This window comes from Sceloporus occidentalis, unplaced genomic scaffold (assembly GCF_023333645.1).
Source record: "Sceloporus occidentalis isolate IW3139 unplaced genomic scaffold, rSceOcc1.0.p SCAF_27, whole genome shotgun sequence".
Taxonomy (NCBI): domain Eukaryota; kingdom Metazoa; phylum Chordata; class Lepidosauria; order Squamata; family Phrynosomatidae; genus Sceloporus; species Sceloporus occidentalis.
In genome coordinates, this window is record NW_028317007.1 from 5,947,630 (window position 1) to 6,019,718 (window position 72,089).

Below are 72,089 nucleotides of genomic sequence, written 5' to 3' on the forward strand. Positions count from 1 at the left end.
ACACACAGCTTTATTTGTGCTAAAAAAGCCACCTGTATATTTCTCCCATAAAATGTTTTATGTGTGTAATTACGTGCAAACGTAGGAAAAATAGAGCAGAAAAAAAAGTCACTTATTACAAATAAGGTTTCTTTTTCACTTTCATAGCTTATTTCCCGTGTCTTGGTGGGCCTTATTTAAACAATAATACCTACCATGGCTTAAAGTGTCTTAAGTTTCATAAGCCTGTACACTAATAGGTTTAAAAAAAAAAAATCGGAGCTAACGAGGCATAGATCCAGCCATGGTACTTTTCTCAATGAAAGCCGCTTTTAAAACTTTTGCAAAATGAGGACATAAAAAGGAAACAGAAATTTTCCAAACAGGGGTGGAATTTTCTTCGCACAGAACGTTATTGATGGAATCAGGAAGAAAGTACTTCTACACTAGACTTAAGGAAGCTTGTTTACAAAACACAGGATTGTCCCATTAATGTTCCTGTGAGGCAATAATTCTGAAGAGGTTTCCTGTCATGTGATGAAGCATATGTAAATGCTCGTTTAACTCAATATGCATATTGTACACATTTAGAAATACTTACAAGCAACAGTAACTGGCGGTATAAAGGTCATCTGTGAGTAGCCTGTAATGGTATAAAGGAGCTAAGACATGAAAAATGATATCTAATTATTTAGATATACGAGACTGGATTATGTTACTTGAGAAATGTTACCGGGTTTTACGTTTGTGTTTATTTTTTTTTTTTTAGCATACTTGTTGATTTAACGATACAACCAAAAAATATTTACAGGTTTGAGATTCCAGTAAAATACATTCGTCGTTAGAGAAAAAAATATGTAAGCTGTATTAATTTACAAAATGTTATTTTTAGAATATTGTCTATCAGGAAATTGTTAAGCATGAGGAACTTTCATTTAAGAACACATTAGGTTTATTTATGAAGCGCCAGTGTACAATCTATTAGGTGGTTAAGGAAAAAGTCAGACAATAGGAGAGCAATGCTTGGGCAAGTTGATTGTAGCGACTGCGGTATAGAGAATTCTATGTTGATCTTGCAGGTGGGCATAGCGGATGGAAGACCAATGACTTAAGCCTACATAAAAGCAGGCAACCAATCAAAAACAATATAACTAAATTAATATTGGTGCAGTGGAGACCCCAATATATAATAAATAAGAATAAATTGAGTGAAAATAAGAATACTTTCCCAGAGTAGAGCATCACCCATAGGACATGGGGTCATGCATTCAGACTGGAAGAAAGGAGATTTAGACTAAAGCAGAGGAAAGGGTTTTTTACAGTAAGGACAATAAGGATGTGGAATTCTCTGCCTGCAGAGATAGTTTTATCGGAGTCTGTACAGACGTTTAAACTGCAACTGGATGGATACCTGGAGAAACATAATATTCAGGGATATAATCTTTAATTATGGGGAAACAGCTTATTGATCCAAGGAGAAATCTGACTGCCATTTTGGGGTCAGGAAGGAATTTTTTTCCCTGGTTAGTGCAAAATTGGAAAGAGCGAAACCGGGGGTTTTTTGCCTTCTTTTGGGTCAACAGCTACAAATTAACAGATATAGGAAAGGCTGAACTTGATGGACGCATGTCTTTTTTCAGCCTATATAACTATGTAACTATGTAACCCAGAACGACACTCTCCTATGTCTTGCTAATTCCACACAATATAAAATGGGGGTGTTCAACAGTCCTTCAGATGTTCCTCTTGGGTTCTAAATGTTCATTTAAAGTGTTTTGTCCTTCTTAAAGTTCTGGATAGATCCCTGAGACAGTATACAGTATGTGGATGCTGGAAAACTCTTCTAAAGTGTGTTGTGTTTCCTTAAAGTGACTTTGCTCCTTTAAAGTGCTATGTGCATCCTTAAGGCACTATATAGAAGCCCCTTACTTTAATTAAAGTGCTGGGTGCCTTAATTCAAAGGCACCCACTATACAGTGTGCCCACTATGTAGGAGGTGAGAGTAGGTTCTCACCCTATTGAGAGTGTGACTTGACGTGGCGGGTGAGCTCAATTATGCTTTGGCCAATTCATATAACCAAAACCTCTCATTTATATTATGTTTATATATTTGTTGCCAACTTTATTAGGGTGAGAAGCACAGACAGTATTTTGTTTTTTGCCTTAATTCAAAAGCATATAAAATAAATAGATAAATATATAAATGAATAAATAAATACAAACAAAGGCACTTTAAAAAAAAAGAATCCACTTTCCTCAAATAAGATGCACTCTCCTTGACGCGTTTGGCTACTGGATTCTTAAGGAGGAAATTGTGACATTGTTCAGTTATTATTACTTTATTATTATACTTTATTTATAAAGCGCTGACAGATTCCGCAGCGCTGTATAAAGATGGAAATGTTACAGATAACGACAAGTACAATGCAGTTAGCCATTATAGACGATCAACATTTTGTGTGGTGGGTGAGAGGCATGGGATAGAGATGCTGCATTAAAAACATTGCTGCTCTGCATGAAACATTTTTTTAATTATTCCTGGTTAAGGGGTACATTATAGAGTACATTTAAATGGTGTCAAAGATCATTCTACATCCGTTACATTGTAGTAAAAAAATAGCATGTGCCATGCTTTTCATATGTTATTGGTAATATAGATTTATTGACTTGATACATGATAAAAGTCATTTTTTTAAACAATTACGATAAAGAGAGAAAGTTGTTCCATAAAATCTTTAAAATTAGCTTGAAAATGAAAGATCATATAATTAATAGGTACTGATCCATAGTGATCTAAGAGATGTATTGTACCTTCTTTGCACTTAGTACACATTGCCTTCATTCAGTAGCCATTCTACTGGGTTTTGGGTTTATTTATTTTTTCTGACTATCTACCTGTGATTTGTGTACAATAAATACTGGAGGTGTATTGATAGGGGCTATCAACCTGATATTGGTAATGTTATGGAAGTACTGCCTGGAATAAAGTGAAGAGCACCCAAGAAAGTAATAAACATGTCATTCCTTTAATTATGTGTGGAGATCTTTTCTGGTCTTATCTTGTAACTGAAATTTCCCAGCTCTCCTATAAATTGTTTCCTGTATCTGGTCAGGATCATGGTTAGTTAAGGATGGGGTGACACTATCAATTGTTTTCACACTTAAATGTACCCAATTGGCTAATTGGGAAAAATCATATTAATAAAATGTTCTTTACAGTGATATACAAAGAGGACTATGAAATGACAGGAGATAATTATTGATGTTTTGAGAATGCATGCCAATAACAGCCCCTTGTGTTGCCCTGATGAAGAATTCTCCATTGACATACATTTTTTTGGTATAGAAGGTTTTAATTAAATCTGCTTGGCGTGAAAGTTAAATGATGATGATGATGATTATCTATACTTAAGAGTTAAACTTTGTAGGTATACCAGCTCCTTAACACAAAACCATAAATTGTTTTCTCTATTTAGAATTCTTATCCATCCAACAACAATTTCCATGAGCATTGTTAACTGTTAAGTCATGCAATCTTTGTAAATATGGACATGTTAAGTCTCAGACAAATAATCCTTGCTTAAATATCCTGACAAATTCACAGAAAACTTAAATTCTTCCTCTTACTTAAGATCTCTGGAACTGTATTTACACTTAAATATGCTCTCTTAACCCTATTACTTCTACATATCATTAATAGAAGCTGCAGCTCCCTGCCTCCTCTGTGTACTGAAGTTTAGCGCCACGCAGTCAATCAGTGGGTAGAAAGCTTTTCCATTGAAATCAATGGGGACACTTTCTTTGCATGCGCGTGGGGGCTGTTAGACCTCCCACCCCAACAGCTTTCACGTACTCAGCACTAAAGCTGATTGGTGGAAAGTTTATATGGCAACTTGCTGGAGGGGTGAATGTTCAAGGGTGACCACAAAAACGTAATCGGATCACACATTAATTTAATTGAATTATACTGGTAACCTTGTAAATGTGTTGCTATAATTATTAATGCTCCCCAGGATTCATTTGCTAAAGAAATCGGATTCTCAGCTTCCAGGAGTAGGGAAACAAGTTCTTTTAATCACACCTTATCGTTAAAATCCTCCTGGTTTCAATAACTATTATTTCACAGGTGCAATTAGAAAATTAGAGAGCTCAGGTCATAAAGCAGGGAAATATACACTTTTCTTCTACCGAACGGATCAAAGCCATGATGGTGTCCTATTAGCTCAGTGGTGACACAAACACAGGGTGAGTTTTAAGTGGACATCATATTTGGAAATCTGCAAAAGTGTCCACCTGGTCAATGGCTCCATAACACATTACACACTCTCACATCAGAAACATTTTATTTTTCTGTTACAATGTTGATATTCTTGGTTATTTCTGGTTCCAACTGCATCTGTTTGTCTTGCTGTGTTTTTGCACTCATCATAGTTTTAACGCAGTGGTTCTTGAAGAAAATGCCACTGTGATAACTATTTCTTTCTCGCTCACAAATAGCACCTTAAAATATTGCCTGTGGCTGATATGAATTCGTTACTAGACCACATATCACGGATAAATGCATTCATTCCCCGAATCCCTTTTAGGCTTTTGAGAATTAGAGGTTATCTGAAAAAAGTACACCCACTCAATATGTGAGACTGTACACATATACCGGAAAAAATGTATGTCAAAAGATTTAAAACAGAGAAGAAATGAGAATTTTTCTTTAACGAGGCAATTAAAATGCAAAATGACAACTTTCGGGTGTGTGTCTGTGTCTTATCCCTTTAACTTGTACACATGTAAATCAACATTTTTGTCTGTTAGTCTGTACCGAAGTTGTTGTTTATTAAAAATGGATTCGTGGATTGGAAACCCGCAGTGCCGCATCGCAGTGAAAAATATTACTGTATAATTTGCAGCGTTGAGATTTTCAGGTTCTAACTTTACAGAACATTATTTAAGTGTCACACTAGGGAGCCATCTCTCTGTGAATGGTTTGTGGGAAAAGGACAGGAAATTATTACTGAGCAAATTGCTCTTTTTAAAAGCTTGAAAATAACACCCTTCCGCTCCAGTCTCGAAATACAAAGAACACACATTATCTCTTGTAGTCAGATCCTATTGATTGCATCTTCCCTTGGTTGTTTAGGTGTCAGTTAAAGATAATCAGATGGTGTACAGGAGAGAAATAAATGGTGGAAGACACAGCACAGGAGTAGTTCAAATAAAACAGAATGGTGATAAGTGCAGGTCATATTCTAGAATAACCTGTTCACCCCCATGAGGGTCACTTTAAGGTTAGGTGCCTATCTGATCTGGAAATCCCTATCATCCTGTGACCTGCCAACGCACCCACATGCAGTCTCCTCAAAGCCAGGTGGCACATGTCAAATGAAGTAACACATTCAAATCTCCAAATCTCTCAAACGATTTCAGAGTTGTCAATCACTAATTTTTTAGACATCGTATAACAGACTACATGAAATGTTTCCTAATGTTTGTGATTTTGTATGTTGCACAATATACAGCATCTTTCTTCTGTAATACTCCAGTGATGTATGTGCTCAGTTAGGGTTTATCTGCAGCAATGTACTTAAATGTTTAGCTCTGAGTGCCTTGTGGGCAAAATAAGACACAATAAGTACTCACCACTGGACATTCAAAAGTGGAACTTCGGCAATCCTAGTGGGATCAGCCTGAGCGTAAACGTAGAAACCAAGATCCTTATAGAGTCATAGAAATATGGTACACTGTAAAGACGAGGCCACGTCTAATGTTTTTATTTTATTTTTGCCGTTATATCATGTTTATATTCCACATTCGAAGGTAAGTATATTTAGTAACGTTTAGTGTACTTCCATTGGGACAATCACCCACTTGTGATGTTAAAATATGGCTTCAGCCACTTGACATTAGCAAGCAGCGTCACACCACAAAATGTCATGCTAAGCCCATGGAACACCCAGCTCTGCACTTTTTGCTCATACACAGTGCTGATTTCATTTTAATTGGGACCGTCCTGGCAAGATCTAGATTGTTGGCAACTATGACTTTAGCCTATGTACATATACTTGTAAGCCAGCTTTTTATCTGGGGTATACTGTGTATTTAACTAACAAAATATATTAATGATATTAATGATCCTGCATTGGAACTATGATGTTAATGCAGCTGTTGTTCTTTCAGAAGGGGGTTGCCACAGACAATTCATATTTCTGAACAAACATGTTATCTGAGGCAAAAGATCTTTATGTTAGACAGGTTTTGTGTAACTTTGTTTAACATTTGAAGTTCCAGATTAATATCTTTATTTTTTTATTCTGCATTTCTTACATTTCATATATTATGTCAAATAAAATATTTTAGCGTTTACAGTATTTGTCTAAAACTTTAAATGTTGGAATAAAGTATTTTTTTATAAACTACTTAATCATCTGAATAGCTATCAAACATTTGCGGTAAAGCCAAGACCTCCCCGCCATAACACTTTTAACACTTCCTAAAAAAACAAGCTTGTCTAATTTTCATGTCTCAGATACCCAATCAATATTCTATTTTTAATCACCAGACTTTACATTGCGTTATACAACATAAAAATATTTATTGATAGAAAAAAAACACCTTTATATTAATCAACACAGTTTATTTTGCAAATGTTATTAACTGACTTTTTATGTAATAAAAATAAAAATAAATGACAGCATTACTAATACTAATTATTAAGTTACATTTAATTGTCTGCCAATGTATATAATATTTTTTTTTAATTATATTTTTACTGGTTTATCCTGTGCTAAACTTGGGCTTAATTAATGAGAACTTGTGATCATAATGCATCATTTGCTGAAAGAAACCTGATTTCGTTTTGCAGCTTGCGATACAGTAGTGATACCTTAGTGGCTGAATTTATACAACTTGCATATACACATAATGGTACTGAATGGGAGTTAGCGGTGAATCGCAGTTTTTTCAGGGTCAGGTTGGCCTTTCACACATTTTAGCAAACGCTCTGAAATAAACATATTCACCCCAGGGCTATTCTAGAGCCAGCTCAGCCTCCAGCTGCTGCAGGACTACATCTCCCATACTCCTCTGCCAGCCACTCAGTTGAAAGAGCATTATGGGAGATGTAGTCCTGCAGCAGCTGGAAGGCCGCAGGTTGGACACCATTGTTTTAGGCTGTTGCTACAATTAACTTTCACAATGTTCCCTTGGTTATCCTCTTGTACCTTCTGCTTTCTTAGTCCATAGGCAGTTTCCTATTGCCGCAGATTATATTCTGGCAGCATCTGTCTAAGCCTTGCGCTTGCTGCTATAGTCGAATGGTTGTTAATGAAGTATGGAAGCTGGGTAGGGATGTGATCTTTTACAGAATGCCACTTGTAAACAGAGCCGAGCCTCCTTAAGTCTTTCTCCACTAGTGAAACATTCCGATGAAAGAATGTACAGTACATGGTGATTATTTGCATAGTGAATTTCCCGTGCATTTAAAATCATTAAAATAGGTTTATTTATAGAGAAGGGAAAGCTGCTAATTTGAATTACTATACATAAAACAACAAAACATATGTTATTTTTGGCAGAACCGTATACACACTTGCAGTATGCCATTAAGTACTCTTTTTAATTCATGCACAAGTTTCATCATAATTAGAGATTATTTATGCTAATGATGAGGGAACAAGTAAAGTGCATAGCAAGCTAACTAATAGACATTTATGTCAATATGGACACGTCTAGAAATAACCTTGCTCTGAATTCATATTGAATTCTAGATGTAGACACGCAGATATGGAAGGACGCCCACTTTTACATGGGCTCCCTCATTTTCCTGCTGTGTAATACAAAGCTTTACATGGTTTATGTTGGAATTACATAAACCAAAACATTCTAAAATGTATATGTATCATGGATTGAAGCACTGACGACATCAGACAAGACTGATACAGCTGCTTAGGTGAAACGCCCAATCTCATGCATTATCAACGTGCCTGGGAACGCTCAAGGTTTGACCCTGGGTCTCAGGGTTTTTGCCCCAATCTCAGAGTTTCAGGGAAAAGGGCAGATTGTCAGGGTCACACAGTCTGGAACTGCCCTTTTGGTACATACCCCTGCTGCAATACAGGCGACTCAAATAAGTGTATCTTTAAATAATGGCAAGTCAGGGTTTCCACGAGGACCGGTATTAAAGCCATTTGTCCATTCACTACACAAAATCTCCAACAATGGACTATTAAAACCCTTATGAAAAAATTACAGTACAAATGCAGTAAAACTGCAGTAAATGTGCAGTAATACTGCAGTAAATGCAGTATTGCAGTTTTTTCATGTCCAAAAAAACTGCAGTATTACTTCAGAAAAACTGTAACTATTTACCTTACCTACAATAACAGGGACTTTTATGACATAGGCATTAATATGAAGTTGCTCCCTCCTTTTTGTGAGGATTTTTGCCCATTCATCCAGTAAAGGATTAGTAAGGTCAGGCACTGATGTTGGATAAGAAGGCATGACTCACAATTTCCGTTACATTACACTTCATCCCAAAGGTGTTAAATTCCATTGAGGACAGGGCTCTGTGCGGCCAGTCAAGTTCTTCCACACCAAACTCATCCAACCATTTATGGACCTTGCTTTGTGCACTGGGGCACAGTCTTGCTGGAATAGAGAAGGGCCTTCCCCAAACTGTTCCCACAAAGTTGGAAGCATAGCACTGTCCAAATGTCTTGGTACCATTGAACACCTTTGGCATGAACTGGAACGGAGAATTGCAAGCCAGGCCTTCTCATCCAGTGCCTGACCTAACAAATCCTGTGCTGGGTGAATGTGCAAAAATTCCATTCTCAAAAATAAAAAATATTGTGGTATATATATATATATATATTGTGACAGGGAACAGGGCATTGTGGTGGATAACATGTACATTTCCCACAAAATACTGCAGTGCAATGTATTCGATAACCCCAGGGAGAATGTTTTGTTACCAGCAAAGTAATGGTAATGTTGTAGTTATGTTTGGGTCCCTGGGGTGGAGCATTTGGAGAGAAGGGAGGGCCAGTGCTCCACTCCACAGTTTACTTGCAGCAGGTGATGCAGCCAGTCCAGGAGTTCTGGTTCAGAGATTTACTCACCTGTTACCAATGAGCAGCAGGGGGCTGCTACAAAAAGGAGCCCTGTAAGTTAGTCAGGTGAGAAGCATACAAGCAGTGAGTGAGACTGCATTTTCTCCTAAACAAATCTGCTGAACGGTTCCTAAACGAAAAAGGTCTGTGCTAAATGTTTTTTGTTGGTAGCGGGTAAGCCGTCCAATGATAGTTAGTTTGTTTGTCAGTAAGTGCTCAGAGAGCAAGGCTTTTCTTTTTGTTTGTTTTATTTATGTTTGTTTACAGACCTTTTAATAAAAAGGACTACAATTCTAAAAATAATTCAGCCTTATGTGGTATTTCAAACCTTAAGACTGTGTGGTTACATGATCCCAGCTCACATATGGTGGAGAACGCGGGTACCACATTGATAGTCTGGAAAAGGAAACAATACCACAAAACATAAGCATGGAGGATGTTATTAAGGCTTTACTACAGGCAGCAGCCACACAGCAACAAGCTACAACTGCCCAGCAACAAGCTACAACTGTCCAGCAAGAAAATATTACAGTCTTGCAGCAACTGGTGCTTGCACAGAAAGAGGAGCAACAAAATGTTACTCGTGCCATGCAGCAGGAGATCCAGGGCTTATCTGAGAGGCTGGCCAGGTATACTGCAGAAGTGCCACATAATTCTAAGACTCTGGGAGTGAGTAACTATTTGCAAAAGATGGTGGCTACAGATGATGTAGAGGCTTACCTGATGGCTTTTGAAAGGACAGCTGAAAGAGAACATTGGCCTGAATCTGAATGGGCAAGCCTTTTAGCACCGTTCCTGAGTGGAGAGCCTCAAAAGGCATATTATGATTTGGAGCCTGCAGAAGCCTGTGACTACGGTAAGCTGAAAGCAGAAATTTTGGCCCGCCTGGGAGTCACGATAGCGGTTCGGGCCCAGAGATTTCACTCCTGGACTTATAATCAAGACAAAGCGGTACGGTCACAAATGTTTGATTTAATACATCTGGCCAGGAAATGGTTACAGCCAGAGGTTAACTCATCTAGCCACATCGTGGAACAGCTTGTGATGGACCGGTTCCTGAGAGGATTGCCTGTTTCCCTAAGGCGGTGGGTCAGCCAGAGTGATCCTAAAACTGCTGATGAACTAGTTGCCTTGGTGGAACGGTATGTGACAGCTGGAGAATTTTTGCAACTCCCTAACCAGGAGAGACTTAGGACCCCGAAGATCCAGAGTCCCAGTAAATTGGGTAAGACTGATCCAGGGAAAAGGGGGTCTCGGGAGGAGCAGATGGGGTTTTACAACCCTAGGGACACTACAGCAAAAGGCAGGAATTTTGTGAGGCTGGAAGAGACCACACCATCCTCAAGAATAATGCCTAATTATACAATTAAGTGTTTTCAGTGCAAAGAATATGGACATATTGCAAAAGACTGTCCTGAGAATGTTGTTGCAATGGAATGTAATGTTGGCGATCAGTGGGGTGCTTATTCACTTTTCTCTCGCTCTGTATATACTGTCACACAAAATGAGTGTCTGAAGGGCCATCCCTGGTGTACTTTAAAGGTAGAGGGAAAAGAAGTAAATGCTTTACTAGATTCGGGGAGTATGGTTACACTTCTAGACCAGAGTCTGTTAAAAAACACTCCAATAGATGACTCCCAGAATCTAGAGGTTGCCTGTATACATGGGGACATACACCAGTACCCCACTGCTGAGGTGATTATTGAAATGCAAAGTGGTACTGTAAATCATAGAGTTGGTCTAGTCAACGGATTAGTCCATGAAATGATAGTTGGCAGGGATTTTCCTTATTTTTTGACTTTATGGACAACTGCTGAAACGGTTAACTCAGTACCAGTAGAGGGCGCTGTTAGTGACTTTCCCTTTTCAGATTTATTGGGGGATGACTTGGACAGAGAAGCTGCTGCTAGGAACAAGCCTTCAACCCCTATTGAAACCCTAGTGGGGAGTAACACTGAGCAGAGTGAGGCAGGTCCTTCTAATATCACGGAGCCTGATGTAGAATTGACTGACCTAGAAGGTAACCTGGGTAACTTCAGAGCTGCACAGTGGGAGGACCCCACTTTATCTGGGGTAAGAAACCAGATCACTATAAGGAATGGGACCCCTGTTAATCCTGGAAAAACCCTGACTTATCCATATTTTGAGGTAGACAATGATTTACTGTATAGAGTTGAGAAATTAGAGGCGGTTAAACAACTATTGGTACCCCAGGCATACCGACACACAGTATTAAATCTTGCACACAGCCATATTCTCGGAGGGCACCTAGGGGTTGAAAAAACAAAAGAGAGAATCCTCAGGAGGTTTTATTGGCCAGGTGTAATGGCGTCAATTACAAATTATTGTTCCTCCTGTCCTGATTGCCAGTTAACTGCCCCTTTTACAGCGTACCGTAGTCCATTAGTGCCCTTACCTATCATAGAGGTTCCATTTGAACGCATTGCTATGGACTTTGTGGGCCCTCTTGTAAAATCTGCCAGAGGACACCAGTACATATTGGTAATAGTAGACTATGCTACGCGTTACCCTGAAGCAATACCTATGCGTACAACTTCAGCAAAAGCTATTGCTAAGGAACTAATGTCCATGTTCAACCGGGTTGGGATTCCCAAGGAAATACTGACAGACCAGGGAACTCCATTCATGTCCCGAGTTACAAAAGAATTATGTAATCTCCTTCGTATAAAGCAATTGAAAACCTCGGTATATCACCCACAAACGGATGGTTTGGTGGAAAGATTCAATAAAACCCTAAAGTCTATGCTTAAAAAAGCCATTGATAAAGATGGGAAAAACTGGGACTGCCTTTTGCCTTATTTAATGTTTGCTATTAGAGAAGTCCCTCAAGCCTCTACTGGGTTTTCTCCTTTTGAACTCTTGTATGGTAGACACCCTAGGGGATTGCTAGATATAGCCAAAGAGACTTGGGAACATGAGTCTACACCACACAAGAGCATCATAGAGCATGTAAATCAGATGCAGGAACGGATGACAGCCATTATGCCCATTGTTAGAGAACACATGAAGAATGCTCAACAACGTCAGCAGACTAGCTACAATAAAAATGCCAGAGTCCGCACGTTTAAACCAGGAGATAGAGTGCTAGTTTTGGTTCCTACTGTAGAGAACAAATTCCTAGCAACGTGGCATGGACCTTATGAAGTCATTGAGAAAGTGGGAGTAGTGAATTATAAAGTAAGACAGCCTGGAAGACGAAAGGAGGTACAAATTTACCACGTGAATCTACTTAAGCCATGGAAAGAAAGAGAAGTGCTTGTGACCATAGAAGCATCAAACCTCCCTCCAAAGGATAATGACCCTGCCGTCATTATATCTGAAACCCTGACTATACATCAGAAGAGGGAGGTAAAAGACTTTATTAGATTAAATAAAGATGTTTTCTCCACAGTTCCAGGGAGAACTGCTGTAATAAAGCATGATATTGTCACTGAACCGGGGAAAAGGATCCATCTTAAGCCGTATAGAATACCAGAAGCTCGTAGAGAAGCAATCAAAGCAGAGGTGAAGAAAATGTTGGACCTTGGGGTAATCGAAGAATCCCAAAGTGACTGGTGTAGCCCAATTGTGCTTGTACCAAAGCCTGATGGTACAATCAGATTTTGCAATGATTACCGGAAACTTAACACAATATCCAAGTTTGATGCATATCCCATGCCGAGGGTTGACGAACTTGTGGAAAGACTTGGGAAAGCCCGGTATCTCACCACTCTGGATCTAACCAAAGGCTATTGGCAAGTGCCCCTCACAGAGCGGGCAAAGGAAATTACTGCTTTTTCTACTCCAGATGGACTTTTTCAATATAAAGTGTTACCTTTTGGTTTACATGGGGCTCCAGCAACATTTCAAAGAATGATGGACCGAATCCTAAAATCACATACCCTTTACGCAGCGGCTTACTTGGATGATGTGGTTATACACAGTGAAGATTGGGAGTCTCACTTACCAAAAGTGCAGGCCGTCCTTAATTCCATACGAAATGCTGGCCTGACGGCAAACCCTAGTAAGTGTACTATTGGCCTAGAGGAGGCTAAGTATCTAGGGTATTCCATTGGGAGAGGGTTAGTCAAGCCACAACTTGCTAAAATTGAAGCCATACGGAATTGGCCACGGCCATTGACTAAGAAACAGGTCAGAACATTCCTTGGTCTTATTGGCTATTACAGGAGATTTATTTCGAACTTTGCAACTATAGCTGGTCCCTTAACTGATCTCACAAAAGCTAAAGCCCCTGTCATGGTGAAGTGGTCCCCTGAAGCTGAACAAGCATTTCAAAGTCTCAAGGAAGCTATTTGCATTCAACCTGTACTGGTCACACCGAATTTCTCAAAGGAATTCATCCTACAAACCGATGCATCTGATGTAGGATTGGGAGCAGTGCTTTCCCAGATAACTCAAGATGAAGAGCACCCAATCTTGTACCTAAGTAGGAAACTTCAACCCAGAGAAAAGAATTATTCCATAGTGGAGAAGGAATGTTTAGCTATTAAATGGGCCGTTGAAACTCTGAAATACTATTTGTTGGGCAGAAGGTTTAAGCTAGTGACCGATCACGCACCACTAACTTGGATGAGTCAAAACAAGGAGAAAAATAGCAGAGTTACACGTTGGTTCCTTAGTTTACAACCCTATCATTTCTCGTTAGAGCACAGGGCAGGCTCTAAACAGGGTAATGCTGATGGTCTTTCACGTAAACATTCACTTATGACCGTGGTCGCTCACCCCACAAGGTTTGAGCTGGGGGGGAGGATGTGTGACAGGGAACAGGGCATTGTGGTGGATAACATGTACATTTCCCACAAAATACTGCAGTGCAATGTATTCGATAACCCCAGGGAGAATGTTTTGTTACCAGCAAAGTAATGGTAATGTTGTAGTTATGTTTGGGTCCCTGGGGTGGAGCATTTGGAGAGAAGGGAGGGCCAGTGCTCCACTCCACAGTTTACTTGCAGCAGGTGATGCAGCCAGTCCAGGAGTTCTGGTTCAGAGATTTACTCACCTGTTACCAATGAGCAGCAGGGGGCTGCTACAAAAAGGAGCCCTGTAAGTTAGTCAGGTGAGAAGCATACAAGCAGTGAGTGAGACTGCATTTTCTCCTAAACAAATCTGCTGAACGGTTCCTAAACGAAAAAGGTCTGTGCTAAATGTTTTTTGTTGGTAGCGGGTAAGCCGTCCAATGATAGTTAGTTTGTTTGTCAGTAAGTGCTCAGAGAGCAAGGCTTTTCTTTTTGTTTGTTTTATTTATGTTTGTTTACAGACCTTTTAATAAAAAGGACTACAATTCTAAAAATAATTCAGCCTTATGTGGTATTTCAAACCTTAAGACTGTGTGGTTACATGATCCCAGCTCACAATATATATATATATATATATATATACCGTATTGGCTCGGATATAGGCCGCCCCCGTATATAGGCCGCACCCTAAAAGTTTGGTGCTTTTTTAAAGAAAAAGTTTTTTTCTTTAAAAAAGCACCAAAAAAACATGCTGCCACTCTGTCCTCCCTCCCCGAGATATGCTGCCACTGTCCCCCCCCGAGATATGCTGCCACTGTCCTCCCTCCCCGAGATATGCTGCCACTGTCCTCCCTCCCCGAGATATGCTACCACTGTCCTCCTCCCTGCCCGAGATATGCTACCACTGTCCTCACTTACAGGAGCAGACTCCCGTGTGTCTTGCGGGGCCGGCGGGGGACATCTACGTATTGCGTAGATGTCCCCTGCCGGCCCCGCAAGACACCCGGGAGTCTGCTCCGGTAAGTCGGGGGGGGGGGGCAGAGGTAAAACGCATCGTGCGGACGGTCCGCACGATGCACTTAGACAACCTCCCTTGCCGGCACCCCCCCCCCCGTGGGAAGTGCTGGCAGGGGAGGCTGTCTGAGCGTATCGGGGATTAGGATGCAGGTCCCCTGCACAGCTGCGGGGGATCTGTATCCTAACCCCGCTGTCTGCCAGGCGCCCGGAACTGCATGTCCCGGGTGTCGGGCGCTAGACCCCGAATATAGGCCGCACTCCCACTTTAAAAACTTAAAGTGGGGGAAAAAAGTGCAGCCTATATTCGAGCCAATACGGTATATACACACATGCTCTAATGTAAAGTAGTGAGTGTACAGCCTGTATAACAGTGCATAACAGTTTGCTGACCCCTCAAAATAACACACAGCCATTTATGTTTAAACCTTAGCAACAAAAGTGAGTACACCCCTAAGTGGAAATGTCCAAATTGGGCCAACTGACAAAGTGTCAATATTTTGTGTGGCCACCATTATTTTCCAGCACTGCCTTAACCCTCTTGGAGTGACCTTGTGCTCCCCCACCTTCCGTTTGAGGTTGCCCCACACATGCTCAATAGGGTTTAGGTCTCGAGACATGCTTGGCCAGTCCATCACCTTTACCCTCAGCTTCTTGTGCAAGGCAGTGGTCATCTTGGAGGTGTGTTTGGAGTCGTTATCATGTTGGAATACTGCCCTGCGGCCCAGTCTCCGAAGGGAGGGGATCATGCTCTGCTTCAGTATGTCACAGTACAAGTTGGCATTCATGGTTCCCTCAATGAACTGTAGCTCCCCAGTGCCGGCAGCACTCATGCGGGCCCAGACCATGACACTCTCACCACCATGCTTTACTGTAGGCAAGACACACTTGTCTTTGTACTCCCTGGTTGCTGCCACACAAGCTTGACACCATCTGAACCATAGTCTGCTTGGCTTCAGCAAACTTTTTGCGGGATTTCTTGTGCATCATCTTTAGAAGAGGCTTCTTTCTGGGACGACCATGCAGACCAATTTGATGCAGTGTGCGGCATATGGTCTGAACACTGACAGACTGACCCCCCTCAACCTCTGCAGCAATGCTGGCAGCACTCATACGTCAATTTTTCAAAGACAACTTCTGGATATGACGCTGAGCATGTGCACTCAACTTCTTTGGTCGACCATGGCAAGGGCTGTTCTGAGTGGAACCTGTCTTGTGAAACCGCTGTATGGTCTTGCCCACCGTGCCGCAGCTCAGTTTCAGGGTATTTCAGGGTCTAGGCCATCCTTATGTAGAGCAACAATTCTTTCAGCATTTTGTTCGTTTTTCAGATCCTCAGCAAGTTCTTTGCCATGAGGTGCCATGTTGAACTTCCAGTGACCAGTATGACAGAGTGTGAGAGCGATAACACCAAATTTAACACCTGCTCCCCATTCACACCTGAGACCTTGTAACACTAACAAGTCACATGACACCGGGAAGGGGAAATGGCTAATTGGACCCAATTTGGACATTTCCGCTTAGGGGTGTACTCACTTTTTTTTTGCCAATGTTTAGACATTAATGACTGTTGAGTTATTTTGAAGGGACAGCAAATTTACACTGTTATACAGACTGTACACTCAGTACTTTACATTGTAGCAGAGTGTCATTTCTTCAGTGTTGTCACATGAAAAGATATAATAAAATATTTGCAAAAATGTGAGGGGTGTACTCACTTTTGTGAGATACTGTATATACGTAATGGACTATTAGTGCCTTAGTGCCTTGTTATTTTTCTTTGTAGTGCTATTTTTGAAGGATTAATTACTAAAAAAATGGGTTTTAAAGGGAGAGTTTACTGTCCCAAGAAGGAAGAATGCATATTAACTAAACTATCAAGCTGCTGCACCTTATTACATCACATTTATCTATATAGCACCAACAGATTCCTTAGCACTGTGGAATAAGTTACAATAACAAACTGGTACCAAAGGAGAAGAGGGCCCTGGTCTTGCAAGCTTACAATCATAGGTAGTTGAGGGGGGAAGTAAAACAGTAGGAGGATTGCTTGGATGGGGATGAGTTGATAGGGTCCGGATGTTCTGTTGAAGTTGTTGATCATTCAGATAGCTTGATTAGGATGATTGCTGAGAGTCTTAGGAGGAAAGCTTGTACGCCTCTCAAAAACCTAAAAAAACATTCCTTGCATTCACAATAACCCTAGTTCATTCCCTTATTGTTATTCCCTCGACTATTGCAACACCCTTATACTTGGGAACTGCAATCTAAGCATGTTGACAAATATTATCTGTATGTAATATAATCAGTTTCTTTTTGAAACAGTTAACAATACATTCTGTTCTCCCGGAATGGTTAAGGATTGTATTGCATGGAGCCTCTTCTGAAGGATTTGTAAATAGTTTGTTGCAATTATCTTGTATTGTGGAAAAAAAGACGATCTGTTTTTAACAACAAGTAATAAAGTAATTCCTGACACAGAGACAGCTAGGGTCACTGCCAGATGTCTGATTTTTACAATACATTGGTATTGGCCAGTAAAAGGGGCTCAATTAAGCTCAGAACAATGGAGATAAAATCAGCAAAACACAGGTATTTCCAGTTTATTGTTTTCACGAATCTATGGTAGTCAATAAAATGACTGAATACAATTTTGTTTTTTTCGTATTGTTGCAGCAGGATTACTATCATTAAGGCCCCATTCAACAAACACAAAATAGACACATGTCTTTATTTACAGCTGTCTGCATGGGAAGAATGCAGTCTACTGCCCCATTTCTGCTCTGATAATCAGCTTCAGTATGAATTAGGCAAACGCTGGCTTTTTGATTCTAGGCAAAATGGTGCTTTATGAATAGATTGCTATGCTATGACACTTTGCTAGCAATACAATTGCAGAGCAATTACTTCCTCTACTTGTATAGGTCCCTGTGTTTTTGTAACTGCTGTTATTTAAGAGCTATTTCACAAAGAATGGGACGTTAAGCAAATATTGCCATAGGCATGCCGGCGTAAACAGTCATTGTTAAAAGAAAGAATAGTGTAATCCAGCACTGATGTGGTGCCACTGTCACAATTAAAGTTACCTATCACCTAAAATGAACTTAAGAAAACTGTAATCGTATGTGTCCATGTGCACCTGAATAAGAGACCTCAGATGCCCCAAATGCTTATGTGACTTTACATCTTTTTGTATGGTGGCTAAATAAAAGGTATCAGCTTTCATTAAACTTAGATTGCCAGATCTTACCACTTGCACCTAAAATATGTATTGTATGTATTGGTAACACCCACAAAAACCTTAGTTCATTCCCTTATTAAATGCCTCCTCAACTATTGCAACGTCCTACTGCATTCTATTGTCTGGTCTCTCTCTCCTCTGCTAGCCTTATCTCCCTTACCCAGTGCTCTTCTGTTTTCTTACTTTGTAGAGCCCCCCATTGGCACCCTATTTAGACAAGAATTGAATTTAAAAAACAAAGCCCTCGATGGTGTTGCTCCTCCATACACATCTGCCATCTTAATAAAATACTCCCCTACTAGATCTTTAGTAATTCAACTCCAACATCCATCTATGGCACTTACTCTCCCTCTTTCTTCATACTTTTTTGTTTTGTCATACCCTCTGAATATATGTACTGTAACAAGCACTACATAAATTGTTGGTGCAATTAATAAAATTTATATAAATAAAATGAAGGATCAGATGCTTTTCATTTTGCAGAGGTGAAACAATTTTATAAGTCTACCGGATGTCTGAGTTTCCCCTATGGGTTAAACCCATGGGTTTTGAGTCTACTGGCCAACCATTTTTTTTTCCGTAGTGCATGCTTTGGACTTAGGTTGGCCTGCAGACATTGAACATATTTGTTAAATCTAGCCGTTCCAAATGTGTTTTAGCTACCATGTTGTGGCATATTTGATGCAATAACTTTCCATGTTCTGTAATTTGTATAACATTTTATATTATTGTATGTATTATGTATTAATGTATTATACATTTTTTAGTCAGTCATATAGAACTAGGGAGTAAGTTTACATGTGACACTGGCAACCTAGAGTCCAAATGACTAGGTTCTTTTGACCAGAACTGAACAATCAATAAGTACCATTACATAATACAGCAGAAATCCTTGAAGTTCTATGTGATCAACCAATATTGTCTGCAGATATATTATAATGGCACAGTTATGGCACAGATGGTTGGTACCAAGAGCCAAAAGGTGACTCAGGCATTTGATGTGTTAAGAAATAACGCTTAATAGCATCTGATTTCATGACTCTCATTGCTGATTGTTTATCTTGGATATTTTATTCCTTTGGCATTTTGTTCAGAAGCTTCTGAGCCATGAACGTTTGTTATGAAAACCATCCATGCTTGGATTTATGGTATGATGAAAATGTATCTTGTTCATCATCCATGAAATCCAGGGAGGAAAAACGTCATCAGCGTTGAAGGAATGTGCACATTACTATTTTTCTTTGTCTACAATGCATGCTGTATTTATTAAGGTTTAATATTTAACTAGATTAGTGTTGTCCAACAGTGAGGTAGATTGGCTGAATGAGACCTTCATAGATTTTTGTAAGCCCTATTATATGACATCACTTACATTACAATAACAAACATTAAGATTTACTGGTACACAAGGATCGCAATCTATTGGGAGGTTGAGGGATTGCTTGGGTGAGGATGGTTTCATGTTAAGACATACTGGTGCAGATGGAGAAGGAGATCTTGCACTTGCACTGATTTATCTGGGTTGGTCTCCAAGCCCATATTGCTCCATTGGAGATGAACAAACTCATTTTGTAAAAAATTCCCTTTAGCATATTGGTGCTAATGTTGTTCCATGTGTGCTTATTCCCATGGTGCACCATGACCAGCTTGCCCACCTTTCATTTCTATACGGTCTACCCCATTGCAGACAAACTAACACATATCCCATTAGTCCATTAGGCCAGAAATTAGATGGAATATCACATCCACATATCCTATTAGTCCATTAAGACCACACATTAGATTGAGTATCTGCGTTTTTCCATTTCATTTATCTTCATAAATTGACATTTTAAAAGTTTTTCAGAGAGTATAGTAATTTGGAAGGTAATAGAGCTACTGATTACAGACATTTATTTTAAAATTCCTTTATTCTGCAAATTCTCCATAATTATTCACTGACCTGTTCTGAGCTCAGCCACCTCTTTCTTCTGAAGCTGCCAATATGTGCCAACGTGCATAAAAGGGAGTGAATAAATTAAAGGAAAGGAATAATCACAAAAAATCAAGTCAATACAGAAGCTCCCAGTAAGAATTATATATTGTGAATATATACCTTGCATCTGGTTTTGAATGTAATCCCAACAGGATAGTGTTCTATATTGCTCATTTGAGAACATATCAAAATGTGTTTGATATAGAAATTAATTAATTTAAATACAGAGGTTAATGTTATATGGGAATTCAGTGTGATAATACTGTGTATCCCTTTTAAAATCTGCTGTGAATCTTAGACAATGCGTTGTGTTTAGATTGTTAGCTCGTTTGCAGGGCCCTCCCTTACCACTTGTTTCTATAACTGAATTTATTAAGTTATGCATTGCTTCTTATGTCCTGTTTACCCATTGTACAGCGCTGTGGAATATAATGGAGCTATGTAACACAAAAATAATAATTGCATTCTAGAATGTTAAACAAATACATTTTAGCAAATCTGTAATTTTTTTTTTTGTTTTTTTTGAAGAGTCCAAAAACTACAGGGAAACGTTCATCACATGCATATCAAGCAAGTTATTTTTATTGTCCTATGGTTGTAAGGACTACGTATTTAATATGTGTCACGAACTGTTCCATGAATAGTAGCTTTACAATTTATTTATGTTTCATGCCAGTACTTACCTTCCCATGATCCTCTTCTACTACACTACAAGAAATGCAATCACATAAATATTGACGTAGAATCTATAAGTCTGCATAAGTAATTAGCAGCTAACGTTGCCAAACATCCTGACACAAGCCACACATCTGAAGTCAGTTTAGCCTAGTTCCTCTCTTTAGCATCCAAAGTCGGGTTAGGAAAAGCAGCTATAGCGAACTTTGGATGTGCTACCTGCACATCACACTAGGACAGGGGTGTCCAAGTTTTTTCTGCAGTGGGCCACTTCATCAGAATTGTATACGTGCGCGGGCCGCACTCATTTTTCACTGAGAGAAAATATGGCCTTTAATAAGATATGCAGATTAAAATAAAGTAAATGACACAAAACCTTTACTTTTCCTGGACCTACAAATTCCGGATTCTGGATAAGTAAAAATAAAATAGTTCTATTTATTTTAGGGATGCACTAAAATGAAAATTCTGGACCAAAACCGAAAATTCAGGGTTCACTTAGCCGAAAATGAAAGTGACCCCACACACACTTTTAATAAAAGTAAGTTACACACCAAAATTGTACGAAAAAATTATATATTATGATTGTTAACAGCAATCTCAGGCATACCCAGATTCCACCATGTACTGGTTGGCTGGGCATTGTATTTTTTGTCCAATTTTAGTGTGTAACCACACTTTTATTAAAAGTAACACACCACAATTGGACAAAAAAAAATCAACAATATGACTTGGCATGATAGGAGTGTGATTGCTAACAGCAAACACACTCTTTTTATACCTAGGCAACCATTGAATGCTGGAACCTAGGCATGATGGGACTGTGATTGCTGTTAGCAGATTGCTGTTAGCAATCACACTCCTATCATCCCAAATAAGCCAGTACATGCTGGTACAGGGTGGCTGTAAGTGCAGACCCCATACTGCTGTCAGCATCAATATACAAGGGGGGCAGCTAGCCAGGTTTCAGCATGTACTGGCTGACTTGGCATGATAGGAGTGTGATTGCTAACAGCAATCACAGTCCCATCATGCCTAGGTTCCAGCACTTACACATCCATGCTATCACACACACACACACAAATTCATTCATTCACAGATTCATTCCCTCAATCAGACATACTCATTCACACAAGCAGGACTGGAGCAGAGAATAGACCCTCCCACAAGTAAGCAGCAAGGCTCTTGTGATCCTGGCTGCCGATCTCAGGCAGGCCGCACCTCGAGGTTCCGCGGGCCGCATTTGGCCCGTGGGCCGCATGTTGGACGCCGCTGCACTAGGAGAAGCATATAACACAAAGAGGGTAAAAACTATACCATTTTAAGAAACTGGTTCATCTTCTATGGCAACAACCTATGTGTAAAATGACTATTGAGTGTTTTTAGCAAAAATTATGAATGACACAAAATCTTACAAGACGAAGCTCTATGTATTCTCTTTTAGATTTGAATTAACATTTCAAATGACAGAACCAGAATTAGCATTGAAACGTACAGGGACTGGAACGTGATGTGCACCTGTGGCATATTCAGAATCTTTTATTGTGTTCTGTAGTATTCATACTTGATTTGACACATCACCTGAAGTTACCTTCTCTCACTGACAGCTCATCCTATACTTAGCAATGCAAGTGAACAACATGCTCATTCAGTATGAAGAAGCAAACAAACACTGCCCCTAGCAAAACTGAGACGTGTGCAGACTTAACTGTATGCACTACAGCCATTGTTTGTGGACACACTGCAGAAAATTGCTCTTCTGTTTGATCATATTATATGTCTAGTCTGTCTCTACACCTAGCAAAATGTGTGTTTTTAGCACTTGCACCACGTTGTTAAATCAGTAATGTATACTGATGCCCTAGTTCATAGAAATAATAAATAATAAAGTTCATATAAACACTGGTGCTCAGCTGAAGTTTTCTAGAAGTCTGTTCTTACCATAACAGGCATATGCATAATAACCAAAAATCACAACTAGACTTACATAATGTTTTTATGTATGATCTAAAATTAAACAGTGATAAAGGAGGTAAAAGTCTACAGGAGCCTCTCCATGACTTACAACAAGCATATGTGGTAAAATGGCAGGATATGGGGGGGGGGAGACTAAGCAACATCAGGCCCAGGTGACGCAGAGCAGCACCCCAGTCATCCCCTAACAACTACTTGAGCCCCAGAAGACATCCTGTGTTGGGACATCTTTTTTCTAGAGTGGTGGGATCTAGTGCTCCAGATTAGTCTCCATGGAAGCCACACTACAAATGTTGGTATAGATGTCCCCAGCAGGCCCATTGAAAGCTGTGGTGCAATAGGGAGGCCAATCAGTTCAGTTCCTAATGAAGCAGCACAGGGGCTCTCGCCCTCACGTCTTGATCTGCTAGCCTATGACACTGGGTAAAACTGATTCAAATTAATTATTTCAAAAACAAAAACACCTTAAACACCTTAGACACACCCGAGTAATACCTAAATTCTGGACTGTTAGGTGTGCCTTGAGAAGAGGGTTGAGGAGCACTACTCTATACAAGTGGTTACATCTGGACAAGGGGGATATGTTTATAACAGTATTGCATTTTCTAAGGATTTATAGGGTTATGGATTAATACAGAGATAAAGGCAAAAACGGGGTCTACTTTCAGTCTTTGAGGAGAAGCTTATAGGCAGTAGTGTATTCTATAGAAAACCCAAAAAGGAAATGCTGAACACTCACAGATGAACTATGCGAGACAAACCCTCACAGGTTAACCACAAGTTATCCTCAAAAGCATTCACAAAATTATGAAGTAGCCTGTCTTAGTATATTTCTATAACGTGATGATTAACAATAATTGCAAAAATGAAAAAGCATAAATAAGGAAAAATGACAAAAAAGATCACAACAGGAGTAGAACAACAAAAAGAAACAAAATGATGCCAGTTTATCCACTTCGTGACAAAGCCTGTACATGTACGGGCTCACAATGCATTGTCCTTAATGGGTTTAAGGACAACCCATTGTCCTTGAGGGGTTAATGTGTAGAACTAACCAGGAACCTCAGAACTATTTTTACAATGTTTACCTAATAATAGTTAAATGCCTGCATCCATCACAAAACATAACCACTGAACTAAAATGAGCCACCAGTAACAACAGTGGTTCAAAGGGGAAACCCAGATGAAAACATTCAACCCCGCAAAGTGGATGCACATAGGCAGTAATGTGAACAATGGGTCCTGGAGGCACACAACATGCCTGAAGAGGCCTATAGACTCTTCTTTAAAGGAACCTAAACCAACATTTTCCATGATGTTAAAATTATGTGATTAGGCACACCTCTGACCATGGCCAGATGAAGGAGCTTTGGGCCTTGGAGCAATTATACAGGAAGGGTCCTTATCTTGATGTCCTGCTTTTAAAAAGCTCCTTTCTCTCTCCTTTTCTCTGCTTCCTGCCTCTTCTTGTCTTTTTTTTTCCTTCTGTTCTATTATTGCCTTCCTCTTTGACAATTTCTTTTTCCCCTTTTATCTTGCTTGCCTGCCTGTCTTTTGCATTTCCCATGTCCTTTTTAACTTCTGTTCTGCCCCAACCCACATATACAAGAGATGTGGTCCTACAAATAAAATGGAAACACAAACCTTCTTCATGTGGAACAGGGAAATAACAAAGTAACCATACAAAGTAAATGCAGTCAAAAGGTATCAATTTCACAGAATAACTAATCACGCACAGATGTCAGATAAGGTAATATGAATGTCATTCATTTTTTAATCACCTAGAGATATGGAGTCTCAACTGAATTTGCTGGAGGTCTGACATTTTTTGTAATGCTATTGGACCAAGCATATCAGTTTTATGCTCATTTAAGTGCCTCTACTATGGTTATTTTTACAACTTTTTGTTTTTATATTTTGCCCCTTGGTTTATACCCCCAAAAGGAGTACATTACCACAGATATAGTTACTTTTCCAAGAAATGAATGGATACATTAGCTTGGCTCTCCATATACAAATTGTATGACCAGCCCTAAGGTTTCTAGCGCTCTAGGCATACTATGTTTCCAACCTCTTGCATGCACTTGCTTGTTAACACAAGACAAACAAAATCATGAAGGCGCCCCCTAGCAGTTCAGCTGTCTAGTTTTTATACATGGTAGGGCCTGTCCATCTCACGTACTTGTGTCTGCTTATTTACACATTCTCACCCAGTATGCACTATAGAATAACAAAGAAACTTCACACGCTGCATTAAAGGGATCCATTATCACACCACAGTATACAGTTAAGACCTAAGCCAACACCTTACCCTTGATAAATGCTGTGCTTGCTAATGCTAGGTGTTCAGCTCATTAATGCTCCAGTGTGTGTGTTAATATTTTTAACAACTGTAACTGCTTTTTTGCAACTGTGGAACTATAGAGCTGACAATTTGCTGCAATGGGCTTTGTTGGCACTACATTTTCTTATCTTCTTCAGTGCTAGAAGAGCTGCCAAATGTGACAGTTCCTTCCAGCAGTGAGATCCAGGGCATCCCCTTTCAACAGCTTCTTTCAGAAAAGGGATCTAACTATTGTATCTCTGCATGTGACTTCAAGATACAATAGGCAACTGGTTGCAATCTGGTGTAAAAAGAAGCAAAGAACAAATTGATTTTTTTCCCCCAGCATTCACAATCATCAAAGTCTCACTAGTGTATTAAAATTATAGTTAAACAAGGTTGACTATGATATTTCACTACAATTGTATTTTTCTTTTGTTGTGTTTTACACAAACTTTGTATGAATTATTCATCTTTAAGGGTAAACTTTTGCTGCGGGAATCATGACTACATTGGTTAACATCACCTCACAATAGCAGGTCCATCTTTGCCTTCTGTACCAGTATGTCTTCAGGTTTTATTATTATTGTAATTTTTTTTTTTTTGTAAAATATCACTGTCCCCTATATAAAGAAATGTAATGTATTGGTTTGCTTTTTTTTACCCTCATCCTGCTTTTCTTCTAACAGCAAACTATATGTCTATACAGAGGAATTATAGATTTATAATGTGAAACAATGGGGAATATGTAATCAATGTAATTTTGATAAAAACTTGTTTTTATCACCTTATCGCCAAGTGAAATATTTCCATATTTATTGACATTCCTTTGGATGAACCAGATTTGTGTTTTATAGACAGCTCTCAATTTTTTGGAAATTGATCATTACATACAAAATATAGTGTGTTTACTGTTATAGAATTTGGGGTTAACTACTTAACAGAACATCGACACACAAAATCAAATACCGTATATGTCCTTAATGAATTTGTTAAAAGGTACTTTACATAGGTATATCATTAGCATAAGATATACAGTACTGCTACGACATTACAGTAATTAGGATGGGAGTCCAATCTCAAATAATTATATTGGAATCTAATGAAAAATTAGACAGAACGTAGAATTTTACGGATTGACTTTGGCCAAATGGGCTTATACTGAGCATTATCCAGATGTTAAGACAACAAAAGATTGTGTTGAGTGAAGGAAAGGGCACAGGTCTTTCTTACATGTTTTAGAGGGGAGGGAGTTTACACAGCAGGGGTCAACTTGGAATTTTAGAGAGTAACTGCATTGTGTAGTAACCAACACGAGGAAGTGAGAACAGACAGTGCCCCTCCTCAGTGCAAACACATACAGACTTAACCCACGGCTGAACTTTTGCTCTTGAGTGACCAGTGCCATTAGGACATAGGTCAAAAGGTTACGAGGTAGCAAAAAATGGAAATGAAAGGAATTCTAAAAAAAAAATAAAAAATTAAAAGGCAAATAATATATAATATTTTTTCCGACTAATCCCGATAGTAAACCAAAGTAGAAGATTTAAAATCATTGATTTGTTTCATTTTAAACAATTTTCTTTGGTCATCCAGCAGTTTGAAATTATGACTTGTCTGGCTAATAACTGTTCATTTGAATAATATGTAGGCACAAAAAGAAAAAAATATAATTATACTAATAATTAAAATTGAGGCATGATTTCTGGTTTGTTTTTCTACTGTTTTAGTGTCCTCATAAAATTTTAGACTGACTAAACAAGTATTAATCTCATATAATTTAATAAAAAAAGCAAAAATTATACCAGTGCATGCATTTGTTTGGTAAAACACTGCCTTGGATCCCATTTAGAAAGAATGTGCTCCCCCCCCCTAAAATATCTAATTTACACCCAAACTTTATATGTATATGTATAGATCTGTATGTGTCCATGTTTAAGAAAAACACTGCATTAAAATATTTCTGTTTGCACGCTGAAAGCTTATGAAAAGTGGACTTCCATATCTTGTGCTTTTTGATCCTTTTAACCTGCCATAGGTCAAATACAGTTAATAGATGAAATAGGTTAAATAGAAAGCGAAATGGATATTTTAGTGTTATTTGCAATTATTGTAATAACAGGCAGCTCTGAATGAGACAAAAGTCCAGTGATAGAAGCTATATATTTAATAATACCTACTATACACTGTGAGCTGGACGATTGCTGGAATATGGGCTATAAATCCTCATCTGCTGAAATAACGACATAAAGGCTTAAAAAATAACATCTTTGTAAAACATAGATTAAAGAAGATAAAACTAGTCTTGAGCTTCAGAGAAGGCCATATTGATCAGCTTTGTGTCATAAAAGGAAAAAAAAATAATGGCTTTGTTCTGACCTCAAGCCCCCAGGCTTCACAGGTGGTAGAGATGCACAAAGACAGACTGCATGTAAAAACGGCCAGAGGCACTTTACACAGTCCACATTGTAAATTTGTCAATTTACGAGTGTCCTGCAGGGGTTCCCACCGACCCAGCTAACAAAGAAAGAGCTCTAGTGTACAAAGCATTTCCATAAAAGTTCTTCTGATTGCCACTATTAATAAACACAGGACCATAAAAAAACATTTATTGTGAGCTACTTCCTGCTTGTAGGAGATCTATTTTCTTCCACTACTTTTTTTTTATTTTTTTACCAGTACTGTACTTAGGTTATAATATCAGAGAATAAATGCTGTAGTTCCTATTTTAGCAGGTTTATTGTTTATGTGTGCTTATTGCCTCTTCTTATTACACTAGGTAGGATGCAAGGTTATGGAAAGAGAAAATCACACCAGGCCAAGACCGGCCATCTGGTAAACCATTGAATGCCTAATGGGCCAGTGGCCAATGACGGCGCACAGTTACTTTAACAGATTCGGCCCTTCAGTGTGCACCTACTGGCTGGATACATGCTGCAGCACACTACGAAAGTATAAGAACGCTGTGTATATATATCCAGCCGATCGGCAGCATGTATGTCATTTATTGATGCAGGGCTGATTTTAATTCCCAGTCTAGCCTTGGGTCACACTAAATACATCTTATGCTTTCTTTTTGTACAGCATTATGAGTTTTGTACAGCAAGTATCAGCTCACACAGCTATTGGATGGTCATCATATGTTGATGTAACCAATCACTTGGATTGGATGTTCTGGCATTATATATTATAATCCAACACGCTTGTGGTAGTGGCTCTTCAAATAATAGCATTCTATGGGACAATTGCTACTTTTCCCCGCTGACCAGTCGGACCTTGACCCCAGAATCCTTAATAAAGCAACATATAACATTTTCTTATTAATCACCATTAATATGAGTGTCTGACAGACATGTTTTTCATTATATGAATATTTTTCTCCATGGTAGGATTGTCCAGCAGAGCTGCAGATCTTTTATACAACTCTTAAATTATTTTCCTATGATACATATTGTTAGGCCCTAGCAGAGCTTAGTTTTACAAGTGAGCTGTCTTTAATCATAGAGTATAGTAGATAATAAAGCCCACAGTACCAAGGACACAGTGGACAGTATAATAATTCTTACATTTGGGGTATGAACTGTTGAACTTGAGCACACCAAGCAACTTTGAGTGAGAGTATGATGAATTTTCACCTTGACTGGCTTTTCAGATGTAGCTCTAGAAAAAAACTAATATACAATTGTCTATGACTAATTACAGGTCGGGAAAAACAATATATTCCAACCCTACTTAATGTCTGACCCTGACTTGTTTCTGCTCATTGCAAAGCTTAAATGTACTGGATTACCTTCTATCTGAGGTGCCAAATTGACATGGTGTCCATGGTATTGTAAACAACAGTGTTGCCTGCCACAAGTTCTGTATCATTTAAATTACCTGATATTTGCAACAAAGCACATCATGTACTTATAACCAAACATTTTTTAGCCTAAAGGGCTAAAAGGGCTAAATGGCAGTCATCAATCAATTATATTCAACTGTGTTTTGCTATTAATGCAGCTTTAAAAAACGGTTAAACACTGCATTGATCACAGTCTCCTGGCACAATGCCATAGACAGTAGTGAAATCAATCTTTTTGGTTTTAATAATGGATTGATAATATATGGATATACTTACCTTTATAAACCAAAAAACCCCCAATAAATCTACTTGAATTGGTCCCTATACAGGGTTGCCATATATGCCATTTTTTTTCCGGGATACACGTTTTAAAGTTGCTGACAGACAGCTCCACAGCAACAATTTGGTGTGTAAAATAATAACCATGATATTGTTGTTATTATTATTGCTATGACATACAACGTTCTTGGCAAGAATTGTGGGCATACAAGGGCTGTGCTAATGAGTTTACATTTTAATAGAGGAAATTGAATCCGTAATCAAGTTGTTAAAATGGCTTTGTTATGAAGTCTTAGGTAGCACAACAAAAGAGTTGCACTCTTTTACACTTTGCAAGGATAATTAGGATGGGGGGATAGGGCTCTGATTTCCCACAATGTATCTGCGGGGCTTATTCCAAAACCAGCATAACCACTATATCACAGGTTTCCATCAAAGCCATCCAAGTGTGTGACCTCTGCATGAGGCTATTTACACCATAATGTACATTGAACATGGCCTAATGGCATAAATTGTGTCAAAGCTTCCTTCCTGTAGCTAATTAGCAAGTACAGCTGACTTGGACAGCCTAACCACCAACTGCTATGGTGCTTCAACACTCAATATACTCTGGTCAGAAGACAAGTGAGGACAGTTAGAGTGGAGGCCAACAGCAAGTCCGATACAGACTGCCCTAACTAGAACTAGACCTAGAACTGAAACGGCTGATATGGGGTGGGTTAACGTGTATAAAAATTATTATGCTGGAATGTATGAAAAGTGGCCTTATGATCATAACAACCAATAGAATGGCCTAGTCAGCAGAAAATCTCACTGATTGCTGTGGTAATATGATCACTTTCCTCACAGTCTCACTTTATACATAACCCTTACTGTGTAAATCTCTCATAGTCTGCTTCACAAAGTATTATTATTATTATCTTTTATTTATATAGCGCCAACAGTTTACGCAGCGCTTAATACAATACATATATTCAAGGGGTATGACAAGACAAGAATTGACAGACTAAGACAAACCCATACATTAGGTGGAGAGAGCCCTGCTCGCAAGCTTAAGTATGATCGCTTTCCTGTATTTGACCGTCCAGGTGGATTGAGAAATCTGGAAATAGATATGATAAACTTGCAAAATAAATTGTGGTATCCCAACACAGCTAATTTATTTCATTAAATTACATGGGTCGCCAATCTCTAGATACTATGCACAAGTGCAATGAAAGTAAAATTCTAATCTAATAATATCAAATTTAGAGTGGGATCACAGTTAAGCACTAAATTAATAGATTTTTTGCAATTTTGTATGACCTTGTGTGGGTTATTCTTACCCTGGTAATAGTAACTTAATATGTGAACTTGCACGGACTCTCTTGCTGGGCGTTATTAATGTTTGGAGTTCTAATTGGAATGCATCAGGCTAGTTACGAAAGTTTGGTCAATTGAATGATGTGGAAGAGAGTTAGTTACTTTTAATAAATTTATATAAAAATCTCTGCAGATTACATCCAGCCCTTTATACAGCAATCCATTGCAAAGTTTATTATTAAACTGTACTCAGCTGGAATGTAGAGTCAGATGGCCTACGTCCTCATGGGTGCTTGCCAGTGCCTGTGTAATGATTTAAGTGACCTTTTTTAGCCATGCCCCCAATTCAGGTATCTTTCTGAAGCTTTTGTGTCCCTGTCACTAGATCATCTGAAAGACAACCAAGTGCCGTGTCCTGTTCACATAAAGCCTTCATGGAGGTGGATATAATGAGGAAATAGTCGACCAGCCCTTTAACATAGGAGGTCCTTTTCTTTACAAGAAGGAAAACCAGAGTAGCCCTGGAAACCAAGACGTTGCACAAAGCAGGAATTAAATTGTACAGTTATAAAATTATAGGAGGTATAAGTCTAATAGAAATTGAACACAAAAGTGATCAGTTTTAACTGACTTTTAACTACTATTAAGGCTATTGCTAGCAATATTTATAACTTAAGCAAAACAAAACTTAATAAACCACCTGATTTTCCCCCCGGAAAATCTGTCAAACACATATAGTCGCCATAGAGGTATGTCGGGGTGTGGCAGGTTTCACCCTATTTTTAACTGCACAAGTGGAGCTGTTCCGTACTGCCCATCCAGGAGAGGTGGTATGAAGATATAAGTGGCAGGAGGGGTAGACGGATTTTTTTTTTTTTTAATATTCTTGGGATCTTAGCCTGGTTTGGGTACACAGGTGTCCTCTAGTTTGAATGTACATATGTTTGAATTGATAGATGTGTGAATGGAAGGCAAGGTCTTTCCTTGGCAAGCAATGAACATGTGCTTGCAGTTAAAATGGGGTCCCCCTCTGCCATGCTGATATATGGCCAGTGGAATTAGACTGAATGTTTTGATATGTTATCATGTTGTTTTGTAATACATTTTGTCACAGTGTTTAACTTTATTTCCAACGTGGTCATTAATCCAAGAAAAGAAAACATAGCATGCCAGGGAGGTAATAAGGGAATCCAACTTAGCGTGTGAGTTTTGTATTCAAGGTGACAAGCTTGTACCTATTGCAAAGATCATGTCTGTGTGTGAAAACACATACACACACATTATATAGTTAATTGACTGTGACAGGTATGTGAATAATAGTACTATGCAAATGTTTTAGGCAGGTGAGAAAAAATGCTGTAAAGTAAGAATCCTTTAAAAATAGACATGTTAATAATTTAATAACAAAATGTAATGTTGTGTTTCAACCTACATATCAAATTGGTGATCATTAGCACCTGTTTGTTATAATTGTGTAAACATTCACCTAACTATAAGCCTGCAACCTCCCTAACTTTGTGCAAGTGAACCTAGAAGAATTGATGCTGTTTGAAAGGCAAAAGGGTGTCACACCAACTATTGATTTCATTCAAAGTTTTCTTCAGTTCACTCACTTTGCAATTTGTTAAATGATAACAATAAACTTAAAATATTAATGGGTCTAATTTTTAAAGGCATTCTGACTTTACAGCAGTTATATTGTATATACAGTCCAAATCTTTTTCTAAAACAATAGTGGTTGTTCGCATTAGTGTGATATATAGACCCCCATGGACACACAGAGGAGCTCCACCATTTGGTATTTGAATACATTACTAAGATGTCAATGAAAGATGAGGTTATCATTATGGGGAACTTGAATCTCCCTAATGTTGACTGCAAAAAACAAACAGCAGTCTTTGGCAGTTGGTATAGGAGCCAAGAAGAAAGAAGATTGTGCTAGATTTAGCATTTGCAAATGGAAACTAGGAGTTCCTGAGATTATCAATCAGTGTGGTTTAACCCCTTAATGACAAAGCCTGTACATGTACGGGCTCAAAATGCATTGTTTTCAATGGGTTTAGGGACCGCCCATTGTCCTTAAGGGGTAAATATAAGGACAGAAGTTACATTGCACCACACTAAAATGGCAGATTGTTGTAAAATGGAAAGATTTGTATGTGAGTCTTTGATGGTGTGGATATCCTTAGATAGAGTCCAGGAGAAATGGAACCATTTAAGAAATGTTCTGCTAAAAGCAAAACATTGCAATAAACGTGTTAGTAAGACTAAAGGAAAAAGGAAATCACAGTGATACTCTATACATGTGGCAAATATATTGATGGAGAAGGTTGGTTTTAGGAACTAGAAATAAAAAGAAAATACTTGGTTCTTAACAACACGCCAGCTGCAAGTGAATGTCACTCCCCCTTTTTATTATAAATAAACTGAAAATGAGGAAGATGAGAGCAAATAAGAACCTAAGCTTAGAGAGTCAAAATGTATCATTTCATTTGCGGAAACAAACACAGTAGAAAATTGCCAGGTTAACAAAAAAGGTCGATAAACGTTTTTTTATAGGTAAAAAAAGAAAACATAAACAATGACTTAAGTACAGTATATGGGCCTTCCCAAAAAAACACACACAGATTGTTATGTTCAGTTATCAATTAAAACTTTCTACACTGAAGCCACTGGAGCCTTCCACTAGCCACAATCACTGACCAGACTAAAATTAAGGCCAGAGACACGTGTACAGTATAGAGGAAACATTGTTTACCTAACTGTGCCGCCTCTGTAGCTGCACCTATCCAATGGTCCTGTATTCTTTGGAAGAGAGATCCAATCAAAGCAAACCCTTGGGAAAAAATAATATCTAAATAATGCTGTTCCGTCCTCATGAATAAGCAACTACCTGAAAGCTACTACCATCCATGTCTGTCTTAGACTGCCTAACCCTAACTAGCAGAAAGTTATCCCCCACCTACAAATCCTTCAGTAGCACACCTGACTGAGTGCCTTTGTCTGTGCTGACTAGCGCATGTATATGAAAAGCTCAGAAAAAGCCCAGAACAAAAGAAACCCTAAAAAACTAAGTTCAGTCGTGGACACACAATTGGACATTAACATCCCTACTAGCCTCACCAGGAACCAAAAGGACACTGGGAAAAGCTTGTCCAGCAGCTGACCCCCTGCTGGTAACCCCTCATTGCTTGCCTCAATCGTTGTGCTGCATCTTCCAAAGAAAAAATAAGCAGACAAGTAATGAAAAGAACCTATATAGGAGCAGAGCAGGCAGGGGATCTGTTCATTTCACTATGACTGCTTAATGTGACACTGTTGCGCAGCATCTGAGCATTTTCAGAGATTCTTCTGTGTGAGACTTGGTGAGCCTCAGCCTCACATTTCTCGCATGTTGGACGAATTTTGTCAAATACGAAGACGGAGACGGAAGAATTTTGTCGAATCTGAAGTACATGTTCCGCCCGAAAACAAACACACAAAAACGACATGAACTTTCCGCCGGCACCCAAGTCTAATAATGGCATTTAACACAATTCTCAATGATGCTTATTGATTAAGTAGAACAAGTCTAGTAGGATATATTTCATCTATTGGCATATTGTTTCCCCTAGAGGTTTATTTGGGACCTTAGTTAAAAAGTGTTTGTTATTGACCCATTGATGTCAGCATTTCCAATATCACAACAGCTTGTTCTTTCACCAATTTCTTAAACTACATTTTTGTTATATAGTTTTTTTTATTGTATTGACACAAAATGCTGTTTTTATATGCTTTTTCTGTTCACGTCCCTTTTTTATATCATTTTCTCTTTATCCATTTTTTAATGGATTCTATTTTTTAATCCTTTGCATTATATACTCATGGCATATGCTATTTTTTTCCATTCCCTTTATTTTGTTATGTGTTCTTAAGTTGCAGCTATGTGGAAAAAGGCATAAACATTACTATGTTTTCTTATAACAAAATAATACCAGTTCTTTTCAGGTGCAATGTTGCTTTAATAAATATCACCGACCAATATTTTTTTTTCCTTCTTTTTGTAATGAAATGTAAGACTTTAATAGAACTCTGGAATACATCATAGTTCGCAACCAGAAGTTGGTGGATCCCCTGTGGTTTATTTCATTTGTTGGTTTTAGAAAACCACAGAAAAAAATCTGTGTCAGGGAACTACCAGTGTACATCTCATTTCTCGATCATACGTCAAATAGACAAAGATAATTTGTTTTGCCGGAAATAAGTTGATACAATTTCAGAGAATGTTATGGAGGCAGGAAGGGTGATGAACATATGCACAAGGACAGGGAAGTGGGAGATGTGGAGAGACATTGGAAGATTCAAACCTCTAAATATCCTATCCCAAATAATAACTCGGATAAAACTGTTTAAACTATTTAATAACACAATTTGTACATTTTCTAGCTGTGATCAAGAGTTTATGTCTTACAAGTAAAAGTTGATCGTTTATGGAATATTATTATTATTATTTATTGTTTTATATAGCGCCATCAAATTCAGTAGTGCTGGACAATAGGGTGCCTACGGCTGTTGCCAATAGATTCTGCATTATTTGCAGGGGTAAGATATGTCTTCTGGAGTTCTGGAGGGCCTTGCTCGCCAGGGCTTATAGCTTAATGATTTTGAAACAATAAACTCACTACATCTGGAATAAAGCTCACATGAGAGTTGAAACAAACCCCATATGTCTAGGCTACTTATGATACCCAAATCTTTTCTTGTTTGTTTCATACATTTTATAGCACACGTGCACTGATTTTGAAGGTCACAAATGTTACTCCTCTGTTTATAAGACATTATAGGTGTGTATACTAAAACTACACACTAAATGAGGAATTGATCTTGTAGAAGTTTGGTGCTCAGATCAATATATATAACTATAACTGGAATCCATCAGTCCTGATTTTCACAGGACAGTACAAATTTTGTGTCCCATCCCAGGTAGCTGCCCCACTCTCTATTTGTGGGTAGTGGGGATCATGGATGGGGAAATTGTCTGATCTCCCCTGAATGGCCCAGGAAGTTGTAAAATCAATAGAGGTCTGAGATGTTGCATCATAGACCTCCATTGCAGCTGGCCGCTTTGTGATAGTTTGAAGCTGACTCTGTCTACTTCAGGCAATAGCCTTGCCTCTCCATACACCTTCCTCTTGGCACACCTTCCAACCATGTCCAGTACTGTTAGAGTTATGTAATTTATTTTATTTAGTTTAGGCAGAATCCAATGTTTCTATTTAAAAGCAACTACAAATAAACCAATCCCGTTCCCGGGATCAAAAAATACCCTTATTATAACCCCACCCTAAAACATGACTTTTATTAATATGTTTATTAAAAGGTATAACCAAAAAAAAAAGATTTTTAAAAACACCAGTGTCACCAGTCCTACTATAAAAGGTATACGTCACAGTAACATAAGCTGTGTAACACTAATATTAGGTCGTACATACTGTTGATGGCTGCAGTCCTAACAACAGAAATAATTCAATTATGACCAGTGACAGAGGCTAATTAAAAACTCAGACAAGTAGCCCCCCTGACATGTTTCGCTCCTCAGAGCTTCATCAGAGGTCTGGGCTAATGGCTTCCAAAATGGAGACTGTTTGGCCTTATATCTCCTTTGTTAGTGACATCACGGATTCGGGGAGGGAACAATCATATCCAATGGATTATTATTATTAATGTGACTAATAAGAATTACAATGGATAGGAGATCTAGTAATAGGAGTGGTTCTGAGTGGAAAGGGACATCTATGATTGGTGAGAATAACTGTCAGTCAATTTCTTTGACTGCTCACCTTTGGGAATTGGAGAGAACCACTGCCCATCATGTATATGGAATTCTACTGGACTATGTGGGTGATGTCATGCTTAGTCACCTTTAAAGCAATTGGCTGGATCTGGCAACACATCTAATACATCGGTAACCATTGGATATGATTGTTCCCTCCCCGAATCCGTGATGTCACTAACAAAGGAGATATAAGGCCAAACAGTCTCCATTTTGGAAGCCATTAGCCCAGACCTCTGATGAAGCTCTGAGGAGCAAAACATGTCAGGGGGGCTACTTGTCTGAGTTTTTAATTAGCCTCTGTCACTGGTCATAATTGAATTATTTCTGTTGTTAGGACTGCAGCCATCAACAGTATGTACGACCTAATATTAGTGTTACACAGCTTATGTTACTGTGACGTATACCTTTTATAGTAGGACTGGTGACACTGGTGTTTTTAAAAATCTTTTTTTTTTGGTTATACCTTTTAATAAACATATTAATAAAAGTCATGTTTTAGGGTGGGGTTATAATAAGGGTATTTTTTGATCCCGGGAACGGGATTGGTTTATTTGTAGTTGTAACTTACCCTTGTCTCCGCTGGGGCATTATTTTGGAATTGTATTTACAAGCAAGGCTCAAATAATTGACCTCATGACCACATTTTGACATGTAGATACACTAGGATACCCAACAAGATCTCTAGTAACCATTGCACTTGTGTTTGTAGATGTAAATTTGTCAGGTGTCTCATTCATACTCAATTCATTAGTGCTTCTACTGAAAATATTTGTGAGATGTTATACTGCAGTTTCATAACTTAAAAAATAGATACATTTTGATGTGATCCAAGCTATTCAATCTGATTATATATTTTTTAGAGTGTAGATTACCATTAGTTACAAACATTTAACCTTTTTTTTTTATAAATGCTAGGGTTGGCACTAAACCGTCATGAAAAAGTGTATGCTGTCCAACAGCTTATCTCCAGTCAACTGTTTCCCCAAATGTGTTCTTAATTATAATCCTACATATTTCTCAGTGTGGCCCATGGAAAAATATGGCAGTAATTTGTTTGCAGCCGTCAATGTTCTTTGAATAGTGGACACACAGGCTTCAAACTGAAACAGATCATTAGGTCATACATTTTGTCAAATGTTGTACTCAAAAAAAAAAACAAAAAACAGACAAGTTGGGCTTAAACAGTTAAAACTAAAGTGTCATTAAGGTTAGTTTGATAGGAGCACTCATTCTATGTATGACATTGCAAGCCATCTGACTTCAGTGATCATGTATTTCCTCCTTTCCAATTGTTAGGAGCAGTTGCATACAATTATAAACATTTTGCAAGCTTTCCCCTATGAGTTGATTATGCACACGTCCTTGGTCTAATATATTCTCAGCTTTAATTTACTAGATCAACTGGGCATTTACTGTGCATAAATTGTTTTACACTTTAAAATAAGAATACCCTATAATGTAGTCTTGTGAAAACTATAATCACTACATTGATTTGTTCCGAGTGTGACAAAGTCTAATCACCAAACACATTAAATTGATTAATGAATAGTATCAAATAATACATAGTTATCACTTTTGAAGTTATGCTATTTTAAAAACAATAGCAGGTTAAACTATGTGCGATATAAGATATCAAGTAACACACATGTGATGTACAAATATTAAATTTAATAAAAACTTCATGTATTCAATCTCTATATACTAGGACATTATTATATCATACAAACGTACATAATAGGGCATCTTTTTCAATGTATTTAATGATGAAGACTAAGCATTTTTTTCATTAACTTTGATCATTTAGTGAGAAGCAACCCCATTGATGAATTCAATTCATAAAGCTGAGAAACATTTAAGATGTAATGTCATTTGTGTGTATAACTTAAAGGGGCTGCTCCAAGAAATTAACTGCATTTTCTATTATGTTAAGACAATAAACATTAGCGACACAATACACGATTAAACAATCATATTTGGCTTACATATTCAACAGTACTATTAGTGATGCTCTGTAATGCAGCATTTTGTTATAAAACTGTTGAATTCAGCAGAGTAGCTGGAAAAGCACCCTTAAGACCTTTGCATAAGGAACCTTAACCACAAATGAAACCTTTTATCACTGTTAATAGCATGGACCCCAGGGTCACATAGCAATTTAAGTGTTGCTTCATGATGTTCATTCAACCGTATAAAACAAAAGGTTTGAAATAAGTGACCAATCCATTACTGTAAAATTGAACTGTCAGGTATAGTTGCTAAAACATCAGTAGAGCATAATTGACCAAGAAATAAGTAGAACATGGGCTAGTGGGGGATTTACCAAAGAAGCAATGGCTCCAAGGATAAGGCTATGAAGGTAACAATATTTCCTTCATTTTAGCACCATATTCTCACTTCTGGGAGTAATTGGTTTCACCTTGGACACTGGACTACATCTTATTAATGTACTTTGAAAAAGAGTGAGGATATGAGTATAAACAAAAAGGTATCTGGAGGCTTAATAGGTAACCTGAAATGTATATTGACAATATAAAGAGTAAGAAGAAACATAAAAGGGTACCTGATAGGAAATATCCATTGTTATTTCCTAACAGCAGAGCAAGGAATCAGCAAACACCCAACAAATACTATTTAAACGCACCTAACTGAAGCATAAATATTGGGGATTCTGTTACACTATATGGTCATATATTGCTTAGCAACTACCAAAATCATGGTGAGTTCTATCTTATTCCAAAATGGCTAGATTGTTTATCATGAAGCTAAATCAGAAGTACTACATTACTTTTAACCCACTGAAACTCTCTGCAATTATAGACCTCTATGGCCACCATTAATGAGGGTCTGATGGTATGAGGGATGCTTAACCATGAAGTCTGGTCAAGACCTCAAAAGATACAAAATGGGAAGAAACTGGATATTCAAAACAATAGCATAGTTATAGAGCAGGGGCGTCCAAGTTTTTTCTGCAGTGGGCCACTTCATCAGAATTGTATCAGTGCGCGGGCCGCACTCATTTTTCACTGTGAGAAAATATGGCCTTTAATAAGATATGCAGATTAAAATAAATTAAATGACACAAAACCTTTACTTTTCCTCTCACTGATTTCTGGGCCTAGAAAGTTTTGTGACTACAAATGCAGGATTCTGTATAAGTAAAAATAAAATAGTTCTATTTATTTTAGGGATGCACTAAAATGAAAATTCTGGACCAAAACCGAAAATTCAGGGTTCACTTAGCCGAAACTGAAACTGACCCCCCACACACTTTTAATAAAAGTAAGTTAAACACCAAAATTGTACAAAAAATTATATATTATGATTGTTAACAGCAATCTCAGGCATACCCAGATTCCAGCATGTACTGGGTGGCTGGGCATTGTACCGGTATTTTTTGTCCAATTTTAGTGTGTAACCACGCTTTTATAAAAATTTGGACAATTGGACAAAAAAAAATCAACAATATGACTTGGCATGATAGGAGTCTGATTGCTAACAGCAAACACACTCTTTTTATACCCAGGCAACCAGTAAATGCTGGAACCTAGGCATGATGGGACTGTAATTGCTGTTAGCAGATTGCTGTTAGCTGTTAGCAATCACACTCCTATCATCCCAAGTCAGCCAGTACATGCTGGTACAGGGTGCCTGTGAGTGCAGATCCCATACTGCTGGCAGCATCAATACACAAAGGGGCAGCTAGCCAGGTTTCAGCATATACTGGCTGACTTGGCATGATAAGAGTGGGATTGTTAACAGCAATCACAGTCCCATCATGCCTAGGTTCCAGCACTTACACATCCATGCTATCACACACACAAATTCATTCATTCACAGATTCATTCCCTCAATCAGGCATACTCATTCAAACACACTCCCCCACCCCCTTACCTGCACTACAGCTCTCTCAATGGGGGGCGCGGCCTCCCTCGTTCTCCCCACAGAGGAGGCAGGACTGGAGCAGAGAATAGACCCTCCCACAAGTAAGCAGCAGGGCTCTTGTGATCCTGGCTGCAGATCTCACGTGGGCCGCACCTCGAGGTCCCGCGGGCCGCATGTTGGACGCCCCTGTTATAGAGGGACTGTTGCAGTCACAACCATTAGTATCAATATGTTGTTGAAAATATTTGCTTGCACTTTTTATTTGTTAACCAGTTAAATTCTTTTGGAGATATTTAATTTAAATGTTCATGTCATGGACGTTTGGTAGCAGGTTGTGGCAGAGCATTTTTGAATCAATTTTCTGTCTTTAAAGTTCTCTACCTTCTCCTCACCCAACAATTTTAAATGTACCAACAGGGCAGAAGGAACTTTGAAGAGGAATACTCATGTAAATCCTAAGACTCTACAGTATACAGCATTGTTTTTTATTGCTAAATTACATGGGTTTATTTACTGTATGCAAGTGTAAAACGTATGTGTATGAAATAGTGACAGACCTGCATTAAAATTTGAAGTGCGAAAAATTTATGACCAAAAATACAATATTGAGGAGGAGAAACTGTATATCTGAATAATACATTGTTTACTTTTACCAACAAAACCTTGTCAGTCTTATATCATAGAAACTTGATGAATAATAAAGTGAACACATATTTTAATACTATGTAAAACCTTTAGATTCTGAAACACCTGCAGTGACGTGTTCTGACACGTAGTTGTGTTTGCGGGGTGCACTTCTTAGGAGGTCCTTAATTGGAGGCAAAAGTGTCTGGGAGGATAATATCTTTGCATTTCATCTACTATATGTATTAGCTTTGTCACCATGGGAATTGTTGGTCACTCTGATTGGAAGTAAGTTCCAATCAGAATGCACATGATGCACTCTGATTGGTCCCTGTCATGCTCAGTGTTTGAATTCCCACAAGGACAAGTGTTTTCTGCTGCCTTCCCTGCTTTTCCCCTCCCCCTCCCTTTCCCCTCTGCTCTGATCCTACCCCTTCTAGCTCCCCTCTGATCTTCTCTGCACTCTCTGATCTGACTCATCCCCTTCCAGCTCTACTGTAATCCTCCCATCCCATTCCATACCTTAGGCTACTCAATCAAAATGGTGGAAATGGTTAATTATTTGTATTCACACGCAGAACTAGTGTATCTGTAGCTGTTGAGTCCTTTATTTCTACAGATCACCTCAGAAATAATTAATTGAATACATATAACAGAAAATTCAAAAATTCAAGAAACTAGAGTAGGTTATTATCATTTTTATTGCTATTAACCCCTTAACGTCCATTGCCGGGTCAGGCACGTCATGCAAAACGGTCACTTAACGACCTATGACGTGCCTGACACGTCATCAGACTTAAACAAGCTTAGAAAGTGATCAATGATCACTTTCTAAGCTTAAACGGTGTTGCTGTAATGCCTCGATGTCGAGGCATTCAGCAACACCGAGATCGGCATGATGGGCCATGTCTGGCCCCTCCCCGGGGCGTCAACAGCCGCCATACATTGTATGGCGGCGGACGCCCGTTTTAAAAGCGTTTAGGAGGCGATCAACGATCACCTCCTAAACTTCAATGGTGTCGCTGGAATGCCTCGATCAGGAGGCATCCAGCGACACCAAACACTTACCTCTTGATGGACTGTGACCGCTCCGGAGAGCGGTCACAGCCGCAGCTGCACGCAGTCTTCACCATCCGCAAGATGGCGGCGGTCCGGGAAAAAAAATAATAAAGTTGAAAAAGTTCGCTAGACGGTCTCCTGACCTTCTAGAGAACTCTGGCTCCACTTGCTGGTTGAATACAGGTACTGCATTCAACCATACAAGTCAATGGAGGCCAGCTTTCTAATCACTATGTGATTAGTAAAATATTAAAAAAAAAAAGAAAAAAAATTAAAAAAAAAAAAAAGAAAAAAAGAAAAAGCTTAAAAAAAACATGGTAACATTTAAAAATTATTATGCTTTAGAGGAACTATCCAGTTCCAGCAAAATGTAAAAAAAAAGTCCAAAAAGAGTAAAATAAATAAAATAAAAAAATAAAGTTTATTATTATGAGCAAGTGCTAAAATTAGCGCTGTATCTTCCCAAAAATCCTGACGTGGAAAAATTTAAATAAAAGCATTTCAAATACCCAAGGGGTGTCTAATTTAAAAAAATGAATGGTTTGATGGGGTAAATTGGAGTGGCCGGGCTCAAAGATAGGGCATAGGCACAGACTGACCGAAATGGGGAAAAAAAAAAGCGCACTTCCAAAATGTGGCATTTTAACCTCAAACACCAGACAAACCCATACATGTGGGGTATGAATGAACTCGGGAGATGTTCCTGAACACATATTAGGGTGTTGTTTGATAGTGACGTATACCTGGAGCTATAAATTTATACCCAAAGTACAATTGGTGTGAAAAAAAAATAAAAAAAAAACACTACCACAAAGTGTGGCAAAGGCTGGTGGTAGAATCTGATGCATGGAAAGGGTTAAATACTACCATTTTAAGTACCTTGGGGTGTCTAGTTTTCAAAAATATATGGTTTTATGAGGTAAATTGTAGTGGCCAGGCTCAAAGATAGGGCATAGGCACAGACTGACCAAAATAGGGGAAAAAAAGCGCACTTCCCAAATGTGGCCTTTTAACCCCAAACAGCAGTCAAACCCATGCATGGGTGGTATCACTGTACTCGAGAGATGTTATTGAACACATATTAGGGTGTTGTTTGATAGTGACGTATACCTGGAGCTATAAATGTATACCCAAAGTACAATTTGTGTAAAAAAAAATACCAAAAAAATACTAACACAAAGTGTGGCAAAGGCTGGTGGTAGAATCTTATGCATGGAAAGGGTTAAAATACTAGCATTTGAAATACCTTGGGGTGTCTAGTTTTCAAAAATATATGATTTGATGGGGTAAATTGCATTGGCCGGCTTCAAAGATACCCGAAATGGCACATGGGGGGAAGAATTACCAGATTTGGAAAAAATGGTTTTGAAATAGCAAAACCATACCTGTACTTAATGCTCCATAACGTGCAGAAAAAAGCAAAAAAACATAAAAACATTGGGTATTTCTAAACTCAGGACAAATAGTAGAATATATTTAGTAGGTTTTTTCATTAGCTTTTTTGGATGAGTAAAAGATTTTTGGGGTAAAAGTCAGAAAATGTGTTTTTTTTTTACATTTTTCATCATATTTTATTATTTTTTTTATGGGAAATTAGATAATATGATTAAAACAATGGTATCTGAAGAAAGCCCTTCTTGTCCTGAAAAAAACAACATATAATTTGTGTGGGTTCACTAAATGAGTGAAGAGAAAATTACATCTAAACACGAACACCGCAAAAGTATTAAAACAGCCTCGGTCCCAATGGTACAATAGGTAAAACACAGCCTGGTCCTTAAGGGGTTAATATACTGTTTGTGAAGATTATAAACAATAATATTAAGCAACATAAAATGTTTGAGCCATAATAACCTGCATAATGATGTACTGACATAATAAAATCATGTTGGCTAATTTCACCTGATCATAGTACATTCTGCAGAATCATCTACACATTCAATTTAGATAATCAAAATAAATACCACTTTGTTTCGTATTAATGAGGTTTGGCCATATCACTGGGAAAGCCATTGAAATTCCCATGTTCTGCCCATTGCTGACAACCTTACTAATCAGATCAAAAGAAAATAGGTGAGGCAGAAGAGTTTGCTTCTAGGGCCAAGTGAAAACTCTGGAAACAGCTTTCTCTGCAGGGATTGTTCTGGTGTAATCAAGCAAACACATTTTAAAAAAAGGTTTATTTGTAGCCGAGGAGCTGATAAATCAATGTGCTAGACGGTTCAGTCACCCCAAATTTTTCAATAGGTCTGAGAGTTTATTAACTCAAATTAAAGCTGTGCACGAATTAGATGTTTTGGAAGCCATTTTCTGCTCTAATCGCAGTTTTGTCAATATTATTCAACATTTGTTATTTTTTCACATTAATTATTGTTAATCTATTTAATTGGCATTAACTATTGTTTAGATAAGATGAATAGGTGGTGGGTAAGAACACAAGGATTTAAATAGTTGAACTCAATGAAGATACTGTGCTTTATAACTACAAAGCACATACATACAAAACGGAGTAATATGTAGACCTGTATGACAATGTAAGCTTCAAGTTGTCTCCTGTGTGAAAAAACAACCAAACTTTTATTTTTGCCAATATAGAAGTTATAAAAAAAAAAACAGATACTCTTAACAGTTTCACACTAAACCTAGGTTTTTTATGAAAAGGGCTAGATGAGGACAAGGAGCATAAGCAGAAGATGTAAGCAGAACATGCAAAACCTTTCCCTCCAGTATGTTGGCTCCTGAAGGCTGTGGTGGCCTCTGGCAATTCTGCTACTGCCCTAAATCCTGCTCCCCGTCTCTAATGTCGCCAGACATTTTTAGCATGGGCAAGAATAGCCATCAGTAACACTGAATAAGCATTGAACTAATGGAAATTTTGAAATGCTACTGAAATGGGCCAGCAGGATAATATCATGCATCTGAATCACTTTTTACCCATGTTGGTATGACGGTATGACATATGGAAGACCTAATAAGAAGGTTATAGATAATACTCCTACTAGTCCTACTAATCATCCTCCTCCTCCTCCTAATAATAATACACTAGCTGAGCATACTTGAAATTTCCATTAACAAGAGAGATATTCCCATACCTATTGTCTGGGAATAGAAACTAATTAAAGCCTTTGTTCTTTTATTGAAATGAGCGTGAGACTTCACCTGTTATTTTTTTAATGAGTGTTTCTTTCAGCGGTCTATTGGAATTAGAACCACCTGGCCTCAAGAATAAATAACCAGACCCTCGATTTCAATGTCTGTAAGATGTGATGACATAACAATTTAATAATGTCTAGCCCCTAACTTGTTTGGTTGCACCTCCCAACTCTAACACCTCAGGTAGGGGGATGAAATTAGTAGACTTGCTCTTGTACCTGGGACTTCCCAGTGCAGGCTACCAGGAGTTCTTCTGGGTAGCTTTGTGAAGCCTATAGTGGGTGAGGAATGAGGTTGGCCAGGAGCAGGCATGGAGTACATCTGGTCAAACACAATGCCCCTGCCTGGAGAAAGAAAAATATATGGATAACAGGGAAAGCAGAGCCTTACCAGAGACTCTGGGTCAATCTTTAACAGTTCTTAGTTATGTCCATAAACTGAAAAGACATTGGGTACATTTGTATATATCCTATAGGTTTATGGGGAGTCCCAAGCTTAGTTTGTTTATTTTTGAATGGGTGAGGATTCACTGCACTGACATGCCAGGTTGTCTGTGGTTGTCTTCTTATGGGTTTCCCTAATATGAAATGGGATTATGATATATTAACCTGCGTTTGTGCTTCTTGCATTCAAGTATTATCACTTACAAGGATAATGTTTATTTAAGATTTTTCTATTCTTTTAATCTAGCATTACCCGAGGAATTGTGCAAAAACTAACCCACTTGATGGTGCTGGCCACCCATTCAAGCAGAAGGTGATGCTTGCTGCACCAGGGCTATGTGAATACAGATATCTGATGCATGTGTCTGGTGTTACGGGTCAGCTGTCAAGTAAATAGCTCATCAGTTTCTCTCAGATTAAAATGTAGGAGCTACAAACCAAAAAAGTCCTGAAGGTAAGAGATGTCTATTTTTAAAGAATTATATCACATCATGTACTCTTGCTTATACTAGTGAGATGGCATTGATCTAGTGATTTTGAAAAGGTACAGCATACAATTTTAACAGATTCATCTAACGCCTAGTATTAGCCATCATCCCTGTTGTATGAAATGACAGGCAGCTGGTATGAAAAGCTGGCAGCCTGTGTCAGACATTTGGGAACTGACTTGACTGAAGAATACAGACATCCTAATTCTAATTTATTTGTGTAAGTAGTCAATGATATCTTATCACAGTGATGTTTTATTTTGAGTCCAGATAATAGTTAAGCCTTGTTTTATTTGACATCTGCTAGATTCATCAATACCAAAATTAAGCATTCAATGAGGTTGTTCCCAAGTAAAAGTAAATAATTATTATTATTATTAAACTTGACAAAACTAGAACTGACAGACTAAGATATAAATATAAAGAGAGCCCTGCTCAGAATCTTACAATCTAAGGAGGATGCAGTGTGGAGAAGAATAATGTATGCAGTGGATATAAAAACTCTGCACACCCCTGTTAAAATGCCAGGTTCTTGTGATGTTAAAGAATGAGACAAAGATAAATCATGTCAGAACTTTTTCCACCTTTAATGTGACCTATAACGTGAACAATTCAATTGCAAAACGAAAAAACAAAACATAATAACCTGGTTGCATAAGTGTGCACACCCTCTTATAACTGGGGCTGTGGCTGTGTTCAGAATTAACCAATCACATTCAAACTCATGTTAAATAGAAGTCATTACACACCTGCCATCATTTAAAGTGACTCTTATTAATCACAAATAAAGTTCAGCTGTTCTAGGATTTACCTGACATTTGCTTAGTTGCATCTCAGAGCAAAAGCCATGGAGAAGGGTACAAAAGAATTTCCAACGCATTAGGTATGCTGTGGTACACATCAAGTAGAGAAAATATGGCACAACACAGACATTACCAAGAACTGGACGTCCCTCCAAAATTGATAAAAAGACGAGTATAAAATTGGTCGGGGAGGCTTACAAGAGGCCTACTGCAACATTAAAAGAACTGCAGGAATTTCTGGCAAGTACTGGCTGTGTGCTACATGTGACAACAATCTCCCGTATTCTTCATATGAATGGGCTATGGGGTAGGGTGGCAAGACAGAAGCCTTTTCTTACAAAGAAAAACATCCGAGCCCGACTGAAGTTTGCAAAAACAAACATCAAGTCCCCCAAAAGCACGTGGGAAAATGTTTTATGGTCTGATGAAACCAAGGTTAAACTTTTTGGCCATAATTCCAAAAGGTAAATTTGGTGAAAAAACAACACTGCACATCACCCAAAGAACATCACACCCATGAAGCATGGTGGTGGCAGCATCATGCTTTGGGGCTGTTTTTCTTCAGCTAGAACATAATTTTTCCCTGAAGAAGGCCTTGTATGACCGAAGGGTTGGTAGGATAAATAAATATTTTCAACTATGTAACCTAAATTTGAGTGGTCCATGGTGTCTTGATTTGCTTTGCATTGTACGAATATAGAAATGAGGCCTCAAATACAAAGCTGAAATAAATATTGATAAAAAACATTTTAAAAGCAGAAATTTAATGGAGAACTATTTAAAAGCAATCAGAAACATGGTAAAATTAAGGAGTGTCTTAATAGTAAAGTCACCTAACGTGCTTTAGACATAAGTACCATGTCAAAAGCATTTAAAACTGAGATTTGCATATCCCATATGTGGCGTTGTTGGGTCCTATGCATAATGTGTTTTCTGCATCTTCCCGATTGTAGTTTTGCATAGGGGCATATAGATCCAGTGTGTTTTGTGGCATCTCTATGCATCCTTCTGGTGTCACAAACTCATCTTTCTTTCTCTCTCTTTCTTTCCTGATTGGGATACCTTTAGTGTCTGCACTTTCCCTAGTTGTCTCAAACCAAGGGTCCATGCTCAACATGATAGTCCTTACAACTATCAACCAGCATAATATTATAATGAGTTGCTGTTGTTCACATACGTCACATCTAGATGGCATATAATGGGTTAAAATAGCATTAAGCTTTTCCCATTGCAAGCCTGAGTATTTCACAACATATACAAGTTAATCAAATAACTACCATTTGTACTTTTCTGAAACATACAAGAATCACATTCCACGCCAGTTAAAATAATGCATACTGCCAAACATGCGAGGTGTCCAGTTTTTGATAGCTGTGTTGGGTGGGTGGAAGTGCGAAGGTGCAAGGTCTGAGGCAAAAAGGGGCATGACTGAACCCAGGAGGGTGCGGGGTCAGAGCTGTAACCACCTGTCTGCCTTACTAGAAGAGCCATCTTGCAGTGATGAGTTTGAGAGCATTGTTAAGGTCACCACATGGGTTCTAAAAAGCACAGATTTTACAGCTCCCTCGTCTAAGAAGGGCAGGGGATCCTCAACCAGCCCTTGATCCCCACTACCCTCATAAAGACAATGGGACAGCTACGGGTTATGGTAATGTACTACTGTCTTGGATTTGAGCTCATAAAAAATATAGAAAACATGGCTCTCCTCCCTAGGAATACTGGCCAAGAGGTCTCCCACACTCTCTCTCCAAAAGGAACTTTGGAGGGCATGTAGCCAGACTGTGTGAGGCAGACTGGCCATGGGGAACAGCCATAGTTGAAGGCTGGCAGGAAAGTAGCTTGAATTTACAGAGCTTAAGCAAGTTCCCCTAATTCAAAAGAATCCTACCAGAGTCCTGTCAATGAGCTGACATACGTATATAAAAGTATCCTAATACTGAGCAGTACTCAGGAAGTTAATATGATTTATAAGGATGCTTGGTGAAAAGTTGCTTGTTACTACAAAAAACTACATTTAAAAAAGTTAAGTGGGCATGTTTAGACAACTAGCTGTCTGTAGCCATATCAAATATATGTTCTTTAAAATACAATTAGGACAGTTTTAAAAATGATACATATTCTGAGCAGCAAATCATAATAGAACTATAGCAGTGTGATAAATATAAAAGAACGCTCAGTACCATGGTCTGACTCAACTCAGTGGCCCGTAGAAATAATAAACTCAAGTATTACTATAGTTTATAAAAATTTTTATTTATGTTTTGCATGACACAGATAAAATTCATGAACAAGGAAAGTCAAGCTGCCCTTTAGCCTTAGAACATTACACTAATGTAGATACGATATGTTTGTGGTATACCCATTTCTGAGACCGTATACATTTCTTTACCAGTAATGCTGGTAACATTCCTTTTTATAATCTCTAGGAAACCAGAAAAGCCAACACACATAGAGCCTTTCTGGAAAATACAATAATGCTTTTAACAAATTTATTCCTAAGTGTTTACTGGAACGTTGGCTTTTTGGATGCAACGGAATGTTTTAGGCATGAAGTGCCTGAATTTTAAAAAGTTATTCATACATTCAGCATCAAATAATGAGGATGTGATGGACTACAGTGGTCTGAGAAGAGGGGGGATTGTCTGCTCACTGTGTGTGACAATGCTTAAATTGTTTTCCACTGTCCATTCACTTTAACAATGTTCCATTTTGTACCTCATAAGCACTTAATTTATTCCAACTCTTTGCCCTGACCTGTAATCCCCTTCTCTTTACCCATCTGACCCATCTGTGTTTCATTTCCCATCAGCATCCAAAGAGCTAGGCCTAGGTCCTGTTTGGAAGCAATAGAGGGTGATTGGAACGGTTCCCTTTCCTGCACCACATCCTCTGCTGAATAAAATGACCATCAGATCAGAGAACAGAGACTTCTTTGTCCGCGGCTACCAAGATCTGGAAGCACTTTGAATCATTTGCACTCTATACCCACTCAAATGCATTAATGTGATCAACATTGGGTCTGTTGTGGGCATTTTATTTTCCTATCGAATAGCTTGCTAGTATTCCAGGCATGTACGTCCCTGAAAACAAGGCTGCCACTGGGCCCTGAATATTCATTTGGAAAATTACCAAAAGCAAGGGCTTAGCTTGGCACGCCTGGTGTTGATTCTTAATAAGTGACTTCCTACAGCTACGGGATAAGGCTTACAACTTCAATAAGCTATTTGAAAAATATTTTGTAGGTGCCTCACAACACATTATTTTCTGTCTGTGTGTCATTTCGTAAGGTATTGTGTGACAGTCTGTCAAAGGAAACAAACATATTTCTGTTTCTCCAGAGGTTTCCAGTGTCAAACTAGATTTTTTTTCTTGAGCAGAAAGAAAGAAATAACAAATTGTGCTGGTGTAATTTTCAGCTTATACAGGGCGACGATTAACCCCAGAGAAGCTAATTTAAAGCTAATCGATTATTTTTAAAAAAATGAAAAATGTTATAATTTTTAGTGAATTAATATGTAAAAATATTGCTTTCATTTGTAATAAATCTGTTAATAAAATAGGAATTCATCACCAAAGTGTGTGGAAACATAATTTATGTGTTATTAACATTAACCCCTTCCTACATACTGCATCCCCAGACTTAAACTATGCTTTTGTTTAACCCCATTAATTTTAAGGGATGCACAAATAACAAGCAGCACAAATAACTGTATGTGTGGGCACTCAGATGATTTATGTAGAAGAGTCATTGTAGACAGGATCTAATATGTGGTCCAATAACAAATTGGAAATTCAATAAGGCATTTTTCTCCTGTTATATAGTAGATATATTGCAATCAATACTATATAACTAGGCTTTTAATAGATGTACATTTACAGAGGCAAAGCTTCTTTAAAAATTAAAAATTGAGAGATCATGATATCCTGTATTATCCACTTAGAATTATTTATAATTTGCACTACTGTTTAAAAGTTTGGGGTCACATACACATTTCCTTGTTTAGTAAAATTACTATTTTAGCTGAAAAATGGCTGATTTTGAATAGAATATCTTCATAGGTGTACAGAGGCCCTTTATCAGCAACCATCACTCCTGTGTTCCAATGGCACGTTGTGTTCACTAATCCAAGTTTAAATTTAAAAGCCTAATTACCATATTTGCTCGATTATAAGACGACCCTGATTATAAGACGACCCAGCACGGTGGGGAACTCTGATCTCTGACAGCCGGGGAAGGTCTGCACGATGGACGCAGACAACCCCCGCTGCTAGCCACACCTCCTTCCTGCTGCAGCGGAAGTTGTCTACGCGAATCATGTAGACATCTACACGCTGCCCCAGCTACACACCGGGGACTCAGAAGTACCGGTAAGTGAGGCGGGGGGGGGGGGACAGGAGGATCCAGGTCCCCTGCAGCTGCGGGGGATCTGGATCTTAGTCGTCTCATAGTCAGACCTATTTGAGGTCTGATTATAAGACAACCCCGATTATAAGACGAGGGGTATTTTTCAGAGCATTTGCTCTGAAAAAACCTCGTCTTCTAATCGAGCAAATAAAGTAATCATTAGAAAACCCTTTTATAAGTAAGCTAGGTATTTCCTTGTTTTCCATGAAAACAGCTTAGTAACCCTAAACATTTTGAAGGGTAATGTATAATAATTTCTAATTTATGATGGTAGTGCATTAACACAATTTACACAGTGTCGGTAGTGGTAACAAACTTGGATTGCATGGTGTATTATCAAAGTTGCCAGCATTTCAAGAAAAAATTCAGGGACACTTTGCAGCACAGCTATCAATTACTACACCCAATGCCCCAAAGCTTCGCACACTCGGTGCAACCCATATAATTATTATAATTTACCTCTGCCTAGTTATTTTGTTGCAGGTTAGATCACAGAGTTCCCACCAACACTACCATACAGTCTTGATATGCGGTAGATACATTTGCAGCACAGCATCTATATCAGGCAGGTGAATTTGATCACTCTTAGATGGGTTGAGTATGAGTGGTGACGCTCTCAGTATAAGTGCAAGTATAGTAAGACCTTGTGCAGATGTGCTTCACCCAGAGAGCTGTGTCTACATCACAGAACAGACACTAGTTCGCAAAATTACAGAGCTGATACGGAGGGAAGTGGACAAAAAAAAGAAGACAGAAGAACGAGAAGAGGCAGAGAAGAAGCGGAGCAATCCATGCAAAGATTAACACACAAGTGACAGCTAGAGAAAGGCTGGAAACTTTCTGCACATAGGGCAAGTCCACCCAAATGACCTGTGTTTTTTTTATCACCCAAAAGGCCTTTTGCAAATAGATTGTTCAATGCTTACAATCCAGTGCTTGCAAATGTAGAGACAGGTTTGGGCTGTGAAAATAGAGCTAATCTTCTAGTAGACTTGATGGAACACCTATCAATTATTCATTGATTTCCCGTCTTCTTATCACAAATTTGCTTAAACCTCAACTGGAAACATACTGTAACTATGGAATACAGACCTCTTTGAAACGTCTCTTTGTACACAAAAAGTCACCTTACAACGCGGAAACTGTGAAACCTGATTGCAGAAGATATAAATATGAAGTGGAGGGCCAGACTCAAAGGCAATGTGCAAATAATTTGTCAGTGGAAATAATCAGTTGTATAAAACAATAAAGCACTGATTAGACATCCCGAAGCATTATTTTAAGTTGGTATTTGAATAGGCAAAAAAAGTTTTGTGTGCAAAAAAAGGCATCTTGATACTGCTAGAGATTGATGGGAGGGCTGTGGCGTTCATGCCATGCCATGGGTAGATTCATGCCATGGCATTAGTTGAACTCCCACATATTTTAAGGGAAAGGATTCCAGTGATACCTTAGGGACTAGGAATTCTAGAGCCTGATGATTAATGCAATGACCTTGTGGCCCAACAATCAGATCTGATTTCTGTCCTCCAGATATGATCATATTAAAACAGCAAAACATTTATTGTTCCATGCATGTTGGAGAGCAATTATTTAACTCTCTAGTAAAATATGAAACTGCTAATGTATTATTGTCTATTCCATATATAATGGGTTAAAGAATTTTACTAAAGAGACTTAACATACAAATTTTTCATAATCCTTTATAGTTAATATTTGACCCTACACTGCAAATTAAGCAATGTTTAATTTGCTAAAAACCTCAATATCCTTTTTATGAGGTTTAACATAAGCACTTTATTAAGCATGCCAGTTGTAATTACGAGTATTAAGGTAAGCACACAATGATGGCATTCAGGGTTTTTTTTTCTGAATAAACAAATTTTTTTTTAAACACATGCAATATACACAGAGTATATCTAAATCGGACCGTTAAATGTCCCAGCTAGGAGCTATTGGAAAGAATAATGCACATTAAATTAAAGTACTTTCTAAGCACCTGAAAAATATATATTTTTTAAATGAATTACATCGAGGAAAAGCTGATTCTTTCCACTGATTGGTTACTTAAATCAGTGGGAGCGCTGTCGGTACATGCACACAGGTGGTCTTGTTAGGCCAAACAAATCGCCTGCATCCTAACTAGGATGGGGATGCGTGGTGGGCGAAAGGTCAAATGCTTGTTTGCAAGGGAAATTTTAAAGGAGTATGCCTTAAATGGCTGAAAGGTCGCTTTAATAGTTCATGATACAAATACTAATCTTTGTGGACATTTTAGTATCCATATCAGTTATGCTGTTTCCAGCTCTGATGTTTTTTCTCCGAAATGAGATTCCTGGAGATTTACTTTATTGGGAAGGGGTCAGATAAGTAGAATAGCCTTCTAGCAAAAGTGGTAGAAGCTAACACAGTAAGGGAATTTAAATATGCATGGAAGAGGCATTAAGATATGACCAACAACTGATTTACGGCATGTCTTCTTCATACACCCTAAGCAGTAAGGCACCCCACACTGGTTGACCTTATTATACTGCCAGATTTGCCTAAATGTTTTTAGCACAGGCCCCTAGATGAAAGGACAAAAAGTTCACATTTAACCTTTCAAGACCATGTAAGAAAAAATAATAATAATACGTTGATATTGCTAACAACTATTTTCCATTTTATATTATGAGCAGGAGAAACAAATATCTGGTTTCAAATGTTTTTGATCACTTTTAGCATGATCTCTGCATGTCTTTCTTTGTTTCTTAATTTGTGGTAAGTTTATCCTTTGGAGTGCTACTGATGCTATAATATGTTTCATTTCAAATGTTAATATAGTCAAATACATTGAGGGATTGGATGCTCTTGCGTTATTATGATTACGTTTTGTCCTACTTGGAATCATTGTAATATATGTATAGAAGGCAAATACATTTGTATGTAGAAATATCAATCTCTGGCAAAATGCACTCTAATAATTCAATTGAAAAGCAGTACTTGCTTTTTCTAGAAGCGCCTTTTTTATATGATCTAACTGGCTAATCTATCCAATAAAACGCATTGTGTAACTTACCACTGTGCTTGCTGGGAAGGAATAAATACTGGGTGTATGTCAATGCTTAGAGTACTGAATTCCAGGTAGTCAATTCATATTCACAGCAAATATGTGGAAATACCTTGTGGAAGTTTCCTTAAGTATATGTTTCCCATTTCTTAAAAGAAGACATGACAGGTAGATATGCTTCTCAGGGAAATTTTATTAAACAAATTGGAGCCAATTGACTAATATCTGTTTAAGTATGTTTATTATTTTTCTATTGTATCACCAACATTACATAGACTCAGAGAAAAGCCTTATCTTTTTTTCCCCCACTAGTTATTTTCAATCCAATACTATCAGCCATAAAAAAAAACAAGGGTGAGAAAATAGTTTTATTACTGCATACAAGAACAGAAAAATGTATATAAAGAAGCAGATGAGGTCACAGCAGAGATTTTGGTTTGGGAAAAATATACACAAAAAATGCAATTATGTCTAAAGCAATTTCTGTTTCTATATGAGGGTCAGCTCCTACACCAGGCCCGGACTGGCCATCGGGCAAACCGGGCGTTTGCCTGGTGGGCTGGGCTGGATTGACTTAGGGGCTGATGGAGCTGCAGCTCCAGGCCCCTACCTTAAAATAGGCCCAGTCAGGACCGAACTGACTGGGCCTATGCGGCCTATACGGCGCATTAACGCAGGGCATAAGAGGCACCTGCCCCTTAAGCCCGCCGCAACTGCGACCGGGTCCGCCACTCTAAGGGGTCGGGAAGCCCCCACCAGGGCCGGCCTTACGGGTGTGCGGCCGTACAGGGTTTAAATTAAAACATGGAGGATGTTAAATAAAGTTTTAAAAAAACCCCGATGTTTTAATGTAAGCCCTGTGCGGCCGCAGACCCCTAAGGCCGGCCCTGGTGGGGGCTTCCCGGCCCCTTAGAGTGGCGGACCCGGTCGCAGTTGCGGCGGGCTTAAGGGGCAGGCGCCCCTTATGCCCTGCGTTAATGCGGCCGTAGAGGCCGCATAGGCCCAGTCAGTCCAGTCCTGCCGCGGGCCCGGCCGCAGTTGCTGCTTGCTCCGGCAACAAGGTAAGTAGGGTGAGGGAGGGGGGTGCAGTGAGAAGGGGCAGAGGGTGGTTAGATAGTGAGAAATGGGGAGAGGGGATAGATAGTGAGAGGGGGTACATAGTGAAAAGGGGTACATAGTGAAAAGGGGGAACATAGTGAGAAGGGGCAGATAAGATGGGGAGAGGGGGTAGTGTAAATGCGTATGAGAATGAATGAATGAATGAATAAATAAATGTGTGGATGAACTGTGTGAATGCGTATGACAATTAATGACTTAATGTGTGGATGAATTGCTTGAATGATTTGTGAGACTGCATTAATGAATGTGTTAATGATTTGTGTTAATGAGTAAATCCAAAGATGGCACATGAAGGGTGGGCTTTAACAATAAATAAATATGGGCTGCTCGGGCTTAAATGCCCGGGCCTATTTTTTGTCCCAGTCCGGGCCTGTCCTACCCTATTTTATGCAGATGTGCTGGTGCTTAATTAAATCCAAAAATGATGAGGGGAACCACTTAAGAGAGGCAGGAGGAAAAGGGCATCATTGACTCCCTCATTAAAAAAGTTGAATCTTTGAAATGTGTTGACCGTGCCCACATTCACTCTCACTCACTCTCGTTAGCTTACTCTCACGCTTTCTAAATGTTTTCCCTACCTTCTCTGCCGACTACTTCCGCATCTTCTTTTTCTTCTTCTTCTATCTTTTCTTCTTTCTTCTCTGTTCTATCTTTAAAAACAGGGCTATTTTTATAATTATATAATTATAATTAATCCTTAATATCTCTCTCTCTCTCTCTCTCTCTCTCTCTCAGTATTTATGCAAACTGGAAGTAATTATGGGAAATCATTTAATCAACAGTTAAATCCTTATAGGAGTGGTTTTGAGACAAAATATTTTTTTCAGTGCAAAACATATACGTTATGTCATGTCACATTAAATTTCATCATCATCTAAGGTTAAAAGAAAACCATCAAGATTCTCAGTTTCCCTTGCCCAAATAATGTAGCAGATGAAAATTAATTGAACATGATATTAATAATTATGTGTACCACCCATTTATCACTCTTTTCAACAGTGGTCTTTCAAAGTAAGCAGCTGGGGATGCCAAGTATAAACAGTGTAGACCTCAGAATCTGTAGAGTCAGTGTAAATTCATTTAACACATTTCTTGGATAAAAATCTACTTTAGTAACATGTATTCATATCCTTTTTCATTCCCTAAGAGCTGTTTATTTAATTAAAAAAAGCTTAACTCTGCTTTTTAAATTAAAGTATGCTACCAACTTTTCCATCAAGGGAAATTAGGACTATTCCAAGAAAAACAGAAAAACAAGTGAGCATTACACTTTACAAATATCACGCCAATACTGGGCTCCAGTTATCGAAATAGTGTGCCTCTTGAAAGTCTACAATCGCGTGTTATGGCAAATCAGGATATGGGGCTGGCGCTACTTATTTATATATTAGTAAAAATACTGATCTTCCACTGAGCTTCATTGTGTACTACCATGTGAAAGGCTAGAATGACAGAAGCTGCTGGGGGAGTTGGAGAATTATTCTCAGATAATGGAAACATGAATCATAGTCTTGCTCCTATCCTATTGATGAGGGCATCAATAATTGGATGTACTCTATAATAATAATTAACATTTTAGGGCATGTCAATTTGTACTTGGTGGCAGTAAGAAATAACATTTTTGTAAATTTAAAAAAATTGTTATTTATGATATTTGGCTTTTGAAGAGAGGCACAATTTTTTTTACCTTCTAAATACTGTACCTGATTTTTGATATTTTGCCATATGTCTGACAACCCGGCAATCGTTTCAACAGCAATTCGGGGTGTTTTGGTGTGCAGCTGCCAGCTGTATATGCACTTGTTATACAATGTAAAAAGACATTTGACTAAGGTTTTTCGAAATTTATTAGATTAATAAAGCAGTGTCATGTAAGTATCCAAATAATTAAAAAATCTGTAAAGACGATTTCTACCTGTATTAAACTGAGTCAAAATACTAAATTTGTTCCATAACATAGTGTAAGTGCAATCCTGTTTCGTGTATCAAAGCTTATTCATCTGTGACTTCCATTGATATCACTATTGATTATCACTACTAATTAGTGACAATTTATTAGTATCATAATATCTCTTTCTAGAAGCTGCTGTCTTGTACTCCTTCTCATGATCAATGTTTATACTTTCTGTTAACTTTTCCTTACACTGCAATCTGCACATGCACCGGACACGCAAACATGTAACAAACCATTCTCACATGTAGACGAGTTCACCTAATCCCCATTCAACTCACAACTGGCCCACGAAGGAAATACAAGCAATGTGCATGTAGCACATAACCAACAAGAACTACCTATCTTATTAAAATGTTTGTCACATAATGCAGGTTTTCTGTAAAATATACTGTAAATCAGTAATATATAGAATTCTTATTTTAAACTACATATATTAGAACATATATGCATATATGCAGGCTACTGAGGCTAAAGCTCCAAATCTCAACATCCCTAAACCATTCACACAGAATACAAAGACATTTTGGACAATACCTATACTTCCAACTTTGGGGAAGGCGCTTTTCTATTCCAGTATGATGTAGTCCCAGTGCACAAAGCAAGGTCCATACAGACATGATTGGATGAGTTTGATGTTGAAAAACTTGACTGGCCCGACCAGAGCCCTGACCTCAACCCCATCGAACACCTTTGGGATAAACTGGAATAAAGATTGCAAGCCAGGCCTTCTCATCCAACATCAGTGTCTACTGGATGAATGGGCAAAAATTCCTACAGAATAGTGGAAACTGCAACTGCAACTACATATTAACATCTATACAGTCCCTGTTACTGTAATGGTCAGGCATCCCAAAACTTTTGTCCATGTAGTGTACATTTAATGTTTATCTAAAAGAATAGTAAATGTGAGCTTTTAGGACACTAAGGTCCCTTCTTCAAGCATAGTTTGAATTCTTGGATCTTGAATGATCTTGACTTTTTCCTTGACTGAGGTGACGTGAGCACGTACCTTCGTACAATGAAGCTAACAAAAGAGAGGACACGGACACAAATTGTGTATATATATATACCGTATTGGCTCGGATATAGGCCGCCCCCGTATATAGGCCGCACCCTAAACGTTTGGTGCTTTTTTAAAGAAAACGTTTTTTTCTTTAAAAAAGCACCAAAAAAACATGCTGCCACTCTGCCCCCCCCCGAGATATGCTGTCACTGTCCTCCCCCCCTAGCTATGCTACCACTGTCCGTCCCCCCCCCCGAGATATGCTGCCACTGTCCTCCTCTGCCCCCCGACTTACCGGAGCTGACTCCCTGGTGTCTTGCGAGGCCGGCGGGGGACATCTACGCAATACGCGTATACAACTTCCGGTGCCGGTAAGTCAGGCGGGGGGCCAGAGGTAAAACGCATCGTGCGGTTAGACAACCGCACGATGCGCTTAGACAACCTCCCGTGCCGGCACCCCCCCCCGTGGGAAGTGCTGGCAGGGGAGGCTGTCTGAGCGTATCGGGGAGTAGGATGCAGGTCCCCTGCACCGCTGCGGGGGATCTGTATCCTAACCCCGCTGCCTGCCCGGCGCCTGGGACTGCATGTCCCGGGCGTCGGGCGCTAGACCCCGAATATAGGCCGCACCCCCACTTTAAAGACTTAAAGTGGGGGAAAAAAGTGCGGCCTATATCCGAGCCAATACGGTATATATATATATATATATATATAATCCATTTTACTTTGACTTTGGATATATAAAGAATAATATGTTTTATCTTTAATATGACTTCCAAATGTCAGATATAAGCCATCATGTCAAACGTAATGTATCACCTTTTTATGTTCGTATCACTGACTTAAATTCTGGTAAACTCTCATATTCTTCAACAAATGACATTAGGACTTCAACCCAATTGGAATTCCTTCCAGAATTTCTCAGACACCACATACGAGTGAGAGAATGTAAACTTTAATGAATTAAAAGAGGCATGAAAACAATCAACAACACCTCTGCTTCTTTATCTTGGTATCTATTTAGCCTCGGAAGCATCCTCTCTAGAGTAACCGGAGTCACCCCCTTTTCCTCAAACAGCACCTTTTTTTCTTAAAGCACTTGGAGGGCAGATAGCTCCTCTTACAATCTGAACATGAATGCTTAAATTGGTAGCAAGTATCCCACCAACATTACCCCTCATTATACTTCCAACAGTATCCCTTTGCATTCCTGCCAGTGAGTCCGACAAAGAGGATGCACCGGCTCCAGAATGGAAAAGACTGGAAATTGCTCCTATCGGAACCATAAACCTGAGCCACAATGTGACACCTTTTAAAAATCTCTCAGGAATGTAATTAAATGAATTAAAATCTGTTTTAATGTATGCCTATTTGCATTATGTTCAAAGATATTCAATATATACACAGTAGAATATTTGCCTTTATGCAGCAATGCGGACATCATTTTTCTCGTCCTACACCCAGGAAAAAATTGATCCCACTAAGTCTCCTGCAATAACACGGCACTGCTGATATATACCTACCTCTCAGTATGGGTCACCTAATGAGCTGATGTCCACCCTGGGGCATTTGCAGATCCCATCATTCAACACTTCTTACAGACAACCCCTCACTAAATTTCAACATAATAGTGGAAATTTGACAAAATTTGAAACATCCAACGTTCTTTTACATGAGACATTTTTCTTTAATGCATGTTTCTGCGTGTGATCTATTTCAAGGCTGTAGCAAATCCAAGTTCCGAGAACTTATGATCTTCCTGTGAAATAAAAACATTTTGGAAATCCTTGGTCTGTCATAACTTCGCAACAGGGATTTCCTCTTAATAAACTCTGACTAACACCTCATCTAATTATAATGTTCACTCGGTGACTGTTAGGAGCTTCCAAGTCATCATGAATCACTTGCGTACATAGCCATGATAAGACACAACACACAAGTGCCAAAAGCAGATTTCAATGTGAATTTTTTTTTCTTTAGGTTTTAGATTCCAACTGAAAGCTTCTTTTCATAAACTGGATAGTTTACTTTTTTTCCAATGGCAGTTTGCCTGGGGCATATTAAAACATGAATTTTTAACTCTTTTGTGCGGCACAGATAGATTACATTACATTACATTTATTTATAAAGCGCCGGCAGATTCTGCAGCGCTGTTACAGTCAGTTGAACAATTTAGAAACACATACAATAACACACACAATAACAAACTGGTGCAAAGGAGAAGAGGGCCCTGCTCTTGCAAGCTTACAATCTAATCAGTGGTTGAGGGGGAAGTGAGACAATAGGAGAGGACTGCTTGGATGGGGATGAGTTGATCTGGTTCCGATGATGTGTTGAAGCTGTTGATTGTTCAGATGGCTTGATTATTTTGATGGTTGGGAGTACTGGGAAGGAAGGAATGTTGTACGCTTCCCTGAACAGGTGGGTTTTCAGAAAGGTTTTGAAAGTTGCGTATGAGGCAGAAAGTCTGATGGAATAGAGAAGGGAATTCCTTACACATTACGATTCATAACCGCGCTATATATCTCAAAGAATGGAACAAATGCTGATTTCCCATTTTTATGATCCTGATCATCTGGTATACTAATCTATGCATGGCAGCAAAAAATCTTTAAACAACTCCTTGAGTAGTCTATTAGCATTTCACACATTTTTACTTTCAGTGACTTCTTTGCCTTGGGAATCCCATGAGTAGATATTAAAGCTCTAGTGAAAAGGTATAATTACCCCATTAGTCATAAGTGCAAGCTAGTTCTTTATAGATATGCTCAGAATGAATTGAGTGTCCCTGTGTGGCCCATTAAAGTTTCTTTTCAGGTTTATTCATTAACATGGTCTGTGCCGTACAAGCAACCCACAGGAATAGTGTCGGGTGCAGCAGAGTTTCTGAATGAATAAGGGATCAAATTATTTTTTAAAGTGAACACATTTTTCACTTTTCATTTTCTTTAATAAAGCATGTTTTTATTAGTGCATATTCATGCACCTTCAATTAATCTTACTATATGTCCAATCTAAGAACCAAAATGAAGTGGGGTCACTCAACGCAGTACTGGCAATGCAAGCACCGATTTCTACTTAAAAGATTATATTATTTGATTTCACTTTACCAATGATAACTTGTAGGTTAGTTTTACAATGTTTTACACTTGTAGATCATCAGCAATGCCTAACATTACATGCAGTCATCAGAATTGTCTACATTTGGCATACTGCATAAGTGTCCATCATTGTGAGAAAGCATAAAATAACACTTGAACCTCCTTAATTGTTATATTTGTGGTAATATTATAAGGAAGGCAGTAAATAAATTTGCTATTTTGGGACACATCTGTCATGCAAAAATAGGTGGGACTTGTGTGGTGCCATATATCAGTTGGGCTACATGAGGATGCATTATGCTGATGGTGACATGGACAGGTGAAAAACCTCCGATTTTACTTGGGAACAGAAGTTACCTGTTGTACAGCACTGTGGAGTATGATGGCACTATAGAAATACATTAATAATAATAATGCTAACATCAAATTTCATTAGGCACTTGTTAAACCTACTAAATAAACAGCCATCACAATGGGGAGGCCAGTTCCATTGAGGCCCTTTTACAGTATATAATATTCTATAGATCGATATACACACACTTACACACGTTCACGTTAGTTGCATATTTCATAAGGCATTTATAATATATATAGACACACATTGATATATTTAGGTTTATGTTACAGTTAATTACTGTACCTGATAAATACACGATTATTTATTTATCCTTAAACATATTTTGGGCACCTTTTGTAGACAAAATAAGGTTTTTGCAGAGGCACAAGCTGAGAAACTTGAATTGACTGCAGTCCCACAGATTCACGGGAATCTATCCAGCATAAGCAGGGAAACATTCTCAGCTTTATCTGAAGTTTGCTCAAGGAACTGAAATCATCAAGTTCTGAGTCACATGCCATTTGCTAAGCCACTAAATACAGTAAGGCAGTTTGTAAGAGATCCTTTATTTAGACTCTCCGCCAGTTGAGCAAACCCATGGAATTCAGTTGACCACAGGAAGTACTTGAGAGGTTTTCCAGTCCAACCATATGAGTTGTCTCACCACAAGAACTTTCTTTTTTGGCTACGTTCCTTTCATCAATTTTAAGGTTGTTCACATTATGATCAATATATGTTTAAGGATAGATGTTTATTGTTAAATATTTCTCGCTTCCAAGCTCAGCTTACATCAGAGTTTCTCATGTTTGCTTTAGCTGGCAAACCAATCTTAAGTTCCTATGGAAATGATGTTCTAACGTCTCCATTACGTTAAATACAAAGTTTTTATACTAATGATACCGTTTCCACATGGCAAAGAAAAAAACAGTGTATGCTAAGAAGAAAGAGACTCTGTTATATAGAACCAAATAAGGGCTTGTGAAGTCCAAGACATCTTTCTCAACCTTTAGAAGTTACATGCATCTGAAGGTGTGATCAGTCTTAGACGATTACATATGTTAAATATCATTTCCATTCTGCACACTCAAAATACTGCAAACACTTTAGTGTGCAGATGGCAACTCTGCTATTGAATTGTTACTACATTAAAAGTTGACCACATCAAATTATTACGCATGCTTTATCTGCTGTCACGTTTGAATGAACATTTTTGTTTGCCCTTGCAACCTAGCTCCTTGACTTGCAGGAACTGTGTTCGCTGGGCTGTGTGAGATTTCACAAGACCCACCGGACACATGTCCAGAAAGCACTACAAATTGTGCTACCCATGTAACCTAAAGGGAAAAAAAATCTGGGGAGAAATCATAAAATGACCAAGCAAATTGCATATTAAAAAAAATCCCATCTGAAGATCTATTGATGTAAAAAAATAAAGCAAAGGTGTACCGAAGAGTTTTGGCCATTATATTGATGTCTAATATTTGAGCTTGTATTGGTAAGACTGTGGTGTTAATAACTTTAATCACATGATAGCCGAGTGTCACATTTAAATGAACATTTTTGTTTGCCCTTGCAGCCTAGCTCCTTAACTTCCAGGAAATGTGTTTGTTGGCTCGTGTGAGATTTCACAAGACCCACCGGACACATGTGCAGAAAGCATTCCAATTGTGCTACTAATGTAATATAAAGGGAAAAACCTCTGGCAAGTAATCATAAAATGACCAAGCATATTGCAAATACTAAACATTTTTCTTAAAGTATAGTATCCCTCAGAAAATCAAAAACTATTTGGTAGACCTTTGCATTCTTTTTATAGAACTCTCCTTACTTCATCTACTGTGGCTTGTATTTATATCATTAATCAATGTATATTTCCTACTTTGCAGCAACTAAAGAAAATTAATGTTAACAAACCTCCGGGGCCTGACAGTATTCACCCACGAGTACTTAAGGAGCTGAGTCAGGAAATAAGTGAACCTCTGTTTCTAATCTTTCGGGATTCTTTTCTTTCAGGAATTATACCAGAGGATTGGAGGAAGGCAGATGTGGTTCCTATTTTCAAAAAGGGTTCAAACTCTGTGCCCGGAAATTATAGACCTGTGAGCTTAACTTCCGTGGCAGGGAAAGTATTTGAAGGGCTGTTTAGGGATAATATTCAAGAATTCATTGGGAAGAACAGTATTATTAGCAAAAATCAGCATGGTTTCATGAAACATAGGTCTTGTCAAGCTAATTTAATTGCATTCTATGAAGACGTAAGTAGAAGTGTCAATCAGGGTGTTGCAGTGGATGTAATATACTTGGATTTTGCCAAGGCGTTTGACACAGTTCCACAAAATAGGTTAGTATTCAAACTGAAAGAAATTGGTCTAGATGCAAATTCTTGTTCTTGGGTAGAACATTGGCTTAGAGATAGAGAACAGAGCGTTGCTATAAACGGTAAATTTTCAAGCTGGTCAAAAGTGGTAAGTGGTGTCCCTCGGGGTTATGTTTTGGGACCAATTTCTTCAACATATTTAAAAATGACCTGGCAGAAGGCATTGAAAGTCATGTTTCTGTGTTTGCAGATGACACTAAACTAGGTAAAGTTATACAGGGTGAGCAGGATATTACTGTGCTGAAGAGGGATCTAGATAGACTGGGGGACTGGGCACACAAATGGCAGATGAAATTCAATGTAGATAAATGTAAAGTTATGCACTTCAGGGTAGCGAATGCACAAGCAACCTACACCCTAAACGGTAGTGAATTAGGGGTAACGACAAATGAGAAGGATTTGGGAATTGTTATAGACAACAAACTAGGCAACAATGTGCAATGTCAGTCAGCAGTTTCTAAGGCCAGTAAGGTATTGACATGTATAAAAAGGGGCATCAAGTCGCGGGATAAAGATATAATGTTGCCTCTGTATAAATCAATGATAAGGCCGCACCTTGAATATGCTGTGCAATTTTGGGCACCTATTCTAAAGAAGGATATCATAGCACTAGAAAGGGTGCAGAGGCGGGCTACAAAATTAATAAAAGGAATGGAGCACTATAGTTATGAAGTAAGGTTAACAAATTTAAATCTGTTTAGTTTAGAAAAACGTTGCCTCAGAGGGGATATGATAGCATTATATAAGTATATTCGGGGCCAATACAAACCATTGTGTGGAAATCTGTTCATAAACAGGACTATGTACAGGACACGGGGTCATGCATTCAGACTGGAAGAAAGGAGATTTAGACTAAAGCAGAGGAAAGGGTTTTTTACAGTAAGGACAATAAGGATGTGGAATTCTCTGCCTGCAGATGTAGTTTTATCGGAGTCTGTACAGACGTTTAAACTGCAACTGGATGGATACCTGGAAAAACATAATATTCAGGGATATAATCTTTAATTATGGGGAAACAGCTTATTGATCCACAGGAGAAATCTGACTGCCATTTTGGGGTCAAGAAGGAATTTTTTTTCCCAGGTTAGTGCAAAATTGGAAAGAGCGAAACCGGGTTTTTTTTGCCTTCTTTTGGATCAACAGCAACAAATTAAGAGATATAGGAAAGGCTGAACTTGATGGACGCATGTCTTTTTTCAGCCTATATAACTATGCAACTATGTAACTATGTAACTACTTAAAGGAAATTCTAAGACGAGACCAAAGACTGATTAAGGTTGAGCCTTTACATCACAAAATATACAGACTAAGTTGTCTTATCTGCCATCAAATTCTATGTATTTATATGCAGATTGTATTTTATGTCTATGTTGACTACACAACATGAGATGTCCTTTCCCCAAGAAAAAACAAAGGAACACATACAAAAAAAACCTTAAAATAACATGGAATATTATAGTTTTACACCCAATGTAGCAAATCATTTTCCATCAGCATTAGTAAGAACTCCAGAAAAGAGCTTTTGCCAACAACTAGCATCAACATTTTAATCTACTGCGCACAGGGTTTATTTTCATTCTACAGAATGCAAGACACACAAAAGTTTCTTTGTTCAGAAAAATATTGCACCTGCATTAAGTTCATTACTGACACTCTCAAGAGTAAAACATTTTCCCCATGTTCTCCTTCTCTTCTTCTATTCAATATTTTTAATATTCAGGAATCTGCGGTATGCTGGACATCATTCAAGCCACTGACAAAGTTTTTCTTCGTCTGTAAAAAAGAACAAGCCTTCCTCATTTGCTTGTAACATCAGCGAGTCCTCTTAGCAAGTGCACCTGCACGTTGTAACTTTAGACTGTACCTTGCAAAGCTTCATACTTGTATGACAGACTTCAGAGATCAATTTCCTATCATTCCAAGATGAACTCTGAGAGTCGTGTTTAGGCATAGCTGTCCTTTCTGGAAATAAGAAGGCCGTTAAATAAACCTTTCACTTGCTTTTGACAGCTTCAGAACAACAAATACCACAAAATTATGGAATACTTCCAAAAAGTCAAGCTACACACCTTATTGTAAGGCACATACCTCACAGCCCGGCCCCTGTATGTCACTCAGGAAAGTGGGACGTGGGGGTGCAGCAGGGTGTCTGGCCGGTTCTAACACTTATACCTTGATAACTGTATCTTGGTACACAGTAGCTGCATGATAACTCAAATAATCTTAATCCATCATATCTATAAAACATCTAGATATTGTTGAATTTTGTTGAGGCAGTGACGTACAGTTGCTCAGGCCACTAGACTGAGTTGGCTGAAATGAGGCAACTCTACTATTCACAAAAGTTTACTCTACTGCCAACTTGACCATGGTCCAAGTTGATATGATTGAAGACAACTCAACTGCCAACTTGCAGAAAGCTACTGTGAAAAAGCATTGCAAATCATCTATTCACAGAACATCAACTTGAATTTAATCAGCAGTTGAGTTGGAAAAGGTTTTCAACCCAATACAATAAGTTTAACTCCTTTGGAAGACAATGACGCATAAATTTGACAGCTGTCAAGTACAATTTTAAACGCAACCCAACAGAACAGAAAAAGAGACTACAGCTGTATACGACTTGATGTAATATGTCAACAACTTTACTTTTTTCAGTAGACACGTTTGCTGCTTTGGTTGACTTTGTCAAATGGTCTCAAGCTGTGTCAACTGATTTATCTGTGAAATACCATGAACAAAAATTAAATATAAAATACATGACTGAACAAGTCTGGATAATAAATGGATGATCTCTATACATCTTGGCTACTTAAAGGTTGTGGCAAATTTGCCAGTTATTTTAAACCTAACATATTATAAAAATATGTCATTGTTATACATTTTTTAATCACAACTAATGGGAGGGCTGGGAGTAGAAAAGGAGTGGGGAGATGGAGCATCTCCGGTCTGCTGAACATCCTAGGACAGTCACACTAGTTCATAAAAGTGTGTGTTTCATATTAAACAATATTAGTAATGGATTTATTATTATTTTGTATTAAGCTATGAGACTATTGGAATATATATATATATTGTGAACCGCTGAATTACTTATTTTTTTAATCACAATTCTAAAAAAGTTGAACACTGATGTGTTGCCGTTAACTTGGGAAAAGGTGAAATATTGATTTTTTTTTACTGCATCTTCCCCAGGGAATGTGGGAAAAATATTCTGTTAAGTGCATGCAATTTAAATAGTTAAAAAAATGAAATAATGCCAGTGGGATTATGTTTGTACTGATTATCTGTTGAAATGAATAGTGGATTTCAAGAAGCAGGACATATTTGTGTATGCAATGACATTAAATCCCTGCAGTCTCAGATTACTACACAACAGGATGTAGAAAATTTAGGCAGCTGGATACCAGACTCAAAAATCATGTTAATAAGATGCAGAATGAGAATGTCTCCAGAAAACAAGAAAACAAAAATGTTATAACGGGAGCAATTGGTATGAAGATAATATCTAGCTTTTATAAATGTTCCGCATAAAACAAAATTGATGTTTTTGTACATAACAGCCAGAGATACATTTACCTCCTGCACTGCCCTAGGCTTGACCCTAGGCCACTTGTAGTCATAGTCTGAACTCTGTCATAAAGGTGTGCAACAACTTCTAATGCAGACTATGGGGCTGAGTCGGTACATCTTCCATAGTGTAAATGGGCCGGTTGGAGAGATGAAATATCTCATTGGAAACTGGTCCATTGAGCAGCGGGGTAAGAGGCCGATCTGCCCTCCAGTTTGGCAGTAGGAGGACTGCCACACCTGAACCTGCTGTCCCCTGGACCTGCTGCCCCTGGATCTGCCATCCTAGGAATGGTTGGCCTATGTTAGAATATGTCACTGGTGACAACACTTAAAAGTTGAAAGGTTTGAAATTACTACTAATATTCACTATATAATATTATCTAGCATAATAAGCAGGTGACCTGTTATATCAATGGCACACATTTCTCTTGCTTTCACTTTAACTTTACTTCACACCTTACTCCAGTGATGAGTGATTTAGGGTGCAGTGGTGTGAACTAATAATCCATCATTAGCTAATAAACTATCATAAAAATGGTAAAGTAACAGATTTAATGAAAGGAACAGATCTCTGCTCTCATGAATTCTAAGACAGGGGACAGGCATTTGTGTACTCTATGATGGCAGGTTAAGGTAGGCAGAAGCTGCTCTGCCAGTTAACAGGGCACCCTATTCAACATTGGCAATGTGCTGTATACTTATGACCCATAGCTTTAATCATTGTAATAGGTAGAATAAACATTATTTTGCCTTTTCATCTCCATAGTTAGACTTAGCTCTAATTTAACATGTTATTCACCAATCAACAATCGTCATCTTCCCAGGATTGCATTTTACACCTATGTGCATACTCTTCAAAAGCAGGTGTGCGGGAAATTATTTTGGTTGTAGGCTTCAGAGCTCAGAGTCAAGGAAGTGATCACAAGGATCAAGGAAATCCCTGCATTCAAATAATTCATTCTTTCCATTGTTTCTGAAGTTGTGTACTAAATAAATTCGATATATAGCATACTTATTATCAGAAGGAACGTTAACTGTAATGTTTCCCCGCCCTTCAACAACTGGCGGTGAAAAGATAGTCGGTGCCCTTTTCTCCTTGCTCAGTTGTAGAGCTTGCTAACCTGGCCTCTTCAACCATGGGGCTCCTCCGTCAGACCATAAGACAACCATCTTTCACACAGGCTGCTTTCAACTCCCTTTATACAGTATGTTCCACCTACTATTTTTGTTTACAACAGAAAAGATGATCAATAATCAGAGCTAAATTCAGTAGCCTGTCAGATCACAAACATTTTGGAATTACTACTGATAAAATACAAATGACTTCTACATTAGTGTTACAGTTTACTGTGTATTCTAGATGGAATAATTTGAACACTAAAGGAAAAAGTGTCTATTAGGATAAATTATTATATAACATTTAACGCATCTTACGATCAGGCATTTTCAGTTGTCTGGCCTTCCATATAAAAGACAATTTACATTTTGTGGTCTTTTCTATGTAATCCATTGTCTGGAAGCTATGTAATCAAAAGGTCCGCTTGTGGTGCAGTTGGGCCAAAGGTTTCTACAGATTAGGTGTGTACATATTTTTTTTGCCCCTAGACACAAGTGTACTTTTTATATATATATATATTCTATCAGTGATTTAAACCAGAGGCTGGCATCACATGTAAATATGTTATCATACAGCAGCCGTATCAAACTGGTATAACCTTGCTGCTGGATGTATCTAGGTATCAGAACAAGCAGTAGAACAGCTCTGCTGTGACATTGTGCAAAAGCTGTGTTTCATGTGTTAAAAAGGGAAGAGCCACATGGTTATTTCAATATGTTTTATCAAGTTCAATTGAAACCCTCAACTTAAGAAAATGTAGTTTTTTTCATCTAATACCAGTAGACAAACAATAAAGTAACAATGATAAAAGGGCTATGGATGTCGTCACAGCTATAAATTAGTTTTTGTCGGTTTTTTTTTTGGTTTTTTTTTACTTATATCATCCAAGTATACCCTGTACTACTGCAGAACAATACAAAATAGAGCTTTCTTAACATAGTTCCCGGCCAAGTTCTTTGGCAAAGATTACAATTTTCATTAATCAATGTAAAGGATTCTCTTTGCATAATGTCTTAAAAGCTAGCTATATGCATTTGTTATACTTTTATAAGGCTATAATAAATCAGTTTAAAAAAACTCCACATTTTACTCATGCACGTGATATTAAAAAGGAAGATTTATATTTCCACATAGGGCCACAGTAGCAACAAGCACCTACACCCACATCATTGCCTCATTAGTGTACTTACAATAGACATTTCTAGTGAAGGCTATATTAACAGATCAACAATGGCAGACAAAGGCAGAATAAAACACAGGTATCACTGTAAGCTTTGGGTCCCAAAATAGTGGAGAAGAGGATAAATATTGTCCTTCACCTCGTAATACAATGTGGACTTGATTGGTAGGGCTGAAACTGATCCTTCAACTTTGTAATACGAGAGGTGAGGTTTGTCCACTTTATCAACCCTGGTTTATGTGCCTCTGTATTGGAGAAACTTAGACAACAACAGCTTTTTATACACTACTACACAGGGGTGGACCTAGGGTTGGTGGGAGCTGGATTGAGTATTTCTTCAGCACCCCTCCCACTGGAACTAAAACACAGGCACATATTAACATGAAAACTCACTGCAACACCCATAACACACTGCCTCCCTCCTCTCTCTTGCACTACTAGCCCTAGGCTCACCAACTCCCACTAACATCATACACTAACACACACTCTGTTTTCACAGTAGCTCGCACTCTGCCTCCCTGCTACTCCTCTGGGCTTCTCAGTTATTGAGGGGCCTAGGTGTCATTCACCTACCTTAGCATGTCCCTGCTAATTCATACATATTCTAACCCACTGAACAAACCATAAATGGGAAGCACACACACAAAAGCTGCAGTGATATTTCCCTGTAGTTAATGCAACTTTTGTAAGAGATGATTTCTTAATATATTATAAATAGTGCCTTCTTAATAACAGTTAAGAAAATGAACATTATTATGTACTGTAAAGGAAAAATATAAATCAGAATATTACTATTTAAAAAAAAAAGGCAAATGCAAATTTAACATGCATTTCATTATATTGTTACAGTTGAAAGGTTTAATGTAACTAGCAACTGTATTTTCTAAAATTAATTATTAATGTCTCAATATTGCTACCATTATAAATACGTACATGTAATAACTGTGCTTTTAATTTATTATAGAAGGAAATACATGCATATTAAATGAAATTACTCTTACAGCTTGGCAAGTGAGCAATGATTCCCCTGATGACTACCTTATATTATAAAAAAGAATGCAAAAGGCAGCTGAAAAAAATGTCAGTTATAGGGAGAAACAGAATTATAGAAAATGTGTAGTGATTTCTGCTTTTGCTTGTATCTCCAAACAATATATTGCTTCATAATCAAAAACATTAGCTTCTGCAACAATCATGTTTGTTCAAAATACATTTGAATCTGCTTGAAATTAAGAGTAAAAAAATAAATCTATGGAGGGAATGTTTTATGTGCTTGGAGCAGAGAGTTAGTTTCAGCTGTTGAGCATCTTGGCAGCCATTGTTGGACCTCCCTGGTGACTAAAACACTGCAAGATACTATCCGAATCCTATCGGAAATTGCCAGTTTAACTTGAAAATGAAAAAAAAATAAAAAGGCTCACAAGAAAAAACCCAAGTGGATTAGAACTATAAATAAAAAAAGGAAAATTTATATACCATAATATATTTATTGAACCGTTTTAATTTATAGAACATATTTGGAACAATGAAAAAATAGATATAAATTACTAATTTACATAACAATTTAAATGCAACACAGTATTATTATTGTTGTAATAATGTCCCACAGACAGATAAGCTATAGACACTAAATAAGCAAAAACAAAATACATTATCATTATTTTAACTTTTTTGTTACTTCATAGCAAATAAATGGGACTTAAATAATGATCTAAGTTATTGACTTAAATAATTAAAGTTTAACACATTTATATCATTTGATCAATTATCTTGAATTTAATATAAAGTGTGCATAATAACACTTACAAGAACTGGATTTTGAGAAAACCTTTTATTGGCTACTAAAATTAAAGCAGCCGGCATGCACACACAGGCGTCTTACCACCTCACCTCGCGGCCGCACCACCTGAACAGTTGGTCTGCCGGCCAAAAGGTTGGGGGTTCGAGGAAAGTGGATCTATATTTCAGGGAGGGGGGAATTCCATTGGGACATCATTTAAACGTAAATAATACAAAAGGGGGATGGCTGTGTTTTTAAATTACAAAATCAATATAAACAGGGGTGTGTGGCTGGGAGTAATACACATGGTAGTGGGGGCATCAATAGACAGGAGGGTGGTTGGGCATCACATAAATTAAT